At 41.6% G+C, this 72,089-nt stretch overlaps 1 protein-coding gene and 1 long non-coding RNA gene across 3 annotated transcripts; both read left to right on the top strand.

Annotated features, from left to right (window-relative positions):
• Positions 1–3,733: 3,733 nt before the first annotated feature.
• Positions 3,734–10,722, top strand: LOC138164995 (cyclin-dependent kinase 4 inhibitor C-like). 2 transcript variants are annotated; one of them, XM_069093031.1, is made up of 3 exons: positions 3,734–3,899; positions 4,403–4,542; positions 8,477–10,722. In XM_069093031.1, the coding sequence occupies exons 2-3, from the start codon at positions 4,414–4,416 to the stop codon at positions 8,903–8,905; spliced, it is 558 nt and encodes a 185-aa protein (XP_068949132.1). In that variant the 5' UTR covers positions 3,734–3,899; positions 4,403–4,413; the 3' UTR covers positions 8,906–10,722. The 2 variants fall into 2 exon arrangements, with proteins under 2 accessions (XP_068949132.1, XP_068949133.1); XM_069093032.1 differs by lacking the exon at positions 3,734–3,899 and having other exon boundaries at positions 3,906–4,542.
• A 2,633-nt stretch (positions 10,723–13,355) lies between these two features.
• On the top strand, positions 13,356–40,075 carry LOC138164827 (uncharacterized). Its single transcript, XR_011169198.1, has 4 exons — positions 13,356–13,641; positions 29,166–29,246; positions 34,250–34,306; positions 39,913–40,075. It is a non-coding gene; the product is annotated as an uncharacterized lncRNA (long non-coding RNA).
• The last annotated feature ends 32,014 nt before the right edge of the window (positions 40,076–72,089 follow it).

Raw genomic sequence — 72,089 nt, 5'->3', positions numbered from 1 at the left:
TAGAGACTCCTAACAATATAATGGTTGTAATCTTCAAAAAATCAAGAAAGGGTTCCAGCTGAATTGGCATTTAGTCTCCAATACAGGACATGTTTTTCAGCACTGGGAGAGTATATTGTGTGACCATATCAAAAGTTACCAGTTGCAGCATGTAATAGGGCTACTTGAAAAGGTGGTGAAGGGGTGGGGGAGACCACCAAACAGTAAAGGTTATCAGTCTCATGATGACTGGGATTTTCAGCTTTTTGTCATTAGAGGTAAGTTTATGATGTTTGACTTGAGATAAGGCCCCACCTAATGAGTGCAGGAGTTCACTCTCTGATATTACTGACAGATGGTCAGCCAGCTTCTGAATGAATAATGCTTGTGACAGGGAGCTCACTACTGCATAAAACAGCCCATTCCATTTGTGAACACCTCAAATGATTAGAAAGCTCTTCCTCATGGGGGAAGTGAGATATGGGAGGAGAAGTGCTGAATTTAGCCTTAGAGCAACTTCAGTTCAATCTGGGCTCTGCTGCTTAGCATCTGTGTATCCTTGGCCAAGTCACTTAACTTTTATATGGTTCAGTTCAAGTCCCTGATCTTTAAAATGAGGGAAGATCTAAACCTATTATTTTAATTGAGCTCTGCCTTCCACCCATTGGTGCTCATTTTGTCCTTTGTGGGCGCATAGGACTCGTCCACTACCTTTCCCCAATAACAGATATTTGAAGATCCTGTTCCCAAGGCCTTTAACTGAGCCTCATGTGGTATATTAATACAATAGCTTCTATGAGTAGATTCAATAACCATAAAACTTCCTTAGTAATTAATTCAACATGGAAAATGTGATGTACATATGTAAACAGATCATATATAGCATACATAATTTAGCATGCCTCCTCATTAGATAAGTTACAACATCCTGTCCTAAGCAAAGAAATCATATTAAGTTACAAAAAGCAAATTTTAATTGGACTAATGCCAATTTCTTATCACTGAAAAACAATGTAATATTATTCACATCTCTCAGTTGTAGTAAAAGATTATATTGTAAATTCCCATGATAATTAAGTGACTTATTACACATATATTCCTATTCATTAACTGGTATCATGCTAAAAATATGAGCTACATCCTTTAGTCCAATAAGTGGAAAAATGAAAGAAAAACTCAACCCCTCTGAAATAGTCAACTGAATTCCCAATTCAGGTTCAGTTTTGCTGTCTAAGAACATAAGTGAGGGGGGGGGAACCTTCCCCCACACAATCTTGCCTTCTGAGGCAACCTGTCCTTGTGTTGCCAGGTAAAACTATTTTGGAAGCAGGAAAACATTTCTGGTGAGTTTTGTTCTTGCTGGTACAACAGACCTCAGGGTTATACAGTCAGATGTTGCCAGAGGCCTATGAGTAAATATGGGTGCTTGGAGGCCAAAACCTCTTGACTCTCTGTCTCTCTCTCTTTCTTTTTTTAAAAATAGGTTATCCCTCTGACCAAGGGGCTGTTTCATACAAACAAATGTGTCTGTTTTAAGGCCGAAAAATGATAGAAAGCAGTAACTAGGTCAGTTACTTTACCCATCTGAAAGAGAAAATCTCTGTATTATTGTATGGGCAAAACAAGGCCCAAGAGAGTTGTCATCTTACTGGTAGCTGAAATCGTTAAGGAAGAGATTTCTCCCTCCAGAATGGAGGGAGAGAAGAAAGAAGCAGAAGCTCAAAGGAAGGATTGTCAACTCCAGCAAAATGTGCCTTACTGGAAAACTCCATCAGCGGCCTCCAGACCAACTAGGTCTCGCCCTTCCCCCATCCTCCTCTTCCCTTCCCCCGCCTCCCCCCCCCCCCCCCCCCCCCGCCCTTCTCAGGGTTTCTAGTCCTTGACACTAGAAACGACGGTTTCAGAGCTAATACATCAATTCTCTTCAACATTGGCCCTGTCCCAGGGCCTGGCTTTTCGCCAACTGGGGGTCTCTCTCTGCCTCCTCTCCTGGGCGCTTGTCTCACTAGGAATCCGCGTCATTTGCCCACCCTACCCTGCTTTCCCGCTCCCCTCCTGCGAGCTGTCCGGGCAGGTGCGGGGCTGGCACTGCCCAGCTCCTCTGGGGAAGAGGAGGGAGGTAGGCTTGCCTGATCCCTCTACCGCCCGTCACTCTACCCAGGGGAGCCCCGACTGCCTCGAGGGCTTGAGGGGGACGGCGGGGGCCCAGGGGCCGGTCTGACCACTCCTCCAGCCTAAGCCTGCCGGGCCGCTTGGGCCGCCGCCCCCCATCAAGCTGCAGGGACGCAGACCTCTGGCGCCCCCGGGGACTCTTCCGGTCCCTTTGTCATTCCCTCCCTCCCTCCCCCCTCCCCACCGCGGCTTCTCGGGCGCTGCCAAGGTTCTGCTGGCGACCCGCAGGAGCGGGTCGGGGCCGCCCATGTCCTGCCCGACTAGGCTCAGCAGAACCCAGAGCTGTCCATCCAAACACTGTCCATCACTGCACAGCCCAACGCGACCCGGCTCGGGCCGGCCCAGCACTGCCTGCCCATCCCCACGCAGCCCAACACCGCACAGCGGTACGGCTCGCAGAGCTTCCAGCTGGGGCCTGGCCGCCGGGCCGGCGGGGCAGCGGGGCGACGCGGCTGCCTCTGGCCAAGGAAGGGGGGGTGGGGGGAGGGGAGGGAAGAGGGCTGGCTGTGAGCACCGACCTGGGGGCGGGGCGTGGGCGGTGCCCGGGCCTTCCCGCTCCCCGGGCTCCCTAACTCTGCAGAGCCTCCTTAAAACTGTGCCGTTAAAATGGGGGCGGGTTTTTCAACTCAAAAAGCGCTCAATTTTTTTTCATTTCAAAAAAAGCTGATGAGGTCGGAAAAAAAAAAAAGACGAAACCGGCCCCGACTCTGCAGGCTGCAGCGACAGCGGCGGCGGGCAGCCTGAGCGCGGCTCCTTTCTCCAGGGAGCCGAGCGAAGCTGCCCGGCCGGGCCGAGGGGACCGGGGAGCGGGGACAGCGCCCGCCGGAGAGCGGCAGTAATTGTCCCGGACGGGGGAAGTCGGAGCGAGTTAACTGTCACTGCGAGTGGAGAAGCATCGGGGACCCGGACCTGGGGTCGGGCCGGGCCCAGGGCTCCGCCGAGCCAAGTCAAGCCAGGCAGGAGCTGGAGCCGGAGCAGGAGCCGCAGCAGGGGAGCCAAAGACCACCGGGGCCCCGGGAGAGCGACGGGACCCGGGCAGGGACCGGGGTCGGAGGCGGGCGTGCCACACGGACGTGCCCAACGTTCCCCGGAGCCTCGACGGCCAGAGAAAACCTCGATGCGCCGCGGCATTCGGAGGCCGGGGAGTGCTCCGGCCCGGCCGTAGGCGGGAAGTGGCAGCCGGCGGCCCGGGCTCTCGAAGAGGGAGGCTGCGAGGCTATAGTGCCGGTGCCCCGACCTGTCCTCTGTTGTGTAGCCTTGCGCGGTAGCCGAAGACTACGAGAGACTGTCTCGCAGCCCTCCGCCCCAGTCCGGCACGATGAGGCGGCCGGGACCCTGCGAAAGGCAGCCTGGGCGCCCCCGGGGACCGCGCGGCGCCCTACGCCCCCAGCCCAGGAGGCTCGGCTGGGCTGTGACTGCATTCTCGGCGGGCTACGGAGCCTGCCCCTAGCGCCTCGGGAGCCCCCTCGGGCTGCCAAAGGACGGACGCACCGAGCCCTGGAGGGAAGCCTTGGGGGTCGCTGGGCTCTTGGCCGCGGAACCGTCCAACCTCGCTTTGCTTTAACCCTGTGGGAGTGAACGCTTCGGCATCAGCCTGGTCTCCCCCGCCGGCCCGGGCTTGGTGCCCCGTATGGATGGAGAGCCTGTCCCGCCGCTTTGCCCTGGAGCAGGAGCTGGAGTCCCGGCTGCCGCCGCCGCCACCGCCGCCGCCACAGCTTCTGAGGTTCAAGTCGTCGCTGTGAACAAGGGTGGGTTGTTGACGTTTTTCTTCCTCTCTTTCTTTCTCTCCCTGTCTCCTTTTCATTTTCCTCTCCGGTTCTCCGGTGATTACTGCTCTGCTCTAGCCCCCTGGGTCTCCAGACTCATAGCTGCTATGGGCCATGTCTCTACATAAATGGAACACGTATGACAGCTGCCCGCCTAACTTCCAGTCACGAAGTTGCCAGCAGCTCCCAAGGCTGGATGTGCCTGGGTGTCTCTGGGTCGACATCCGTGGAATTCTTCCTAGGGGTTAAGAGAGAGAGAGAGAGGAGCAAAGCCCCCCTCCAATAGCTCCGTTTTGCTGAATAATCACGTGTGAATCGAGGGGCGGGCTCTTGGCAGGCAGATCTTACTAGTATTTACTACACCGAGCTCACTCCCGAAGATTAACCATCCCAGCCCTTCTGTCAGGCTCCGATGCCATCATGCAGCCTGGTTAGGAGCAGGGGGGGGGGGGGACCCGACTAACGCATCTTTTCCCGATCGTCAGGACCCTAAAGAATGGCCGAGCCTTTGGGGAACGAGCTGGCGTCCGCAGCTGCCAGGGGCGACCTAGAGCAACTCACTAATTTGTTGCAAAATAATGTGAGCGCCAATGCAGAAAATGGATTTGGAAGGACGGCGCTGCAGGTTGGTATCCCGAGAGGTGGGGGAAACAGGTCCTCGAGGCTGCGTCCCTCCGGGAACCGGGCTGGGGGAGCGACAGCCAGGGAGCTGGCCGGGGTCCCCAATCCCACTCTTTTCTGAGACAGAGCCGGTTGCCATATTTTAGATCTCAACTTTAAGTCGATCCAACTCCCCCCAATGACGTACTTGGAATAAACTCGCCAAAGCCAATAACCTAGTCGATCTCAGGGAGGTGGCAGGTCTTGCCCCTTTTTCGGGGGGCTTTTGGGGGCCGGGGTTGGGGGGTGCTCCCCAGGAGTCCTTTCAGCGCTGAGGTTGCTCAAAGCAGATTTGTAAACACGTCTAAATGATGATTATCTGAAGTCAACACACTGCTATGAGTGATTTGGTCTGTTTTGCCCAAATAACTGACTCCCAGGTCCACTTTCTCGGCTCCTGCCTTCCAGGAGACTGCCCTTTGGGGAGCTGCGAGGGCTTCGTCTCTCGCCAGCAGTCCCCGGCCCCCAGCTCCCAGCCCCGGGGCGCGATGTCCATTTCACAGTTAACGCGGCAGCAATCGCTGCCGCCGCCGCCGAGCTGCCTGCCACCCGCCCATTCACAAGGCAACCCAGGGGGAAAGGCGACTTTGCGGCTCGGCCAGAGGCTAAGCGCCCGCCCGTTTCTTAAATTTACAGACAAGAGCCAAAATGCGCCCAAGTGCCAACTATTTGTTGTACCTGATAGAATGGTGGTGTGGAGTTTTTCCCCTCCACTCCCCTGAACAATATCACGATGTGGATGAAAAGAGACAAAAGGCATAAGCGTTTTCTAAAATAGTCCCTGTTTTTCTCCTGGTGTTCTAACAATCTATGTTACAAAATGCTACACTTGAGCCCTAGTCTTTTGGGGGTTTGGAGTGTTTGCTTTCAGATACAAAAATTAGGAATTTAAGTGGTAGGAGATAGCTGTTGGCAGATGCAGTTCATGTATTCTTTTAAGCTGAGAATCGGGATCCAGGACCTTGCGAAAAATATTTAGTTTTTACTGAGCTTATGCATGGACACGAAAAATCTTTCCTGTTTGTGATTTCAGAAAGATTGAGGGAAAAGAGATACGATTGTCCTGATTTTTTTCTTCTAATTCTGCTCCTCAGAAAGGTAGGATCCTCAAAATGCCACACGCTGAATAGATTAAAAGGATTTCTTTTGAAAATCTAAATACTATAGAAAACCCAGAAAGGAAAGGGGCGCTTGAATTATATTCAAAAACCGACTAGCCAAACCCTGAGTCTTTACAGAAATACAGGGTGGATTTTACTGTTAAATCTGCCAGGGACCTATTTTGGGGCTCAGTTTTTACATAAGCATACAGTGTTGTTTACATTAACCATACTAATCAGGATACTAATACCCACTTATTGCAGTTTAATCTTAACTGATTTAATGACACACACTTCCTTTCCCCCAAAACAAAATATCGTCAGAGAATGTAGATTTATTTTCAGTATGTATAATCTTGAAAGGGTGATTGGTGTTATAACTCGAGAGGACTTTCTCTCAGCAGTTTCAAATATTACTATTATTTGCTGAGAGGAGATGGAAAATTTCCTTCCACAATTACATTAACTTAATTTAATTGCAGTAACTTTTTTTTCCCCTTCTGAATGTTGATTTCCAAATTGGGATATTAATGGCAAGGCCTGAGTTGCAAATTTACTTTTCAAAGCTCTAAGGTGTCTGTGTCTCCTCACGTCTCCTCTTCTGAAAACTGACTCAAACCTCATATACCCTCCTGATCACTAGAAGGTGTTAGGTCAGGTTTTATGACTCAAAATGTTATTTCAAAGAATTTATTTTTTTTAATCAATACCCTTGTGCCCGATTTTACTCTTTGCCTCCTGAAGAAAGTCTACAACAGACAACAGTGTTGTGGTTAAGGAAAAGGTTAATGGTAGGCTGTCTTCAGGAAGCACTGACTTAACATTTTGCATCTTTAATATATTTTACCACCATTAGTTAATTGGGGATTATTACTAATCAAAGGAATGCTCCTTTTCAGAAGGAGATCAATTTCGGTGGTGTTTTCCAACAGATTATAAATAGAAATACAATACTTACTTGTCTACCTGAATGTAATAAAGATTTTTCACATGTTGACATTTTCTGCCTTATCAGTGAGAGACTCTATTTTCCAGAACCAAGAATCTATATTTTGTATTTTGTATGATGCAATCCAACATGATGTGACTTTAGAACACTACTAATGAGGGCCACTGGATGTAGGCCTTCTTAGCACAGTGAAGGAGGTTCATACACAACAATACATACCTAGCATATGTCTGTGGAAATTTGTAAAGTGAACCATTTGTGGGCAAATGCTAATTATTGGGTCTTAATTTTGATGTAAAACATGAGAAGTAATTGACAATGGCTATTCCTAGCTGCCTTGACTATTAGTACTGAGTGAAAGCAGAGGAAGGACCACCAAGTGATTACATAAGAAGGGAAAACAATAGTTCAAGGCACATAGGAACTTAAAGTAGACAGTAATCTCATCTTTTCTTTCCAAATCACCCATTTGAAACTCAAGTGGTCAGTTAGAACTTTGGAAAACAAGCAGCACTTTGTAAAAATGACCAGTAGTGAATGTTTGTATTTGTATTATTTAAAAGAACATTGGTCAGACAGCCTGTAGTTTCCTCTCAAATACAAACACACGAACTCTGTTTTGGTTTGGTTTGGTTTAGTTGGTATATATAACCGAAAGGGAGGAAGCCTCCTGAATTAGTGAATGTCTCAGCCATCATTTACACTCTCTTTGGGAATGGAGGTTCCTAAGTATAAGATGCATCTTTTTACTCACTATAAAGTGATTGGTCGATATAAAATGGAAAAAGAAATCAAAATTGCTTGTTCTCTGAGCTATTGCTTTTATTTTGGAAATTAGAGGTTAAGAAAATTAGATCATTCTGGGTTAAAAAAAACAACAACAAACCCAATATATTCTAATATTTGGGTGATGGAATGAAACCTAATACTGTGAGCACTTATTTTGTTGTTTAAGGAAGTCATCCAAATGGCTGTTTTTACTCCTGGGGCCCAGAAAATGTCACCCCTTTTGTGTATCACCAGATGCAATTTTTTCAGCTTGAACAAGAATAAAGATTGACATTCTCTACTTACAATAATCAGTCCCACAATCTCTTTCATTTCGTAAGCTTAATGAAATGGAAATTACACAATTCTTAAGTATTCTGGGTTGAGAACTAGAAGGGACCTTAACCATTCTCTAATGCAGAATTTCTTGGTGATCCTGTTTTTAACCCTAATTCCATCAGTGTATTTTTATTCACTTCTCTAAAAATCAAGAAATAATTTCTCCTTGAAATTATTCAGCTAATTTTTGGTCCCTGGCCCAGGCTGCAAAGATTTTAGCTGTGATAAATTTGCTATTGTATTTGCAGTCTGTTTAAAATCTTCTATCAGTCATTCAAATGTAGGGCTTTTCAAAATAATAGTCAATAACTTCCATTTCAACGGCACTGGAAGATTTATGAAGCATTTGGCCCACAACGATCCTGGGTGATACGAGTATTGTTCTGTTCATTTTACGGATGAGGAAACAGGTTCAGAATTGGGAAGTCCCCCAGCTAGGAAATGTCGAAGCTCAAAACTGGGATGGTAGAATTTAGGGGTGCAAAATCCTTGGCACCTAGCAGATCTCTGGTCCACCCCAGTAGTACATTCCGATACTCAGTTTCCCTCTGTTCAACCCTTCCGCCACTCACTTCCCAGCAATCATAATGACACTTAATTCTTCTAATCAGTATTCTCAGTAACCATTAATAGCACTGATCACCTAATGCCTTCGCCTTGGGTAAAGTAAGAGAGTCCAGCCCGACTGACGGCTTGGCAAGAGCCTTGAAGGAGCCCACCGCCTGTCTTTCTGTCATTCCCAGGTGATGAAGCTCGGGAACCCCGAGATCGCGCGGAGGCTTCTACTACGCGGTGCCAATCCGGACCTGAAGGACCGCACGGGTTTCGCGGTCCTGCACGATGCTGCCCGGGCCGGCTTTCTGGACACCTTACAGACTCTGCTGGAGTTCCAGGCCGACGTGAACGTGGAGGACAGCGAGGGCAACCTGCCGCTGCACCTGGCGGCCCGCGAGGGCCACCTGCCTGTCGTGGAGTTTCTGCTCCGACACACTGCCTGCAGAGTGGACCACCGTAACCACCAGGGCGACACCGCCTGCGACGTGGCCCGCCTCTACCGCCGGGACGCCGTGGTACGACTTCTGGAGGCCGGCCGGCCCGACGACGCGGCCCCGGTCCCGGGCGGCCCGGCGCCCGCCACTTCGGCCCCAGCCGCCTCAGCCGAGCCTCCCTAGAAGTCCCAAGGCCAGGCTGGCTGCTGCCCCCGCGCCGCACCTTCCCTTCGTGTTCGGCTGCCCAGTTTGACTGTTTGCGTGCGTGCTGGGGATTACTGCGCTCTCCCACAGCCTTTTAAGCAAATAGTCGAAGCCTCAAACTACGGAGGTGGGATTCTTACGAAAGATTTATGAATATATTTAAAAAGGCTTCCAATTCGCCAGCAAACACCTCCCCTCTTCCCCTCTACCCCCCCCCCCCCCCTCCGAGACCTAATATCTGCTTGCAAAACTGCTTTGGTCTCCTCCGGAATTTAGAATTTCCTTCTTCCTCAATTTCCAGACTCAACCCACCTCAGCCCTCACCTCCCTAACCCCTCTGGTCCCCTTGCCTATTCCCCCTCCTTTGCAACTTGGTTTTCAAAGAGTCTATCTATATCCTGATGCTTCTTTTGCCTAATTAAAACTCTTTTAAATGGGACAAATGTTTTCGGTGATTTCTTTCTCCATTCCCACTTTCCTCTCCTCTCTGCTATGATTGTACCCAGGAAGGCTTTATTGTATGAGAGTTTACTAGGTGGATTCTGTTCAAATAGGATCACAAAGTCCTAGAATGGGCAAGGACTTAATAAATCATCTCTGTGCAACCCTCTCATTTTACAGATGAGGAGAGGCCCAGGGAAGTGTCCAGTGATCTATTAAACATAGGGCTTAGAACTGGAAGGGGTTTCTGAGTTGAAAGGTCTTGTAGGCCTTCATTCTCCTTTTACAGAAGCAGAAAGTGAAGCCCTAAGATGGGAAGTGACTTGACCAGGAGACAGGTGGAAGCAGAGTCAGATTCCTCAAGCCCAGGTTTCTTCTAGCCCCAAATGCAGTTTATACCCACCCACCCCCCTCCACCTCTCTATTCTATGTCCAGTTCAGGACTTCTTTTCTGTCTAACCTCCTCCTTCCCCCTACTTTCCCGTACTTTTTGTACGTGGGGGGTGGCCACTGTCGCCAGTGGAGAATCCCCCTCAAACTGTTTCCCATAAATTTGTGATAATTTTTCTGGGATTCTCTTCAAGACAGAGTTAGTTACTATGAGGTCAAGGACAAGAATCTAATACAAAAGAAGCGATAAAAAGATATATTGTAGCTATAGAAAACCCCTGCTGTCTTTTTACAGGCAGTCTGCTCTAAAGACATTCTTCACTTTAAACATCACTTCTCAGAATGAAATAGATTTCAAGGCGTTTAGTTTCCAAAGGCTGTCCTGCATGTCCACTAAGAAAGAGGCCTGCCCTGGCTGGTCCTCAGTTTCAGCAAACCTCAAAATGTTGGAAAAGCACTGAATACATGTGTTCAAGATGCTGCTTTCTAGCAGGAATTTCAGCTACACATTAAGCCACTCTCGAAATTATTCTCTGAATTGCAATCGTGAATGGAGGGAACTCTAGAAATGTCACTCTCTCCATGCTGTGGTTTGTTTTGTTTTCATAAAAAAGCAAGACAACAAGCATTTATTAAGCACTTTCTGTATGCTAGGCTCTGTGCTAAAGAAAGAATCTGGCCGATAACAAGGGCTACTTTTCTTTGGGAAATAATCCTATGCCACTGGCCAGAGTGTGTTTGTTTGCTTGGGTTTGGCTTCTTCTCACTCTCCCTGCAGTTCAGAAGGGTTGTCTGTGAAGCTCCTCATTTGGACACAAATTATCTCCCTCCTAGCAGGAGCATTCACCTGAGTAGAAGGATGATATTCCGGGAAATTACCCTTCATCCCCCAGTGGAATGAAGTTCATCTCCCCTCTACCCTGAAAAATATGTTAAACTTCAATAAAGCACAGGCACTATTCTGCTAGATGGCTTCCTGAATACAGTTGGAGCGGAGAGCAGGCAAATAGGTCTGAGTCATTGATTATCCATGAGTGTAAAAATCACAGGGAGAAAGCTTTTAATCATTCTGACCTAGCAACCCAAGGCACTGTCTTAAAGCAAAGCAATCAGCTCCGTCTGACTCTCTATATGCTCAGCCAAGTCAAAATAGGTCACTTCTAACACTCCACCAAATCAAACTAAACCAAGTGACTTATACCCTACACACACACACACACACACACACACACACACACACACACACACACATCGAACGAACAGACCAACACAAAAGTGCAATTGGATCCTAGGTTTATAGGATCAAAGTATCATTGCTTTTTGCTCTTAAGAGCGGATATCTAGAATACAAATCACACTCTTTGGGACAATTTCTATCGGGGCAAATTGATAGCATTTGAATGAGGCACTTATTTTTTTTAAGCTAAAGAAAATGATTAAGGATTCAAACTAAGCCTTTCCTATAGTAGGTGATCATCTAGTAATGTAGGACCATTCTCAATTTAGAGTTTCATTGATTTTTCTGGATTTTTTACCCCTCCAACTAGGTTTTTCATACTGCAAAACTGCCTCCTCCTCAACCCTCTCCTCTCCCCCCCCCCCTTAAAGATCCAAAATGTGACTCCTGGGCAAATTTTCCATGCTTCAGCTAGGCCCAGCAAAGAGTCCTTATGCCACTGGTTTGAATTCAGGTGGTGGAAACTCAAAATGTTTGGAAGGGTGGGGGGAGTGTGAAGGGAACTGTTTTTCTTCAACAGCCTGAAGTTGACATTTGAAATCGCTACATTACTCTGCTGCTTTGTGCGGAAATCACTTTGCTCATCTCAGTATTTTAGAAATGACTGGTGTGGTCTTCTGTAGGAAGTTAGAGAAGCCATGATTCGATCGTTCAGAAGACTCGATAAGATGCATTACTCGGGCCCGTGAAAATACTGCAACGTGTAAGAAAGACTGAACATCGTAGCGAGGGAGCAGGGCGGGCAGGAATCCAGCTGCTCTCCGCTGCCCGGAGCTGCAGGATGGAACTGGAAGGGAGGGGACAGCCTGGAGCAACTGAGGGCCAGCTGGATCTCTGGCAGAGGCCGGGGCCGGGGGTGATAACCCGGGACTGAGGGGAGATGGATGAAGGGCTCCAGAGAACAGCTATGTAGGAAGCCAAAGACAAAGCTTCTCAGCTTCAGATCCCCCCAGTGCCAGAATACGCTTGGGTTAATCACCAAAACCACTCTAGCCCCTGCAATGGACCGAAGGGGTGAGTGCGCTGTGCGGTGGGAGACAGCGGCTACATTTAACCACCTGAACCAGGGTGGTCAAAGACCCAATGACAGGTTCTCTTCAGCTCCCAGGGCTCACCCCCCGTGAGCCTCATTTCCTAAGAGATTCGACACAGGAGGTGGAGAAGTACAAAGCCGCAGGGAATGAGTCCTAGGGGAAGGAAGGAATGAGCTTTGGGATCTTGTTCATTTCCCCCGATGCGGTTCGAAATAAACCTGCTGGGGAAGAAGCAGGAAGGAGCTAGGTCGGTTCTGTCCTCTCCCAGCACAGAGAGCTTTCCTCATCTATAAGCCCAGGTAGAAATTATCCACCACAAGACTGACCACCGAGCTCAATGAGGATAATCAGCCGCAACCACAGCTTGCTTTGCTGCCCGGAATGGAAGGGGACCAGGACCAAGGAAAGAGTCGGGGCCAGGGAGGAAAGCATGGGGAGCCCTTAGTTCTAGATCAGAATAATTCTCAAGCTAGGCAGGGGAAAGGACACATACCCTTGGGAAAACCCAGAGAGATGAGCTCTCGCCCTAAATCAGAGCCCAGACCGGCCCTTGACCTTTCCTAGAAGCCGGTCGGTTGAAGAACATAGGCTTGGAGTTGTAAGGAACTTTGGAGATGATCTAACCAAACCCTTCCTTTATAGAGAAGGAAACTGAGGCCCAGGGAAGAAAAGGAACTTCCCTGAGGTCAAATAGCTAGTAAATGGCAAAGTGGAGAAGGTAGGATTCGAACCCAGGTCCTCAGACCTTTCTTCTTGCGGATCGTTTCTAGGCCCGGGCTCAGGCAGGGTCGACGTGTAAGCCCCGAGCTCCTTTTCTCCCTCCCCAGGCTCTCAGCTTCTCCCTTTCTCTCCAATTCTCCCCCCGCCCCCCCTCCGGGTGAAGAGAGGCAGCCTGCACTGCGGCGCGGGGGGGGGGGGGGGGCAAGGGGGAGAGGGGGAGAGAGGAGGAGAAGAGGGGGTGTGGAGGACTTTCAAAACCGTTAGCTACAGTAGGGTTGTTTTTTTTTTTTCTCCTCCTCCTCCTCCTTGCTACGGTTTCTTTTCTTTTCTCTTCCTGTCCAAATATTTTTAAATTTCCGCGCCTGAAATAACAGCTCCTTTAATTTACTCAGTTTCCTCCGAAGGCTGGGCTCCTTGCTATGTTCATCTCCCCCCACCCCCACCCCATCCCTGCCGCCTGACTCCCGCGGGTCCTGGGGCTGGGAGGGGGGGGGGCAACAGGCGAAGTCTCTGCCCCTGCCCCCGCCCCCCGCCCTTGGCCCCCCTGCGGGGACCTCGCCTGACCCCGGCTCTCTGGGCGCCTTGGGCTAGCGGGAGGAGACAAGGATGGGGGAGACCGCGGCTTCCTCCCCTTTTCCCCCACCCCCGGCTCGCTCCCTCCTTCCCTCCTTCCCAGCCTGGCCTCCCCTGTTCCCAGTCTCGGGGCTCCTCTTAGCCCGCCGCCCTTTGGAGAGTGCTGCCTTTTCTCGGGGACTTCTGCTTTTCTGCCCCCGACTCGGACCCCCAATCTCCCTCAGTCTCATCCCCCAGCACCAGCAGCGGCAGCGGCGGCGGGGCTGAGTGGCCGAAGCCTCTCCCCCCAACCCCCCGGTAACCTTGGAGGCGCCCTCGCAGTGAGTCTGTGCGGGGCCTGCGGGGGGGCGGGGGGAGGGGGGAGCGGCGAGAGCGGGGCAGGCGTTTCCTGGCTGCGGCCGCCAGGCGCCCGGGGACCGGCTTTCAGGGGCCAGCATCTCCCCACCTCCCCCCTAACTCCCCCTCCCGCCAGGCCAGGCTCCTCGTTCTCGGAATAGGGGGGGGGGCAGACAAGGGAGGGGGTTCGACCCGGCGGCGATCCAGCAGGATCGTGGCTATGACCTTGGGCCTCCGAGCTGGAGGAGGCTGGAGGGCAGCGTGGGAGAAGCGAGAGAGGCGACGGGGTGGAGAGGGGGGGCAGGAGGGCGGGCTTGTCCCGGGTCCCCATCGAGGTGAGCTGGCCCATAGGAGGGGGGAGGGAGTTCGAGGGAGAAGGTCAGCCGCAGGGAGCAGTGCGCTTTGCTGAGCCGAGCCCCAAGGAGCCGCACAGTGCCCTTGGTCCCCGAGAACTCCGGGGACCGACGGGCCGAGAGAGCTAGACAGCGATCGAAGGAAGGCAACTGTTGGAAGGCACCTGGGCAGGGCTGCCCTGCACAGGCTCCAGGACTCATTTACCCCCCTACCGCCTAGGTTAAGCATATGCACGGTCCTAAGAGTGCACATGAACAGTGCCTGACAAATCCTAGGCGCTTAATAAATGTTTGTAGAATCGAATTGAAGAGGCCATTCTCCCGAGCATCCGTAGAACTTAGAGCCAGAGGACTAAAGGGAAAATCGTCAGTGCGTTGGCGTTGGGTGGTGGTAGTAGTGGTGCTTTCTAACTGAAAAGACCCCCCCCCCCCCAATGGTGAGTGGGTCTTGCACACTCCCCCAGCGGCAGGCACGCTGACCCCGGAGCTGGACCTGGTCTGAGCACCAGGCGGGGCAGACTTCTCAGGCCGGGCTGCGAGCCTCAGGTGCCGGGGAGCGGGCTCTGGGGGCTTCCGGGCTCCCCTGGTCTTCCCAGCCTCGGCCCAGCCGTCTCGTCCCTGTCTCCGGGGCAAGAGAGAACCGCAGCGGCAGCCGCCGCCCCCACAGCCGGCTCGGCACCTGCGAAAGCCGGAGAGGAGCTCACGGAGCAGCAGTCTGTAAAATGGCTTCTGAGGCATGCAGAGGGACAGAGATTGCGGGCAAAGGGGGAGAGAGAGAAAGAGAGTCAGAAAAGGCACCTCGGCCCTCCCGGTACTTTACGTTCATTTAGGTCCTTCTCTTTTCCCCTCCACCTCACTCGAGCAAGAGTTTTAGGACAGGCCAGGGCAACGGCTCCATAGACGGCCCCCCAACCCCCCCCCCCCGCCTTCTCCTGCCCCCACCTCCTAAAAACCCGCTGTCAGCCAAAAATATCAGTTCTTTGGGGGAGGAAGTAACAAGCCGCCAATCCTTATTCCAACTGCATTTCTCTGCTCCGTTAGCACTGTTGGTCAAATTGCTTCAGAGGAGAAATTATTAGCCAGGATTTTAAGGCATGTCATTGACAAAGTTAACTAAAATGTTGTTAATGCCCCCAAACCCGTTAACACTTAACACACTGGTATTTGAAAAATATATTCCACTGTCCTGGATAGATTTGGGGAGGCCAGATGGTGAGCAAAGTCTGCTCTTTCTTGCCTCAGTGCTCCGTCAACACCCAAGGGACTTGGAAGAGAAACCTTAGGGGACAGACAGTCTCCCTTGCCCCTGGAAGCCGTAGCAAGTACTCTGACTTCTGTGCCATTTCAGTAATCTGACTTCGGGTGTGTAAACTTAGTGATGAGGCCAAGCTTTTTCAAGACTTAGATTTTAATTTAGACGTTGAACCAACTTCTACATCTGAGTCCACAATAAAACACGCCCCTCCTCTCCTCCCCCGAAGAAGCAGGCTGACAACCAGCACTGGCCAGAGCCTAAGCTTAGGCACTCCCTGGGAAAGGGGCCTCGGAGCGGCCCAAGGAGTTCACACGAGTGCGCAGCAAGAATTAGCCCATTATTTGGCTAATTTCTGTGTAGATTGTAATAGTACCTCTCTGAGCGACAGTCTTAGGTTGCTTCAGGAGCCACTTGGGCCCTGTTCAGGGGCTGCGGTCCTTCCCTTAAGGCACTTCTATTAAAAAGGGCCCCAGCTCCCCAAGCAGCATCTTTGTGAATGCCTTCACTGCCCACTCAGCCACTTCAAACCAAACCACCCAAAAGGACCATTTGAAACATTTTTTTAAAATATGCGTTTCTATTTTTGTCATAACACTGAGCAGGTTGGAAGGAACTTAGCCTCAGACATGACTAGAAGAAATAATCTAAAAATGAATAAATATATTGTGGTTTTCTGCTGATTCAAGATGCAGTGAAATCACCTCAAGTTATAACAAAAATATTATCACATGGGAACAAATTATTAAATTAAGCAGCTTATTAATGATTAACAATAGGACAATCTTCATCAATACTCAAGCAAATAATGCTGTATACTATGGTATCTAAATTTTAAATGAGAGATAATAGCTAACAGTATAAAATACAGCTGAAGACACAAAGAAAATTATCTCCTTTTTAAAATTAAAGTACAGTTATTTAATATATTTTAAATAAAATCATAATTATTTTATAGCACATTAATTTTATCTCCCATAGTATTATTTAATTTTTACTTCTCTTTCTCCCTACATAACCAAAAATGCTCTTCTGATTAATGTGAGTCATCATAATTCTCTATTTTCTTGTCTCCACACTGTAAGCAATGAACAAGCAAAATACCTAAGGGAAACATGTTTTCCAGCTTTATAAAAACATTCTGGACCCTACAGATTTCCATTTCCATGATGTATAAATATTACTTCAATTTTAGAGACATATTTATTTATGGAAAAAGTAGTTATTATCACTTCTGTTTAAATTCCATAGTGGGCCTATGTGAGGTGGAGGGAAGCACATAGTGCCTTGTCTTATTTTCATAAAAATTACATGGGGAAAAAATCTCTGTGAACTTTATAATATAGCAACTCACAAACTAATATGTTTAATAGAAATTATACAAAAATGTCCTGAAATACTGAAGAGCATAACACATGTTAAAAAAGGTTAGACATAGGAGTAAGAACAGTAAATTTCATCTCTGATCTTTGGCAAAATCATTTGCTATTTATTAACTTCTCAAATCAGGATATGACTTGTAATTTTTGCCTTGCAAGACTAATAGGAAATTAATTTATTAAGGTCTGTAAGAGACATGGGAAAAAAAGAAAATGCCATAAAAAGCCAAAGCAATATTATTATTTTATATATTTAAAAAGCAAATCATCCTCTCTGAGGTTGAACGTCTGCTGGAATATACCTTCCTTATTGGAATTATATTTCAGATGATCATTTTTTAATTGCTAATTTCCCTCACTAAGTCCAAAAGCTCCCCTGTATCCCTTCAGTCTAAAAGCATGCAATTGATGTGCAACAAATGACAAAATAACACTATTTACCACTCTTTCATGTCATTTAAAACAAAACCCTTTCCTTTGGTAAATCCAAGCAAAGAGCAAAAATAAATTTGTTACATATATGGGTATATATTATATATAGTTTAAAATTTTACCAATTTAATTCAACATTGCTTTTGAGTTGCCAAATTATGGTTTTTGCTACAGTGATAAACTATTTCTCCCATACACAAGTTCATTTTCCTTTCTGATCCAAGTAAAAGAAGATTAAATAATAGATAAGAATAATTCCCATTTCTAAAGCCCTTTAAGGTTTACAGAGTATTTGCCTCACTTTGTCAGGTTCTTTAACTTAAATTGATTTAATGGACTCCAATGGTCTTAGCTAGATATGCTGTTTTATAGATTTTTTCAAGTAGTGTAAGCTCTTCTAGATGGTCAGTGTGTATATAGGTACAATAAGTTCCTAGATAACAATTTTTTCTCTCCCTTTCCCAATTGGAAACCCCAAGGAAAATGAGGAAACCATTTTTTTAAATTGAAGTCCATCATGTTTGCTGCTAGAAGCTAATGTTTTTCAATTTACTAAAGTTTTCACTTGGCCTTTTCAGTAAAATAGATTGAAGGGGGCTCCCTAGCTATCTTCAAGCTAATCTTCAAGATTTGGTAAGCAAAATAATAATGATAATAACAATAATAATAATTTGTAAGCTTTTGCAAAAATGTTATGATAATATTGAAGACATTACTTATGAATGCTGTGGTACTTTGAAACTACTGAATTGTGAGATATGCTAGATTATTAGTAATAAGCCACAAAAAGACAATGTGGAAGAGGAAAAGTAAGTAAAAATTGAAAAATACTTTGTGTCAAAAACAAAACAAAGTATTTGCCTCCCAATAGCCCCAAGGAAGGTAATGAAAATAATGCGAATTGAAGAGCATGAACCAGAGACCACAGCTGACATGATAGTGTTTCTAGTTCTAGCCTGACTACTGTTTCAAAATCCTCCTTGTGAGAAATACATGTAAAAGGCAATGACCAATTAGTTCAATAATATTTTAGTTATTAAAAATACAGCAATAAAAATAATAAGGAAAATGGTTCTTTTCACATGGGATGTTTAATATTAGTGTAAAAGGGTCTTTCATATCAATTAATCACAATGGGTCATTTGTTATTGTGATTGAAATCCAAAAACAAAAACAAAGCAAGTCACAACAACTTTAAAAAGGGGGAATCAGCATCTTTTTAATCATAATCAAAATAATATTTTAAAATTAATTTCTAGGTATTTTTAATTTTGCAGTTTTCAGCAAGGTTTCTTATCATTTTCATCTGGATACATTGCATATTTTTAATTTTCAGCTAAGGGAAAAGTTATGAAGGCCAGTGATTGTTTATTGTTATATGGGTGAAGTGTGTTTATGACACAGTTTATATGCAGATCAGAGATACTCCTTCAACATATCAGTGGCTAACTCAGAACCATCTTCAGATGGCAGAGAGATGGGGAGCCACCTTGGATACTAGCCCTTGGGGCTGATAAATGTAGGATTGAGGTGGGCATTATGCCAGTAAGTACAGAATGGATCATAGGCTGACTGACCAGGGTACTCTGGGCAATCAGCAAAGCATTGTACTAGCTGTAAATTGCCAATGGATGTCCAAACTTTTCTGTCTCTACTAAAAACAAAAAAAATAAAAAATCATGACCTTGCACTAAGGCAACAAAAAGAGGAGAAAATTGTTCATTGTACCTAGAGGGATACTATGAATAAACTACAGCCAAAAGCTAAACGTGGCAATAACAGAGACTGGTGAATAATAACAGTAAAACCAAGTTATGCTGTAGGTCAATGATCACCATATGACTCAATGTTTTGTTTTATTTTTTTTAATCACTAGCTTATTTATGAAGCTTTTAATTTTTTAATTCCAAAAATGCATCTATTTCTAAAAGGCTTCTGGGTTCATTTGTCACAAGTAGAATGCAAAAATTATACTTACATTAAAAGTAAGTAGCAAAAAAATATATAATTGTTTCACAATAAAAATACCGCCCCCCCCCCCAAAGTACTTTCGGTTCATCAGACCCTCCTGGAAGATCTTGCACCATACCCTCGGGGTAAGTCAGCAAATGAAGCTTTTGGCTGTTCAGCAGGGGAAAATAATTTTAAACATGAGTGCTTTCTAAGGAAAATATTCTGTCTCCAAATACCAAGATGAAAATCTAGCAATTTTTTGTGGTGGTATTCTTTTTCATCTGTCAATAAGAGAAATGATTTGAAGAAAGATGTAAGGTTAATTTTAATGATTATCAAAGATAGAGTTTTAATAGCTAATGTAAGTAAATTGGAGTTTAAATATATTTAAGTGAAACAAAAGGTTAAGTATGAGACTACTTTCACCCAATAATATAATGGATTATTTCAAGAAAAATAAACTCAAAATATATGTTTTAAAAACACCTCATGCCATAGAATAATGAAGCTATTACAACATTTGATAAAAAAAAATCTCCCTTGAGAACCATCTCAATTAAACTGAAAATGCAGAAAGTGACCAGATATATAATATGTTTATGTGTGTATATGTATATATATATGTATGTATATACACACATATACATATTAAAATTACAAATCACAAATAAACATATATATACACACATATCTGTGTTTGTGTATGTGTATTATGTATGTATATGAAATTTGCCAGGAGTTTGACAGATTCTTCTCTAGACTTTTGGGAAACAAAACCTTTTATGTTGATGAGGAAAGGGAAATTCACAAGCCAGACTCTGGTCCCTGGGGCCATGAAAGTGTCCTTGAGCAGGTCACTCTACATCCCCTGGGCCTCATTTCCTCTTCTGTTAAAATAAGGGAGTTGCATTAAATCCCTTCCAGCTTTAATTACCTCTAATTTTTTTTCTTCCAAGTATTATGAACTCTAACTATGATCATAATCTACGTTATAGAGTGTCTGAAAATATTCTAATGTGACAATGTCCAGAAGATGGGCTACAGTTCAACATTGTGGTGTAAATAAAATCAAGTTCTGGGGCTGAGGTTTCACTTTTCCCATCAACCTTATCACTGGAAAACATTCTCTACAATTTGGGGATTTTAGCAATTATAGGTAATTCAATTTAGTGAATCAACCAGATGCAAATATAACTCAGGAAAAACAGTTCTAGAATCTAGGAAATATTAGAGTGATAAAGTAGCAGTGATCTATCATATATACTGACTGGCTTTAACTCAAAAAGTAAGATAGGAGTAATAATATTCAGTTTTATATATTGGCATTACAATCAGCATTGAAGTCAAATTGAAGAATAGCAGAATTTTTTTTTTGCTATGAAAGTAATCTTTCATGTCAGCATATCAAAGTCCAACAGCCCCACAATAGTGAGGTACAGAATTTTCCAAGTGTATTGGGCTACCTATTATTTCTCTTTAGGGAAATATATACACATATATTTATGCCCACACATTTATGTTGTATGTATACACATTTATTCTATATACTCTCTATCTGCTATAGGGAGACTTTAACAGAAATTATACATAAGGGAAAAGAGTTCATTAAAATTTAAACTTCTAATTCCTAAGTATGATCCAGATTATTAGACTTCACAGTTAAAAGTCTAAGGTGGTTCAGGGTAGATGTGTATATATATATATATATATAGCATATATATTTCACTTTAATTCAGTAAGCATTGGACACTGTCCTAGGTGCTGGGGATTCAAAGATTTAAAAAAAGTACAGTCCCTCAATTAGCTTACATTCTATTGGTGAATTTAAGGAAGGAAAGATCATTAATGTCTGAGAGGATCAGGAAAGGCTTCAGGGAACATATAGCTTTAACTTTTTTTTTAAGATGAAAATTTGCCAAGTGAAGTTTTTTGTCATTTTAGAGTGTACCATGCTAAACTATGGCAGATCATCAAATAAATATTTGTTGACTTAAATTTGCTTGAATTTTGATTATCCTATAGGATATTAATTTATACAGAGAATCAATCTGGTGTGCAAGAAAGAGAACTGAGCCTAAACCAAGGTCCAAATTCAAGCTCAGCTATGTATTACCTATGTAACACTGGGCAAATCTTTTAATTTCCCTGGGCCTTAGTTTACAAATCTAAAAGATGGGTTTTAGATTATCTTTAAGGTTCTTTCCTGCTATTCAAAATTCTATTAAACTATATAGATGAAGGGTGTGCTTGGATGAATATTGATCAAAGTAGCACAAATTAGGGATGACCTGATGCCACAGAAAGAATGATAATTAAGGTACTATTGCATTACAGCATGATGGGAAACACAAACAAAATAGAATAGAATATCCCTGGCTCCAAGGAGCCAACAACCACCTACTCAGAGATAAGACCTATACACTTCAAATGACTAGAGAATAAGCAAGTACAAGGTAGTGTGATAGAACCATAAGGCAGTTTATTGGGGGGACATGCCATCAGAATGCCAATGTTATTCATTTTATTAACATTTGGTGGGAGACTTTATTCTCTGGTAAAACAAAAGAATAAGTCACTTATATTAAGAACAATAGAATGATAAATTTTCATATCTGGAAGAGGGCTCTTCAAGTATCTGCTCCAACCCTTACTTTAACCATGAAATCACCTTTATGATGTTGCTGCAAAGCTCCTGCTTTAAATTTAGTGATGGGGAACACCCTCACTCCTTCATCCTCCATCCTCCATCCAGAGGCAGTTCTTTCCACTTTGAGATGGCTCCATCCAATAACTAAGAAGATTTTCCTCACTTGGAGCCAAAAATTTTGCCTTTTTGCAACTTCCTCCCTCTGCTTCTAGTTCTTTCCCCTGGGGCCAAGCAGAACAAGGCTGATTCCTCTTCTGTAAGACAGCCTTTCAAATACTTAAAGACAGCTTTCAAGTCTACTTCCCCCCCTACTTCTCCGTTCCCAGTCTTCTCTTACTCAGTTCCTTTAATCAATTTCCATATAGCAGCATTTCGAGTTTCCTCCAATCTTGGTTACCCTCTTCAAGATGCGCTCCAGATTGTCAATGTCCAGCAAGTACTGGACATAACACTCCTAATGAGGGCAGAAAGTAATGAGTCTCCCATTTCTCTGTTTCTGGATTACATTTCTTATCAGGGAGTCTCATAGCCTTTGGGGTCATTGCATCTCACACTAGTGACTCACAAGTCGTTAAAACTTTAATTTTTTAAATTATGAATTTAAAGAGCATTTCTGTATACAAAGTAGAACACAAAAAGATTGCATATGAAATTGTAACTCTCTAGTTTATACTTCTTGCTTTAAAAAAAATATAATAAATTCCACATGCTATTTTCCAAGTTGTACCATTTGTCTGTGCTTCCTTCTAAATTTTTTTCTGTTCTCTTTGGTTTGTTTTAAATTTTTTTCAATAGTCCCTTTTTTTCCCCATGGAAACATGGGTAACAGTGGTAACTTCCTTTCTCCTCCCCAACTCCATTCCCCCACCTCCCATTTAAAAATCAAGAGAAAACAGTGAATTTGACAAATAAGCTTAGTTAAGCAAAATGAAGCCACAGAGCCATGTCTAAAAATGTATGTCTCTGTATCTTGAGACTATCACTTCCGTATCAGGAGATTGGTAACATGATTCATTATAGTTCCTTTGGAGACATGGTTGGTTATTGCACTGATCAGAATTTATAAATTTTTCCAAGTTGCTTTTCTTTACAATGTTGTCCTTGTGTCTATAAATTGTTTCCCAGGTTCTGCTCACTCCATTCTGCATCAGTTCATACTACCTAAGAGTCTCTGGAATTTTCTCTTTTGTAATTTCTTAGGGAGACATTATTCCATTACATTCACATGCCAAATTTTGTTCAACAATTCCCTGATTGATGGGCACTACCTTATGTTCTTATTCTTTTAATCCCCTTTTCAGGATCATGAACTTTATTTTGCTTTTGACTGCCTTTCACCTACTCCCCACATCCTGACTTGTTGCTGCTAATGAGTCTGAAAATTTTCTACACCAAACTGTCATGTATATATGTGCTCTGTCCTCCTTTGCCCATTTCAGATTAGTGAAATTCATTTGATACCTCTCCCCACTTCCACCGTTTCCTCCATTACTTGGCTACTCTTCTTCCTACACACTCTGATTATGAGAAAGAGCAAATTCTGCTCTTTTCCTCCTCATTTCTACTCTAATATATTTCTTTTATGCTTTCTTCTCTTTTCCCCTCTTAAAGTGCTCAGAATAGAAACAATTCACCACTAAGACCTGGCCTTAACTCCTTCCATACCATTCAAACACATTAAGGTTTTGAAGCAACACTTATTTTTTTTTCTCCTCATATTAGAAAGTAAGCACCACATAGACATATAGCTCCCCTTGCAATTGCTCAAATTGCTTTCTGGGTTTCTGTCTCTTGTATTTGTATTTTCAAGTTCCTACTCAAGTCCAATCAAAATTTAAAAATTCTTAAAAGTCTTCTATTCTATTAAAGATTCATTTTTATTCCACTACAGGATTATATTCAATTTTACAGTACAAATTGTTATTATAAACCTCTATCTTTTGCCATTTGGAATATTGCATTCCAAGCTCTCTTCTCATAGAGGAAAAACTGTCTCTCTTAGAGGCAGCTAGGTTAGTATAGGGGAGAGATTGTTAGGCCTGGAATCAGGAAGACTTGAGTTCAAATCTGACCTCAGATACTTACTAGTTTTGTGACCCTGAACAAGTCACTTAACCTAAGCTGTACTTAGTACACTGCCTGGCACATAATAGGTACTATACAAATGCCTATTCCCTTTTCTTCCCCTCATGTACAGGAGAAATTGCCAGGTTTTGTGTGATACTGATTATGGTTCCTTGGTACTTGAATTCTTTCTGAATTCTTGCTATCTATCTATCTATCTATCTATATATAATTTTTTTTTTCATGGAAGCTCTGGATCTTTTTTTTTTAATTTTTTTTTTTTTTATTTTAAGCAATCGGGGTTAAGTAACTTGCTCAAGGCTACACGGCCATTTATTTCTGGGTGTGGTGCTGAGTGTCTGGGCCCGGGATTCGATCTCCAGGTTGTCCCAACACTGGAGCCGGTGCTCTTACTCGCTGAACCACCTGGCCACCCCTAAGCAATTGGGGTTAAGTAACTTGCTCAAGGTTACACGGCCAGGTGTTTCTGGGTGGGTGCTAAGTGTCTGAGCCCGGGATTCGATCTCCAGGTCTTCTCAACACTGGAGCCGGTGCTCTTACTTGCTGTGCTACCTGGCCGCCCCTGGAAGCTCTGGATCTTGACCATTACATTTGCAGGTCTTTTCCTTTTGGGGTTTCAGGAAGTTCATTCAGGAAATGATCAATCTTCATTTTGCTATCTGGTTGTAATAGATCTAAACCATTTTCATTTATGAGTTCTTGATATATCAAGAAATTTTATTATGGTTTTACAGTATTTCTTAAATTATCTCCTCTAGACCTATTTTCTAGGTTTGTTGTTTTTGACATCAGTCATCTTACATTTTCTTCTATTTTTTTGTTGATTCTGTTTTATTTCTTGCTGACTTATGTCAGTCAATAAATATTGATTAAGCTCCTACTACTATGTACCAAGTGATAAGAACTGAGCATACAAAGAAAGGTAAAAGACAGTTTCTGCCCTCAAGAAGCTCACTAGTCTAATGGGGGAAACAACTTCAGATATAGAAAAGACAAATTTTGAAACAGAAGGAAAGGACTATAATTAAGAAGATTGGGAAAGGTTTCTTGCAGAAGGTGGGATTTTAACTGGAACCGGGGAAGTCAGGAGGAAGAGAGAGCATTCTATGCAATGGCAAAAGCCAGGGAAAATGCCCAGAGAAAGAGAGAAGACAGCTAGGATTGTGAAGTACTTTGAATACCAAAGGAGTTAATATTTTACCCTGGATATAAAAGGGAGCCACTGATCAGAAATATGCTTTAAGTAGATCTTTTTGACAGCTGGGTGGACAATGGACAGGAGTGGGGAGATGCTTAGGGAGATTAACCACTAGGCAATAGCAATAGTTCCTATATGAGTTGATAAGGGTCATCACTAGGGTAATGGAAGCATCAGAAAAGAGGAGATGCATATAAGACATATTGCACAGGTAAAATCACTCGACTTTGGTCACAGATTAGATATGGTGGAGAGAGAGATTGAGTAATCTGGGGAAGACACCTAGGCTGCAAGCCTGAATGAATGAGAGGATGGTGGTACCCTCAATAGTAATAGGGAAGGGGCAGCTAGTGACCCAATGAATAGGGCACTGGCCCTGGACTCAGGAGGACCTGAAACCCTGGGCAAGTCACTTAACCCCAATTACCTCCCAAAAAACAAGCAAAATAGTCATAGGAAAGTTAGGAAGAAGGGAGAGTTTGACGGAAAAGATGAGTTCAGTTTTGGACATGTTGCATTTAAGAAGTCTATAAGACATCCAATTTGAGATGTTCAGTAGGCAATTGGAAATGTGGCTATGAAGGTTAGGTTAGGGCAGGATAATAAATCTGAGAATCATGAGCATAAAGATGACAATTGAACTCATGGAAATTGATGAGATCATCAAGTGAAATAGTATATAGAGAGAAGAGGGCCCAGGCCAGAGCCCTGGGGGCACCATGACCTGGATGAAAATCTAGCAAAGGAGATTGAGAAGGATTGATCAGAGAGGTAGGAGGAAAGCCAGGAGAAAGGGGTGTCCTGAAAACCCAGAGAGAAGAGAATATCAAGGAGAACATGGTGACTGACATTGTCAAAGGCTTCAGAGAGGTTGTGAAGGATGAAGGTCAAGAAAAGGCCATTAGATTTGATAATTAAGAGATCATGGATTTCTGTCTGATCAATATCAGTTTTCAGGGAGTCTCTACTTGGAAAAGCATACTGCTTTTCTATTCTAAGTTATTCTATATCCCTTTCCATCCTTTTTCTGCAGTGCTTTTCTTTAATTAAAAAAAAATTCCTTGCTTCATTTCTTCTAGGTAGTCATGTAGTCCTTGTAGAAATTCCATTTTCCCCTCTGATTCCTTGCTTTCAGTCCTTATTCCTTTTCTCCCCCAATTCCTTTAACCAGTTCTCATATAACAGCGATTCTAGTTTCCATGTTGGATTTTGGGGATCTCTAGATCTAGAATAATTTTTTATATAGGTTGTTTTCTTTTTTGGTAGATTCATCTCTTCAGTTTTTGTTCATGAATTAGGTCTTTTCCAGGACGAGACTCAGCCTTCTTCTGTACTTTTGAGAGAGGTGGTAGGTTCTACCTAGACTTGCCCTACATCACACAGATTCCTGTGCTAATCTCAACCTTCTGGTGTTTTTGGATTTTTGAGGTTCAGAATTATGGGTTTTCAAAGTACTCACTGGTGTCTAAAGACAGAGTACTTGGGACTCTGTGGTCCCTAGCACCACCTATATAGTTCAGTGGATTGAGCATGGGGTTTGAAGTCAGGAAGACCTGAGTTCACTGGCCTCAGACACATACTAGTTGTGTGACCCTGGGCAAGTCATTTAACCTCTTCTAACTCAGTTTTCTCAATTGTAAAATAGAGACATTCGTACCTTCTTATAAGGGTTGTTGCAAATGTTATTGTGAGAATCAAAAGAGACATTTGTAAAGCACTTAACACGATGCTTGGCATTTAGTAGCCACTTGATAAATATTGGTTCCCTCTTGACTCAGAGTAATTCTGGTCTGAGTGATACTTTACCTGCTCTGGTCACTGCTGCTTCTTATTGCTTCCAAGGCCCACTCTGTGAGTTTCTGCCCTGAGTCTTTCTCAGGGATCCCTCCACTCTTTGTCTGCCTACATATACCTTTGCAGGCAATATTTATCTCCACTGGGTTGTCAGGTGGCTACAATGAGTTTGTTTGCTTCTTTTTATTTTTATTTTTTTGCTTTTGGAAGGGCAATTGGGGTTAAGTGACTTGCCCAAAGTCACACAGCTAGTAAGTGTGTAAGTGTCTGAGTCCGGATTTGAACTCAGGTCCTCCTGACTCCAGGACCCGTGCTCTATTCATTGAGCCACCTAGCTGCCCCAAGTTTGTTTGCTTCTGTTGGCATTGGCAGCCCCCTGTCATATTGCTCATCAATTTCTGTCTGACTTTGGTGCAATTATGGAATGGAGGTGGTCACTGTAGTTTCTCATTGGATTTCTTTCTTTTTTTTTTTAAAGCAATTGGGGTTAAGTAACTTGCTCAAGGTTACATGGCCAGTTATTTTTGTGTAGGTGCCAAGTATCTGAGACCAGAACCAATCTTGGGTCTCCCGACTCTGGGGCCGGTGCTCTTACTCACTGTGCCACCTGGCCGCCCCTCTCATTGGATTTCTTAATCATTATTCAGCCTGGCACAAATATCAGGTTTTTGTTGGAGCAGGGGTGGGGGTGCTGGAAGGTCTGCTTTTGTCCAAGAAGCTATCTTGGTCAGAAGCTCAGACAATTACAATTCCAGGTCTGGACAACTTGGAAGTTTTTGAACCCAAGGGTAGGACTTGACATGTGTCCCTATAAAATATCATTGTGTTAGGTTCAGCTTCATCATTCCAACCTGTTGAGACCTTTTTGGATCCCAATTCTGTTATCTGCACTGGTCAGACCACATCTGGAATTTTGCTTTCAGCTCTGGGAGCCACAATTCAAGTACACTGATAGCAGGAAAGCAATGCCACTCGAGCACTCCCTTCTAGGTGTCCCCCAGATTTGTGTCACCTACAAATTTGATGACCATTCATTATGCTCATACAAGTCTTTATTCAAGTCATTGGATAGAAGTTGGCCAATGACAAGTCCCTATAACACTCTGCTATAGACCTAGCTCCGAGAGAACCTCAACCCATTAATTACCCACTGTTTGGGTCTACTTGTGCAACCAGTTCATACTCTATAGAATTAATTATAACTTAACCCTGTCCATATCTCACTATCTTTTCCACAGGGATACTAGGAGGGAATTTATCAAAAGCCTTATTGAAATCCAAATATCTTGAGTCAACAGCATTGAACAGAATCATAGCAATCTGTGGTTCACGGCTCCCACTGTTTCTTTTTTATCTTTTTCTTTTTTTTGCTTTTTGGAAGGGGGAAGGTAGGGCAATTGGGGTTAAGTGACTTGCTCAAGGTCACATAGCTAATTTTGTGTTAAGTGTCTGAGGCTGGATTTGAACTCAGGTCCTCCTGATTCCAGGGCAGGTGCTCTATTCACTATGTCACATAACCACCCCAGTCTCCTTGTTTCTTAAGTATGTAGCAGAAGCACAGAACTTAGGAGCTGAAAGGGACCTCAAGAGGTTCATTTAGTTTAATTTCTATGGGGAAAAAAATCTCATTAGAACAGGCCTGAAAAATTGGCCATCTAGCATACTACTAGAAAAGAAAAACCCACTTTTTAACAGGGAAAACCATTCTCCTTTTAGAGAGCTCTAGTTATAAAGCTTGCCCCACACCACCCCATCCCTTAAATCAAGCTTACATTTGACTCTGCAATTTCCACTCATTGCTGCTAGTTATGTTCCCTTGGGCCAAGTTGAACAAATCTGATCCCTCCTCCATATCACAGTCTTTTAGCTATTCAAAGACAATGGTCGTGGCCATACTGCGTCCTTTCTTCTCAATGTTTCCTTCAACCAGTCTTCATAGGTCACGGACTTGAGGCCCTTTATCATCCTGATTGCCTTTGCTTGATTATTCTCCAGGTTTTCAGTGTCTTTAAACTATGGTTCTTCAAGATTACTTTACTTTTGATGTGAATATCACCTCCCTAATTCTGGAAACTCTCTTCATGTAACCTAAGATTGCACTAGTTTTAAGTTTAGGGAATACCATATCACACTTTAGTATTGTCCATTAAAGTCCTCAGATCTTTTTCAGAAAAATGGCTCTTACCATGCTTCCCTAATCTTGTATTTGACTTGTTGATTTCTTGAACCCAAAGTATATGTCATACAAGAGAAATTGTGTCACTGTCAGAAAATGTCATATAAAACAAATGTATGAAAAGGTATTCCAAAATGGAATTTTGGTCTCTGTAATTCATATCAGAAGAAAGAATAGAAGAGACCAATACTGCATCAAATTAAATGGAGGAATTAAAGACACTTTCTGTTCTGTTACAGAAAATTTGGAAACCTATGAACCAGAAGACTAGACAGAGAGACAGAGGAAGAGAGAAGCTCTCCAAGGTGCCTGTGGCCTAGGTAACACATATACTAGTATATTAAAATAATTAATCAATCAGTAAACATTCGTCATTTGCTATGTGCCAGGCATTGTGCAAAGCCTATGAATATTGAAAGAGGTAAAAGGTAGTTTCTGCTCTTAATCTAATGGGGAAGATAACAAACAAATATATACTAACAAGATATGAAGAGAATAAATAGAAGGCAGCTAGGTGGTGCAGTGAATAGAGCACTGAGGATCTGAGTTGAAATCGCTTCAGATACTTCACACTTACTATTCGTGTGACCTTGGGCAAGTCACTTAACCCCAATTGCCCTGCCTTTCCCCCTCCAAAAAAAAAAGACCAAAAAAAGAAAATAAATAGGAAATAATGAAGAGAAGGAAGGTACTGCACAGCAATGAGTCTGTCCTCCTGCAATCACTCTGACAACTGTAATTTTGTTTTAGTTGTCTCTGCCAATCTGATTGATCTGAAGTAGAACCTCAGTGCATTTTTCTTGTAATTAGTAATTTAGAGCATTTTTTCATATGATTGTTGATAATTTCCATTCTTTCTTTTAAGAATTACTTCAATAACCTGTTTGTTCTTTTTAAAAATATTTTTATTTAAAGTTTTGAGTTCCAAGTTGTATCCCTCCCTTCCTCTCTTCTCCTCCCCTCCCCCAGATGGAAAGCACTCAGGTTATACATATGCGATTATGTAAAACATTTCCATATTAGTCATTTTGTAGAATACTCAATTAAAGAAAAATGAAAGAAAGTGAAAATTACCTACTTTAATCTGTATTCAATCAATATCACTTCTTTCTCTGGAGGAGCATAGTCTACTTCCTCATCAGTCCTTTGGGATTGTCTTGGATCACTGTGTTGCTTAGAATAGCTAAGTCATTCACAGTTCTTCATCAAACAATATCGTCATTGTGTACAATGTTCTCCTGGTTCTATTCACTTCACTATGCATCAGTGTAACATGTAAACAAGATATATACAGTGTAAATGGAAAGTAAGACAAATACTAGGGGTCATTTTAGGAAAGAGATTAACAACTCAGCATGCAGCCTTCCTTCCATACTCTCCCATCTTCTTCATCAGTTTGCTCCCACCATCATCTCTGTTTTCTTTTATCTTCATGCTCTGCCCATCTAGTGGCTCCATTTCTCCTGCCTATAAACATGTCCATGTCTCCTCCATTCTTAAAAATATCCTCCATTGTTCCTATCATCCACACTGGTTATCATGCCACAGCTCTTTACCCCTTTTCGGTTAAACTACTTGACAAGGACATCTACAGTAGGGGCCACCATTTTCACTCTCTCCCTCCTCATCCTCTGGGATCCCTTAGGTTCCCTGGCTTTCTTCAACACTCTGCTCAAATCCCACCTTCTATAGGACCCTTTTCCTGGTCCCTCAAATGCTAATTCCTCCCTTGGAGACTACTTTCCATCTACTCTGTATATATCTTATATATACATAGTTATTCGTTTGTTGCTGTTCCTATTAGAATGTAAGTTCCTTGATGGTAAGAGCTGTGTTTTTGCCTTCCTTTGTAAGAAGGCAATAATAAATAGATAAATAATAAAAAAATAAATGAAACTTAATAAATGCTTTTTGACTAACTGACAACTGCAGGGGTCAGGGAAGACTTCTGGTGGGACTTGACTCCTGAGTGGCTTTGAAGGAAAGCTAAGACTTCCAAGAGGTTAGGGTGAGGAGTGAGTGAGTATCATCCATGAGAGATGTCTTGTGTGGATGTGCAGAGTTGGTACATATAGATAATATTAGGTCATATGGAACTGACTATTCCTTATAGCACATGATAAAATAGAAATTTCTTCCCCCAAAGCTCATGAAGTACAAATATTATTCATATTTTGTATATGAGGAGACCAAGGTGCAGAGAGGCTAAATCACATACTCAAGGTCACATAATTAAGTGGCAGAGCTAAGATTCAAACTCCCATCTTCTGGTGCCTAGTTCTAAGCTCTTTCTACTATTTCATCAGATTTACTAATAAATCCCAAATCCGCAATTCAAACAGGTAGTTGAGAGATATTAGTCACATCCTCCCAAGGCCCCATTTTTGGAAGAGGAAGCTACAGCTTAACTTTAAACCAGAGTCCCCAGTACAGCATCCAAATCCTTGAAATGGCAGTGATAATGTTTCTCAAAGCTTCAGTTCCTCCTCTTAGTACAAAAGCACAACCATGTGGGTCCCCTAGAGAAGCAGAAACAGGGAAAAGATTCCCTTCTGCAAAGGGGAGGCTTCAGAACCACACAGAGGGACCCTAAAAGGGGAAGAATCACTATTCCCTTGACCACTATTCACTTGACCCCTCTACAATTCAATTTAATTAAATTACATTGAAGAAATTCTTTTAAAAGAATCTGCATATAAATTCCTGAACTCCATGCAGGGGATTGATTGGTCTGAACCTATGATTTCATCCAAATAAGGAACTCCCCACATGGAAACTCCTGTTACCAATGCAGATAGGCAAACTGTTTTGTAACTTAAAATCCTAAAAAAATTACCCAGGGTTCCCATAAGCTAAGTGATCTTTCCAGGGCCACACAACTAGGACATGTCAGTGGCCAAACTTGAATCGGGGTTTTCCTATGTGTATATCCCCAAAACTAAACAGCTTATGTCCTCAAGGAACTACCATGTTAATGGAAGGTTACAACATGTTCACAAATCATAGATAAATACAGGGTCATTTGAGGAGGGAGAGAGAGTTTGGGTCTATTGGATCTCCAAGTTCTCAATATAGCCTATGATTTGAGGGTCCCCTCTATGGCATCCTGTGTCCCACTGTGTGATCTGGAGGTGTGAGATCTAGGAAATGGTGCTACCACAAAACAGAATCGAGGATATGAGGGAGACAGATTGAGGGAAGTCTCCCTTATGTACACTTAAACTAAAGGGTTGAATAAGGACAGATGTGAACAACATGGAGCATGGGTAGGGAAGAAACTCATGGTCTTATAGAAGGAACTGGGAGTGTTTAGCTTGGAGAAGGGACAAGTTAGTGGGTTATGATAGATATCATCTTGTATTTGAAGGACTGTCATGTAAAAGAAGGATGAGCCTTGTTCTGTTTGGTTCCAGAAAGAAGAAACAGAAACCATGGGGGTTAGGCACATTTAGGTTTGACATAAGGAATAACAGCGGCAGCTAGGTGATTCAGTGGATAGAGCACTGGGCCTGGAGTCAGAAATATCTGAGTTCAAATTTGACCTCAGACCCTTACTAGCTATGTAACCCTGGGCAAGTCACTTCACCCTGTTTGCCTCAGTTCTTCATCTGTAAAATGGGGAGACACTAGAGAAGGAAATGGCAAACCAATATAGTATCTTCTCCAAGAAAACCCTGTGGATAACATTCTTGAGGTTACATAGAGTTGGCCACAAACAACAAAAGTAAGGAAAAATCCTAAGAATAAGAGCTATCCCAAGTGAGATGAGCTGCCAAGGTAGGCAGCAGGTGCCTCCTCACGGGAGGTTTTCAGGTAGAGGATTGGTGACCATGTGTCAGGGATGCTGAAGAAAAGATTGGTGCTGGATGATTTCTAAGGTCTTTTCCAACTTTAAGACTCTGTGAAGGCCATTAAGACTGATGCTACTGATTGACAGTTACTGTGGACAAGTCACTTCATTTCTTTCTAGACTATTTTCTCATCTATAAAGTGGCAATGCCTCTTTAAAAGTGGAGATAGTATGTCCACTGCAGGATTGATATGAGAAAGAGAGGTATGTAAAGTACTTTACCAACTTGAAAACGTTATGTCAGTATCAGCTCTTATTATTATGAATGAAGAATGAGCATCAGCTTGAGTGTATGAGCAGAATATCACCACCTCTCACACACACACCCCCTACCTGTTTAATTTTGGCATGTCAGCATACTTCCAGACTTAGATCTCTGCCCAACTAAGTTATGGGTATGAAACAAAGAGTATAAGTATAAAAAGCATAAGAGAATAGGATGGAGAGAAACACACAATTAACAATGATAACTAGGAATGGGAGTGGCATGAACTCATCCATAAAACAGAAGAGCATAGAAAAATGTATTAGAATACAGAATACAACAATATGTTCTATACAAGAAATACACTTGAAACAGAAAGGTGTACCCATAGTTAAAATGAAAGGTGGGAGTAAAATCAATTATGCTTTAGCTGAAGCAAAAAAAAAAAGGCAAATTGACATAGTTGACCAAAAAAAGGAAAAAGACAAATTCTAGAGGCTGTGAAAATAAACAGGTACATTGTCCAGGGTCACAAAGCTAGAGAATGTCTGCGTTTAGATTTTAATTCATTCTTCCTGATATCAAGTCCAATATTCTATCCATAGTACGGCCTCAGTACAGCCTAAGATTTTGGTTCATTCCTGCCATTGTAGTAAACAATTCTAGATTCTGTATATGCCGGCAAGTAAATGTGTTACAGACTTTTAGAGTGGAATGCTTTGTATCAACTATTCCACAGTAGTAAATAGAGTAATTGGTTGTTGTCCTTCATTTTCTAACAGGACTGAAATGACATCACTGGGTTAGAGTCAAGTTTCAGTGTGTGAAACTGTGGCTGATCAGACCAATATGAACTCAGAATGCTCTACCACAGGTCGGGCACAAATAGTCTGTGTGAACATTTGGGGTGGGTAATACTTGTTTCTAAAATGCTAAGTCTGGCTGACTAATTGGTAGACCAAAAAAAAAAAAATGAGGGAAAGCACATTATTGGGGGCTTGTGAGCTATAGCATGAAAAGAGACAGCCTCCTAATCCCTCAGAGCTTACTCAGTCTTTCTATGGGAACCCAAAATGTCAGTTTGAGTGAGAGTAGGGAGAATAACCCCAGAAAAATGTCAAAATTGACTCCTGACTTTTGGCATCATCATTAAAGTAACAGTCATGGCTGACCAATCCCTAGCACCCCACCACACAGAGTAGTCCGCCCCTTCCCTCTCACTCAATGCTGTCTGGTGACCTGGCATCATTAGCATCTTCCTCTTCTAGGTGGAGCTTCCAGATCCTGCACACAGATTGTTAAAATTGACAAGATAACATTCACAGGTAGGTCAAGGTGCTATGAAGGAACATGTGCTAACAAAGAAAAGTTATCAGAAAGTAGAATGGCTAATTTGGGAGGAAACTGATTTCTTTTCATTGAATATCAAGTAAAGATTAAATGGCCACTTGTTAAGTATGTTATAGAAGGAATTTTTTTCAGGTATGGGTTTGGCTAGATGGCCAATAAACCAATTTATATACCTGAAATCTTATGATACTACAAAAGGGCCCTTGTATCAAAGTAACGTATATTATGTGCTTTGAAGATGTCACAGTGATAAATAAATGTCAGTTATTATTTTTCCCTCTTCCCAAATGACCACTCTTCAAGACTTTGATGATAGTCTTAAAGAATCTCACCCCTGTCCAACCATATCTGGGGTATTTTGTTCAGTTCTGGGCACTGTCATTTGACATTGATAAACTAGAGGTCCAAAGTAGACCACTTAGAATGCTGTTGCTTTGAGTCTATGCCATTATAAGGCTGAAGGAACTGGGAATGTTTAGTGTGGAGAAGAGCTAGAGGATGTGTACCAGGGGAGGAATAGGTCTCAGACTCATACAAAGGATACCCTCAAACCCACACTGGGACATTGAAACAAGGACAGGTGCCAACTGGCAGCTTTGTCACTCGCTACCCAGTCCCAGGTCACAGATACAGGGTGGAATGAAAAGGGGACTGGTACAAGAGAGTGGTGTTCCCCAGAAAGGAAGTTCTAGGTGTTTCTAGATGGATATTCTAGGAGGAGGTTCAGAAAGCAGTAGTGGTATCATTCAGACGTCAGGCAGAAAGCAGGGTCTCATTTCCAATGTCTAGCTTAGCCCAAAGAGGAATAATCAAGGTAGGAATCTCAGACCAAAGGGGAGCCTACAGTTCTGCTCTGAGCCAACAGAGTTTTCCAGTTGGCTGATGGATCAGAGTCCACTAACAGTCTATTACTCTTACCCAGACCCAAACTCAGGTCAGAAACTTGTAGAGCTCAGCCTAGGGTGGAGGTAGGGAGTTAGAAAAAGCAATAATTAGATAGAACTATAGATCATTTTGAGAGCACTGAGAGCCTGCAAGTTCCTGGACTGTCCCCAATATCCTGGAGTATTACAACATCCAATACTCCCAAGAAAACAGCAAAAGGATCAACCCAGACTTTCCCTCTAGAAGTAGAGCCCAATATCAAGTCCAAAGTCAAGAAGTGGCCTAGAACAATGGTCAAACAAAAAAACTCACCACTATGAACTATTATGGTGGCAGGGATACTCAAGACAAATGCAGAAGAGAGTAACTCCAAAACACCTACAGGCATCGCCACAGAAAAACCGTAACTTGGGCACAAACTCAGCTAGAATTCCTGGAAGAAATGAAGCAAAAGTTTTGAAGAAGAGTTTAAAAACATTTTTTATAAAAGAAATGCAAATGCTTAAAGAAAAAATTGAAAAATAAATGACAACTATGGAAGAAAGAATTGGAAAGAAGATGATTTGCTTGGCATAGGAGGAATAAAACCTTGGTCAAGCAACAAATGTCCTAAAAATTCAGATGACCTAACAAAAACCAATGACTCCACGAGGCAACAAGAAATATTAAAACTAAGTCTAAAAGCTGAAAAAAATAGAAGAAAACCTAAGGTGTCTCATAGCAAAACCAAGTAGGAAAACAAATTACTGGGGAAAATTCAAGAATCATTGGACTGGCTGAACACTACAACCAGAGTTCTAGATATCCTCTTTCAAGAAATGTTAAAAGAAAACTGTCTAGATCTTTTAGAACCAGAGGGTAAAGTGTAAATAGAAAGAATTCACCAGTAAATTCTTGAAAGATACTCCCAAATGAAAACTCTTAGGAAGTTCCATAGCCAAAATCCAGAGTTTCCATGTCAAAGAAAAAATACTGCAAAACAGTCAGAAAGAAAGAATTCAAGTACCAAGGAACCATGGTAAGGATCACACATAATTTAGCAGCTACCACTATAAAGAAGCCTTGAAATATGATATTCCAGAAGGCAAAGGACATAGGCTTACAGCCAAGAATAACTTACCCAGCAAAATGGAATATAATGCTTCTGAGGGAAAAATGGACTTTTAATGAAATAGAGAAATCCCAAGCATTCCTGATGAAAAGACCAGAGTTTCAGAGCAACTTTAAAATACAAACATAGAAGTGAAGAGAGACATAAAACGGTAAACACGAGTGAGCAAAGATAAAGGACTAAACAAGAATAAACTGCTTACATTCAAATATGCGAGATAATACATGTGTGCCCTCTGAACCCTATCATCATAAGGTTTCATAGAGGGAGTCCAATTAGACAAGGACTGAGAGTAGTTCTCTTATGCCTTGATGATCTTAAGAATGGAAAGAGAAGAAAAGGTATACATGTGGTGTGGGAAAGGAGGGAAAGGAAGGCCAGGGGAAATCATTTTGCATAATCGAGGTACACAAGTAGTATCTATACAAAAAAGGAGGTGGGGGAAGGGAGCAGCTGACAGTTGGACCTCACCCTTATCTGAACTGGGCAAAAGAGGGAGTAATGCTATATACAACTCTGTGTCTGTGTGTGTGTGTGTACAGAAATATATTTAACTCAACAATGAAAAAAGAGGAAAGGGGGAGAAGGGTTTAGGGGGAATTTAAATAGATTAAGGGAGAGATTAATCCTGAGCAAAACAAAAGTGAAGGCTGTATACAAATATTTATAGTTTCTTTTGAGATGGAAAAGAATAGGAATTAGAAGGGGTGTCCATCAACTGGGGAATGGATGAACAAGTTATGATATATAAATGTGATGAAATGCTATTATGCTGAATTCTAATCAGAGTAATCATTAACTGGTACTCCAGAGGTCTAATGATGAAACATGTCACTCACTTCCTGATAAAGAGGTGAAAGACTCAGAATGCAGAGACTTTTACTTTGATTGACTATACATGTGTATAACAGGTCTTGTTTTTCATATGTTCTTAATGGGGCGGCAGAGTAAAAAGGCTAATATTTGAAAATAAAATAAAATTTAATTTTTTTAAGGGCCATAATGTGGGAGCAGCTAGGTGATACAATGGATAGAGCACCAGCTCTGGAGTTGGGAGGACCTGAGTTCAATCCAACCTCAGACACTTACTAACTGTGTGACTCTGGGCAAGTTGCTAACGCTGATTGTCTATCCCCCTCATTTCCCCACCCCCCACTACCCACCACTGGTCCAAAGGATATCATGTAAAAGAGAGAATAGACCTGTTCAGCTCAGTCCAAGTGGGCAGAACTAGAATGGATGGAAGTTGTAAAAAAACTCATTTAGGCTTCTTAAAAGAGGGAACTTCTCAGTAATTAGAACTAACTAAAAGTGTAATGAGTTACCTTGGAAGTAATGAGTTCTCCCTCACCAGGAGTCTTCAAGCAGAATCTGAATGACCACTTGCTGGGTAAATTGCAATGGAGATTCTTTTTCAGACAGAAGCTGAACTAGAGATGGCCATGAAGGTCCACCCTAACTCATCATCATCTATATCTCATTCACTATATATAGGCATCTTCCAGGACTCTGTCCCAGATCTTCATATCTTCTTATTCCAGGCTCTCTTGTGACCTCATCAACTTCCATGAGTTCAACTATTACCTTTATGCAGATGACTCACAAGTCTATATATTGCCCCTCATCTCTTTCCTTAGATCTAGTTCTACATCACCAGCTACCTCTTGGATACCTCCACCTGGATGTCTCTATTACTATCTCAAACTCAAAACATCAAAAACAGTCCTCATTATCTTTGCTCCTAAACCCATTCCTCCTTATTTCCCTATTTCTGTCAAGAATACCATTACTGAGTACCAATTGCTATCCCGAGGAATCAGGGGCTCTTTCTGGGTAAGGACCAGAGCACAGACCAAGACAGCAGTGACCACACCACATCATACCACCTTAGAGGCATCAAAAACTTCCAAACTCCTATAACTAGCTCTGAAAATAGCAGTGCAGAAAAGTCTGAAGTTTAACACAGAGCCTCTCCCCCACCACACCTGGAACAGAGTTCAACATTAGAATAAAGTTCTGAATTAAGAAATAGAGTGTGAAAATTAGCAAACAAAAACAAACAAACAAGAACCCGATCATAAAAATCTACTGTGGTGATAGGGAAGATTAAGACACAAACTCAAAAGAAGATGATAAAGTCAAAAGAGCTACAGGCAAAGTCTCCAAGAAAAAATGTGAATTGGACACCAAGAATTTCTGGAAGAGTTAAAAGCTGATTTTCAAACTCAAGAGTGTTAGAGGAAAAATTAGGTAAAGAAATGAAAATAAATGAAGAAAACTGTAAAAAGACAATTGGCATCTTGGTAAAAGAGGCACCAAAAATACTGAAGAAAATAACACCTTAAAATACAAAACTGACTAATGGAAAAGGAGGTACAAAATCTCACTGAAGAAAAGAATTCCTTAAAAATTAGAACTGGAGAAGTAGAAAATGATGAATTCACAAGACACCAAGAAATAATAAAACAAAGTCAAAAGAATTTTTAAAAATAGAAGAAAATGTGAAATATCTCTTTGGGGGAAAAAGTGACCTAGAAAATATATTGAAGAGATAATTTAAGAATTATTGGATTATTTGAAAGTCATGATCAAAGTAAGAGCCTGGACATTGTACTTCAAGAAACTAATAAGGAAAACTGCCCCAATATCTAGACCTAGAGGGTAAAATCAAAATGGAAAGAATCCACCAATCACCATCTGAAATTGGTCCCAAAACAAAAATTACCAGGAATATTTTAGCCAAATTCTATAGCTCCCAGATCAAAGAGAAAATATTCCAAGCAGCAAGAAAGAAACAATTCAGGTACCATGGAGTCATAGTCAGGATCTCACAATATTTAGTTGCTTCCATGTTATAAGAGCAGAGGGCTTGAGATATGATATTCCAGAAGGCAGAAAAGCTGGGATCCCAACCAAGAACAACCTACCCAAGAAAAACAGAGTTTAATCCTTCAAGGGGAAAAAATGGATATTTAATAAAATAGAGGACTTTCAAGCATTCCTGATAAGTCCAGAACTGAATAGAAAATTTGACTTTCAGATACAAGGTTCAAGAGAAGCATAAAAAAGAAAAACCTGGGAAGATCTTGAATATGAATATGAATTCATACAAAGTGAAATGAGTAGAGCCAGGAGGACATTTTACCATAACAGTAATATTGTAGGGGTGATCCACTGTGAAAGACTTAGCACTTTGATCAGGATATTGATCTAAGACAATTCCAAAAGACCCATGATGAAAAATGTTATCCACTTCCAGAGACAGAATTGATGGACTCTGAGTACAGATATAGGCATATTTTTTAAAGCTTTATTTTTATTGTTTTATTTGTATGTGTTTTCTTTTGCAACATGGCTAATATGAAAATATGTTTGTCATGCCATCACATGTATAATGGAAATCAAAGTGCTTGCCTCCTCAAGGAGAGAATTTGGAACTCAAGATATTTGATTTTTTAAAATTCCTTTATATGTCATTGAGAAATATTTAATGAAATATCTCTTAAAATTAGTTTCCAAAAAAGGATACTATATCTTTTTAGTCATCCATTTCCCATCTGACTACCCTCCTTTGGACTTCTTTAGGATTGAAGGCATCTCACCAGCCTGCAAGATCACCTCAGCCCTGGTATTCATACCTCATCAATACTCTCTGCCCCTGAAATCCCTCTGATTGGAGAGTGGAACAAAGAGCATGTAATATCAACAACAAAGTATAAAAAATTTGACAATAAAACTCAACGTAAAAATCAGAAAAGTTCATCGGTAATGACATGGGCTCTTTGGGGTATCTGCTAAGCTTCCCGGGTCCCTTTCAAACTCTTAGAGCAACTTTCTGTCACTAATTCCTTGACTCTATCCCGGTGTGGATAGTGTTGCTTTCTTATATTAGTTTTGGGACAGTGTCTGAATCATCCAATTACATATTGTAGTTTATTTTGACCTTATCCCAGTGATTCTTTCCATGCATCTCACACTTACTTTATTTTTTTTAAGGTCATTTATAATCACATATGGCATAGAGCATTTAATCAGATTCAAAAATGGGTAAAGAAAGTAGAATTATCATTAACAATCATAGACTATTCATTCCATGCATTCTCCACATGCTGCCCAGGTTTTTCTCATCTCCCAGACAGGGGATGAGAGCTAATTTACAGATTTTTTCATTTCTTGCTCATTTCCATCTAGGGGCTAAGCAAAGACAAATTACGTGTCTGTTTTCACCTTATGCAAGGAAAGATAAAGCTTCCATGTAGTTTGGTTCCACGATGATAAGGGCAGCAGTTGGGTGAAAATAAATGGGAGCAAGAATAGAATTAATATTGTAATTGGAGTATATTGCAAACCACTTATTCAGAAAGAATATATAAGAATATTATATTATATATAATATATTATAATAATATATTATATTATTATATATTATATAAAAGAATAATATATTATAAAAATATGAGAAATTAAGGAAACCAATTACAACAAATTTAGAATAGAGATGAGAAATAATAGTGATGAGTAACTTCTTCGAAAGATCATCGAGAGGGCAAAAGTTATTGAAAGGCTGGACAAGGGAATATGTCCCAGATTGCTTTACAAAGGAAGAAAGTACTTTTTAAACATGAAGTTAGGGTTCATGCTTAAAACTGATTTAAAAAAAAATCAGTAAACGTGACTTCAATTCCTGGCAAAATTCTAGAAAATTTTATTGAAATAATAGTTAGTGAACATCTAAAGATGATTTAAAAAATAGTCATACTCAGTTCTATTCAGGACTGATGATAATAGAAATAAGGCTAGACAGAACCATAATAGGCTTAAATTATGTTCTTGAAAAATACACATTTTATCTCCATTGTTCTTGGCATTATTATGTTGACGGTGCATTTCAAAGAGAAAACCATTTTCCATGTAGACATCAAATATATTGCTACTCTCCTGTTCTCTTCCTGCCTGTCCACCCAATTAAGTTAAATTTAATAAATGTGGGGGGCAGCTAGGTGGCACAGTGAATAGAGCACCAGCCCTGGATTCAGGAGGACCCAGGTTCAAATGTGGCCTCAGACACAACACAAAAACTTGCCCTGACCTCCCCCCTCCAAAAAAAAAAAGTTAAATTTTTAAATAAATGTGTATTAAGCACCTACTATGTTCCAGGCACTGTGCTAAGTGTTAGGCATACCAAAAGAGGTAAAAGACAGTCACTGCCCTCAGAGAGCCTACAATCTAATGGGGAGGACAACATGCAAACAAATATATACAAAGCAAGCTATATTATAGGCTAAAGAGGAAATAATTCTTTTTTTTTCTTTTTGGAGGGGGAAGGCAGGGCAATTGGGATTAAGTGACTTGCCCAAGGTCACATGGTTAGTAAGTGTTAAGTGTCTGAGGTCCTCCTGACTCTGGGGTCTGTTCTCTATTCACTGCACCACCTAGCCGCCCTGGAAATAATTAAAATAGGAAAAACATTGGACTTAAAAGGGGTTAGGGAAGGTTTCTTGTAGAAGGCGGGATTTTAGTTGGGACTTAAAAGGAAGCAATGGAGATCAGTAGTTGGAGCAGAGCATCCCAGGTGTGGGGGACAGCCAGAGAAAATGCCCAGAGTCGAGAGCCCTTGCTCGTGGAATAGCAAGGACACTGGTGTCATTGGATCAAAGAGTCCATGTCAGGAAGTAAGGTGTCAGAAGACTGGAAAGGTAGGAGGGGGCTAGGTCATGAAGGGCTTTGAATAATGCTCAAGAGAGCATTTTGTATTAGCTCCTGGAGTCAATACGAAGCCACAGCTTATTGAGTGCAGGTGACATGTTTAGTTCTGAGTTTCAGGAAAATCATTCAGTGGCTGAGTGGAGAATGGATTGGGGTAGGGAGAAACCTGAAATAGGTAGACCCAACGGCAGGCTACTGCAGGCATCAAGGAGTAAGGTGATGAGGGCCTGCACTAAAGTTCACTAGGGATAATGAAGCAATATCAATACTAAATGTATAGCATAGCACCTAAGCACCAGAGGGAAAACTAACTTAACCACAGGGATAAATGGAGAGCAAAGAAATATTTTTTGAGGACTTTAACATATATTTTTAGATTTGGATAAATTTATCAACAAGATCAACAAGAAAATGTTGGAGATCTGAATAGAATTTTAGAAAAGCTAGGATAATTTATCTATGAGAAGCAATGTGGAATAGGAGAGGAGGAAAGAAAGGGAGAGAGAGGGAAAGAGGGAGGGAGAAAGAGAAAAAGAGGAGAGAGTTAAAGCCAGGAAGTCCTGAGCTTCAGTCTCATCCCTAACACATATTGACTATGAGATTCTGGTCAAATACTTAACTTCTCAGTGCTCAAAGCAACTCTCTAAGAATATTGGTTACAAAGAATGTGATGATGTACTAGAAGAAATTTCTTCACCCAGAAATTCTCTCTCTCTCTTTTTTTTTTTTTTGGCTTTTTGGAGGGCAATTGGGGTTAAGTGACTTGCCCAAGGTCACATAGCTAGTTTTCGTGTTAAGTGTCTGAGGCTGGATTTGAACTCAGGTCCTCCTGACTCCAGGGCCGGTGCTCTATTCACTGTGTCATCTAGCTGCCCCCAGAAGTTCTCTTTAGCAATTAAATCATACATCCATTTCCTGTGGATAGCAAACTTTTGGTGACAACTGGATAGAAATCATAAAGAGTATATATATTTATCAGCTTTGCATGGCACCTTTATAAAAATTAACTACATACTAGGGCATTAGACTATCATAAACAAATGCAGATGAGCAGAGATATCAAACACATCCATTATTGGTCACAATTATAATAAGTAAGGGTAATTTGAAGAAAGGATTCATCCTTAAAGGTAAACTGAATAATATATATTGTTGTGTGTATATAATTGTGTGTGTTAAAAAAAATTAAGAACTATGTATTTTATAAAAGGAAATGAAGACAATGAGAAAAGAACCAAAACTTACCTTATGTAATCAAAGCAGACCATAGGGGAAAATTCACATCTCTAAATACAATCATTAACAAAAAAGAAAAACAAGAGATCAACAAATTAGGCATTCAATTAAAAAAAAACCAACAAACCCCAAAGGAACAAAGCAATACACCCTGCCCCCCCAAACATAAAACATAAATTCTAGAGATAAATTTGAAAATAAAAAAACAGTGAATTAATAAATAAAACTAGGATTTTTTTAAGACTATAAAAATAGAGACAAGAAACCAGTAGCTAATTAGTGTGTGTGTGTGTGTGTGTGTGACAGGCAGACAGAAAGAAAAGGAGAAACAAAGAAAAAGAGAAATAAAATCATTTCAAAAATGAAAAAAGAAATAACAAATGAGAGGAAATAAAGGAAATTATGAGAAACTTTTGTTCAATTATATGTATCATATTGGTTTCGAGAGGTCAAGAAAGGTGAGGATTGAGAAAAGAAAAAGTCATTAGATTTGGCCATTAGAGATTGTTAGAAGTTTTTGGAGAGAATGATTTCGGTTGAATGATAAGGTCAGAAGCTAGACTGGAGAGAATGAGAAGAGAAAAAATGGAAACTCCTACTATAAATGGTTTTTTAAAGGAATTTAGATGAGAAAAGGAAGTAAGATGTGTGCTAGAGTCAGCAGAGATGGTAGGAGGGATAGGTAAGAGTTCTTTGTTTTTTAAGGATGAAGGAGAAAGATGTTTAAAGATGCCATATATTTACTCAAACTGCTAACGTTTGAGTACAATATGGGGAAGCAATTTTAAAATAAAAAACTTTTGGTGTATCTTAAAAAAAAAGATATAGCCCTGATACATGAAATAATTTCCCTGCAGTGTGTGCACCCGGACCATGATGGCATTTTGCCCCTAGTCTGGCCAGTGGGTCAGGTCTCCAGAACTCAGCTCCTTAAACAATTCTTCAAGGTCTGACTTGAGAAAGAGAGGAAGAGGGATAAAGCAAGAGAAAGTCATATTTCTGGGACCACCTAGTGAAAGGAGAAAGGTAAGGTCCTAACAGAAGTGGGAAATGAGAAAATAAGCAACTTTGTGGCTCATCCAACTTTGTTGCAGTCACACCTGCTAGTTAATATGTAGAACAGGGAAGGAACCAGTAGATAGGGCAAGACTTAAGATCAGAGGGATGGGGAAGAGTGATCAAAAGAGCAATGTTAGGTATGTCCTGTAGGGGGTACAATGGGATGAGTCTCTTACACGTGAACCTTTACAATTATAAATGGTATTTTATGTTTATAGTAACGGCATTTCAATATCATCACAGACTCAGAGCTCAGGGCCATCCATATAGGAAACATACCTAAAAAGAAACAAACAAAAAACCCCAACCAAACAAACCTCCACAACATATCTGGCATATTATCACCCAGATTTCATTTGAATAACTGTAACGAGAGGAAGAAGTCACTGTCTCTGGAAGTGGCCCATTCCACCTGTGCCTAGCTCTCATGTTAGCAAGGTTGCTATAGATTCTGTCCTCTGGGACCAACTATAGCAGTTGGGTGGTACAATGGATAGAGTGCTGGGCTTAGACTTACTCTCCTAAGTTCAAATCTGGTCTCAGACACTTACTAGTTATGTGACCCTGGGCAAGTCACTTCACACTGTTTGCCCTAGTTTCCGCATCTATAAAATGAGCTGGAGAAGGAAATGGCAAACCCCTCCAGTAGCTTTGCCAAGAAAACCCCAGATGAAATCATGAAGAATCAGACACAACTGAAATGATTAAAAAAACAACAAATCTTAAATTTTTTTTCTAGAACTTTAAGATAATTATTCAATTGTTTTAGCTTAATTTTAGAGTTCAGCATATTTTATTTTCTAATTCTATGAAAAGTATAAACCATGCACAGAATAGATGCCATTAGATTTTTTTTTTTGCTTTTTAGAGGGCAACTGGGGTTAAGTGACTTGCCCAAAGTCACATAGCTAGTAAGTGTGTCAAGCATCTGAGGCTGGATTTGAACTCAGGTCCTCCTGACTCCAGGGTCAGTGCTCTATTCACCTAGCCACCCCCATTAGATTTTCTAAAATACCATGAGGGAGTGAAAAAAAGCCCTAAACCAAGAATCAAGAGTCCATGGTTTCTATCCCAGCTCAGATGCTGGGTATGATCTTGGACAAGTCACTTTCTCTCTTAAGCTTCTGTTTCCTCATCTGTGAAGTTGAGCTAAGAATATTGTGCTGCCTGCCTTACAAGTTGTAAGGAGAGTGGTTTTTATAAATCTTAAACAAGTGTATAAGTGTAAGTCATTATTATCTTACAGAGAAGGAAACTGAGAACCAGGAAAGTTAAATTACTTTTTAAAAAAATCACAGAATTGTAGCATTAGAAGATCCAAGAAGCCATCTAATCTAGTCCTGAACAAGGCATCCCTTGTTCAAGGCCACATTGTTAGTAATGGATCCAGGATTAGAACACAAACATCCCAAGCTGAGTAGTCTTTCCACTAGATCTGAGAATAGTTCTCAGTCAAGGTAATATTCAATCAGTATATATTTAATTAGGATTCTGAGTGTTCTCTCTCTACACACTTTTTCCAGGTGATCTTGTTAGCTCCTACTGGTTTAATTATCTATGCCGATGGCTCATGAAGGCAGTGTGGCATAGTGAGCTCTAGCCCTAAAGTCAGAGAACCCAGCTTCAGATTTCATCTGTGACCTTTATTCACTCTGGGACCTTGGACAACCTCTTCACCAACCTTGGCCTCAGTCTCCTCTTCTGTGGAATGAGGAGTTGGAACTCCATGGTCCCTTCCAGATCTTGAGATAGGATCCTCTGACTCCCAAATCCCAGTCCTCCCCCTAGACTTCAGTTCCATACCACCAACTTCACAAGAATATCTAATAGATATCTTAAACAGACTCATTATCTTCCCCCTCCAAACTTTCTTATTCCTCCAGAGGTCACCACCACCCATCTAGTCCCCCAGGTTCACAACCTTCTGGACTCACCACTGACTCTTCCCCCTTCTTTGCCCTCTCATTGCCCATGCTCATCCCAATCAGCTGCAGAAACTTATGCCTCCACAATATCTTCCCTCTCTTCCAACCACCACCCTCATTCAGGCCCCCATCACCTCTCTCCTGGGCTGTGTTACATTAGTCTTTCCCTTGACTAACCCATCTTTCACATAGCTGCCAAGAAAATCAAGCTTAAGACATGGGTCCGGCCTTGGCAATCTTCCACTGCCTGTAACATAAAATACAAATTCCTGATCTAAGTATATAAATCCCTTCACAATCTGGTTCTCTCCCATCTTATTTCACATTATTCCACTTGATACATTTTCAAGTTCAGCCAAATAAACCTACTTGCTATTTCCCAAATTTGGCATTCTGTCTCCCATTTCTGGACCTTTCCACGGGCTGTCATGTTAGTTCATGCCTGAACTAACACAACAACAATGATGGCGACAACAACCATCATTTATACAGCTCCTAAAGGTGGCAAAGCACTTCACGACTTTTTTCTTATTCCCCACACATTTCTACTTCGGTATCCTCACTCACCTTTTTTTTTTTTTAAAGTTCAGCTCAGGGGCCATTTCCTTCATGAAGCTTTTCTTGACCTCCATACCCTCTAAACCCATTCTATTTCTTGGTGCTCTCCTCTTCAAATAAATTTAAATGGACTTATCTGTTTATATGTTTGTATCCTCGAAGGCAGGGATTTGGGGTGTGGGAAAGGGGAATCTTTATATCCCTACCACTTACCATAGTGCCTTGCAAACATTTGTTGAATTGAATTAACCAAGTGCAACAGTGGCCATTCCATGGAACATGGTGCAGTATCCATCATGGAGTATCCCATGGAGAAGGGGATGAACCTTTACCCTGGTCCCTTCCAGTGAGCCCTTTGATAAAGATCATGTATAATCAGAGGTTTCTAATTAGTCTCTATGTGTGCACCTGAAACTGGGGGCTGCATCTAAAATGATTGGCCACTGAGCCATGAAGAATGACCCACTTAGTAGACTTTAAAAGGATCGACTACATCCTCTGGCACACTCACTTTTCCTGTCTATCAGTCTTGTTTTCCTGTCTTTCAATATGCTTTCAACTTCTCCCTTGGACTGCCCGTGGGGGAAGGGAAGGCCCTCTTCCCCATCTCACACACATACATACCTATGGTAGCTACTTATACATAGCAAAAAGCACCTAAGCTTTCGAGGTGAGTCTGAAACTGAATTTCAGGGACCAAATAGTTTCCTCCACCTTATGTGTCTTTCCCTGAGCACAGGAGATTTAACAGTGATCATGATGAAAAGATGGACTTTGCAAGCCTGACAGCCACCTTGGAAGTTCAGGAGGAGTCCCTAAATGCCACTGGCAGTGACAGTTACCCAGCAGCTGGGAGAGATGTTCCCTGCATCTTCAGTTTCCCAAGGAAAAAGATTAATCAATAAGTAAACATTTATTAAGTGCCTGCTATGTGCTAGACATTATGCTACGTGCTGGGAATACAGAAAGAGACAAAAGACAATCCCTGCTCTCAGGAAACTTGCAATCTAATGGAGGAGACAACATGCAAACAAATATAGAAAAAGCAAGCTATAGGTAGGACAAATAAGAAATCATTAAAAGAAGCAAAGGCAGTGGAATTAAGAGGGGTTAGGGAAGGCTTCCTGTAGAAGGCTGGATGCCAAACAGAGCATTTTATATTTGCTCCTGGAGGCAATAAGTGCAACTGGCATCAGGTAATGGGGACAAAGGTCACCCCAGAAACCCAAAAGAGTAAGCACTAATGGCCTATGGGTCCACCCCATCTGTACTCATGCAGAAGATGTGGACTTGAATTCTGGTTCTGCTACTTACTGGCTATGTAATCTTGGGGGCAGTTCTTTAACGTCTTTGGGCCTCAGTTTCTTCATCTGTAAAAAAGGATGTTGGAGTAGTTGGTTTCTACAATCTCCTCCAGCTCTAAAGCTAGGATTCTCTGAGCCCCAACCATTTCCGGCGTGTCAGCACTGAATGGAAACCACTCATCTGTTCAAAATACACTGCGTTGCAATAACTCACTCCTATGATATTCTCCAGGGAGTTGCTACTTAAAACAACAAAGCATGAACCATTCTGCAGGACTGCTGACCAGGCATATTTCATCTTCCCCTCAGCTATGTACTGTCTGAGCAACTCACTCAAGCTTCCCAGTTTCTGGCCAGTACATGGGCCACTGTCCTGTTGATGGTCATCTTCTCACCCTGAGTGACTCAACATAGCTAAGAAATGACTATATTTGAACTCAGGTCTTCCTGATTCCAGGTTCAGCACTTTATTCACAACCCTACCTGGCTACCTCAATTAAGTTATCTCTTAATCACAAAGATTAAAGAGAACTGGGGAAAGCATTTGGTACAAGTTGAGAATTGAAGGAAAATGGAGGAGCCAGGAGGCAGAGATGAGGAAGGACCTGACACTATGACTCTTATTATCTAGATAAACCCCATTAATTTTGATATTCTGTAACATTCACAAACCATTTTTATGGGGCACATTCTCAAATTCTGCTTCAAGGTTGATTGGTTGGCTGGTTTTATAAAGTTCCCAAGTGGCTCTGTTAGGGATAAAAAAAAAATGTCATCTCCATTTCTAGCTGTTGCTAAAGAACATCTAAATTCTGTCAACCGTGTTGTTTTTATTAAAGATTAAAAAGATAAAATTAAATGACAACCTCAATGAGGCCTCTAACCTATTTTAGAGCATTTGAGCTTACTTGTAAAGAGCTTAGGAACTGTCTTACAGACTTACAGCATCACCTGGCAACTGGGAGCTTAGCAATATGCCAAAGGCAGAGAAATTGTCAAATTGTAAGATTTGGGGGATGTAAGAGGTCTTGGAGATCATTTAGTTCATTCCCTCATTTTATAGATGAGGTAGCATTGTACAGAATTGATGCTTGAGTGAATATTAAAAACAAGGTGCTGGGTCATATCAGATTTCATTACCCTTTTCATATAGGTTTATACTGCATTAAAAAGTTTGACAAAACTTTATTTTACATGCAAGTATCAATAGGAGATTAGCAAGACATCTTTTGGCCAGCTTGTCTTGAAATCATCAAGCTTTTGAGAGTAAAAAAAATTACATTTCTCAGCAGATTTATAAGTTGCATACACTTTGAGGATTTGAGAAGAAATGCATTGCAGTTGTGGAATCTGTTGACAGGTGAAAGGGAGCCATGTATTTGGAAAACTATCTAAACCCAAAAGGCTTTCCAAAGCATTGCGAAGAATGTTTTCATATTGCAATTTGGCATGGTAAATAGATACTTTGTAAAGTCCATTGAGCCTTTCCCCTCAATTTCCAACATCATAACTAAACTCCTGGGAGATTAGTACAGCATATGATGGTGTTTCAATCATCTCTCCAAGCTCATATATCTGCTATTGGCTGCATTAACAACCCTTTTAATGAAGCTTGTTAGAAAAGCAGAAGAATATTTTTATACCCAACATTGGCATCATTGTGTTTTCTTATGTTTTTCCCTGAAACTCTGAGGCTAACAATTAAAAAAAAAAACCACACTTACATGAAGGGGAAAGAAAGTAGCAGTAGTGAATTCAACAAGTTCTATTTAATATTTATTAAGTACTTCCTATATGCAAGGCTCAGTGATAGGTGCTGGGACATTTTAAAGGAAGCAGAGAAATTAGCAGGGACAGAAGAAGGAAGAGAGTTTAGTACAGAGTGCTATTGGGGAGAAAATAGTCACAACTGAGACAAATTTCAGTTATGGAAGGTTAATTCTCCTAAAGAGGGGATTTAAAAGGAAAGAAGGAGGGAGAGAGAGAGAGAGAGAGAGAGAGAGAGAGAGAGAGAGAGAGAAAGAGAGGGAAATAGGAGTAAGAGAGAGAGAGAGAGAGAGAGAGAGAGAGAGAGAGAGATTTGGATCTGGGATAAGTGTAGAGAGGAAGAGCAAAGGAGAGGGATCAGATCACTCCAACTATAAATAAATTGGGGTGATTTAATTTATTTCTCCTGACATTCTTTTTCTTTGTAAAGAGGAAGATAGAGGTAAATTAAGGAAACATAACATTAAGATATTATGGGGGTGGGGGAAGAACTTAATAATCATTACCATGAATGTGAATAGAATTAATATAATGGAAAAAGGTGGAAGAATAGATTAGAAAGTCAACAACATGTTGTCTGTGAGAAATACACTTGAAAAATGAAGATTCACACAACATAAAAATGAATGGTTAGAGTAGAATCCATTATGTGTCAGGTAAATACAAAAAAAGCAGGACTGTCTATCATAATTCTAAACAAGGAAACAATAAAAATATACATTGTTTAAAAAGTATAGAAATGACATTATATGTGAAAGGACCATAGGTAAGGAAACAATATCAATATTAAATATCCATGCACTGAATGCTATAGCATGTAAGTACCTAAAGAAAAAATTAATTGAACTATGGGGGAAAATAGTAAAACAATCATTGATAGAAACTTCAAAGTATCCCTTTCAGACCTAGACAAAATCAGCAAAAATATAAAGAAAGAAGTTGAGATTTTGGAAAAGCTAGATAAGATAACCCTCTGTCCATTGCTGATTTTTAATTCATTAGTTTGTAAATACCTTGAAGGCAGGGACTAAGTCTTACCTTTCTTTGTATCTTAGTGCATAGTAGATACTTAATAAATGCTTATTAACTAACTACTAATGTGAATTATAAGGAGTTTTATAACCATTCCAGCTTTATAAAAACTAGCATATACTTTCTCATTCACAAATGTAGAAAAGCATAGATCTTTAAAAAAAATTGTTTACTCACCAAAATGCAGTCAGCAAACAATCAATAAGAATTTATTAAGTACTTACTATGTGCCAGGCATTGTGCTGTTGTGCCTGGTTTTGCCACCCCCCTACCTCAAGGAGGTGATCAGACTGCTGCGCCAGCTCCACCCTCCCCCACTGGGTCTCCGCCCTTTCCCTCAGTCAGCTCACCTGCATAGAAGTGGGCGGGCTTCTGGGTCAGGTGAGGGAGTTTTACGTAAGGCCCCCTTTATAAGCTGAGGTTCTGCCCTGGATCAGGGCTGTTTCTGGCTGCTGCTACTGCTATTGCTGTACCTGGGACATGTGGTATTACCTGCTCAGCCCACCATGTGGCCTGATCAACCAACATGGCATTTTAATAAAAGGTCCATTCTAAAATTATTACTTGGGTCTTGCTCGCATTAATCAAGGCACAGTTCCCACTTGTTCCATTCTCTACTTTGATCCTGTCCCTTTTCAAAAGTGGGTGCTTCCAACTTCCCTCCCCCACCAGCCTGCCCTCCGTTCCATCATCCCCCCTCTTATCCCCTTCCCCGCTACTCTCCTGTAGGGTGAGATACCCTATTTAGTGTGTATGTATTCAATGAGAATAAGGTTTTGCCTTTTTGCCTTCCTGTTCTTCCCCTCCATTGTAACCATTTTCCCTTGCCTCTTTTATATGAGATAGTTTACCCCATTCTGTATCTCCTCTCATTATATTCTTCTCTCACCTCTTAATTTCACCTTTTAAGTATCATCCCTTCCTATTAAATTGGTCCTGTGCCCTCAATCTGTGTTTACCTGTAAACATATATACACACATTCACATATGTATTCATATGCCCGCATACCCTCCTATGTAGATATATATATATATAATTTCTATTCCCTTCAACTATTTTCATACTGAGAAAAGTTTCATCAGTTACAATTATCATTTTTCCATGTAGGAATATAAATAGTTTATGTTGATAAAACTTTGATAAGTTCCTTATGATTTCTTTTCTCTGTTTACCTTCTCATGCTTCTCTTGCTTCTTGTATCTGAATGTCAAATTTTCTATTCAACTCTGGTTTTTTCAGCAAGAATGCTTGAAAGTCCTCTATTCCACTGAATGACCATATTTTCCCCTGAAACATGATACTCAGTTTTTCTGGGTAGGTGATTCTTGGTTTTAATCCCAGCTCCTTTGCCCTCTGGAATATCATATTCCAAGCCCTTCGAATCCTCAGTGTGGAAGCTGCCAGATCCTGTGTTATCCTGATTGTATTTCCACAATATTCAAATTGTTTCTTCCTGGCTGCTTGTAATATTCTCTCCTTGATCTGGGAATTTCAGAACCTGGCTATAATATTTCTAGGAGTTTTCTTTTTGGGATCTTTTTCAGGAGGTGATTGGTGGATTCTTACAACCTCTATTTTGCCCTCTGGTTCTAAAACATGAGGGCAGTTTTCCTTGAGCATTTCTTGGAGGATGATTTCTAGGTTCTTTCTTTGATCATGGCTTTCAGGTAGTCCAATAATTTTTAAATTATCTCTCCTGGATCTATTTTCCAGGTCAGTGGTTTTTCCAATGAGATATTTCACATTGCCTTCTAGTCTTTCATTTGTTTGGATCTGTTTAACAGAATCTTGATTTCTCATAAAGTCACTAGCTTCCATTTGCTCCAGTATAATTCTGAAGGAATGATTCTCCTCAGTGAGCTTTTGAGATTCTTTGTCCATTTGGCAAATTTGGCTTTTGTCCATTTGGCAAAAAAGCATTCTTCTCCTCATTGCCTTTTTGAGCCTCTTTTGCCATTTGAGCCAGTCTATTTTTGAAGGTATTATTTTCCTCAGGCTGTTGACTGTCATTTCATAATTTTCTTGCATTGTTCTCATTTCTCTTTCCAATTTTTCCTTCACTTCTCTTATCTGCTTCTTAAGGTCCTCTATGATCTGTAACCAGCTCATATTTTTCTTGGAAGCTTTTGGTGCAGGAGTTCTTACTTCACTGTCTTCCTCCTCTTCCATGCTTTGATCCTTTTTGTCTCCAAAACAGGAATCTAATGTTGGAATCTTCTATTTGCTTTATTTCCTTTCCCTGGTCATGTTGCCACTCAATCACTTGACCCCTGGGCTTTTTGTCACAGTAGGACTCCCAGCTACTGGGTCCCAAAGTCCACACTACACTGACCTCTCACTTTGTCTTTCAAATCTATATGTTGATAATTCTGGAAACAGACACAGCAGCTGGTCAGGCCTGCCCTGGGGCTAAAACCGTAGTCTAGGAGGGGCTGGATTCAGCTCCCAGAGCGCTGTGCTGGCTGATTCCTGCTGGCCTGCTGAGCTGTCCTCAGTGGGAGTTTAGCTTCTCTGTGTCATTTTGTGGGTTCTGCAGCTCTAAAGTTTGTTCAGAGTCCCCTTTTACATGAATTGGAGGAGGTGAGAGCTGGAGCCTTGCAGAAGTCCTGTTTCTACCCCCTTTGTTCCCTTTTATAAAATTAAATGTTTGCATTTGTTGACAGTTAAGTTTCTAATTAAATAAAAAGGAACATATATGCACTGAGTAATATGACTTTTTGGTGTTTGCATGAATACCTGGGCACATACACAACACAAAATCAATTTCTGCAGGGAGGGTATAATAATCAGAAGGATCAAGGTCGACTTCTTGTGGGAGGCGATGCCTGAGCAGAGCTTTGAAGGAAGCTAGGGATTATAAAAGGTAAAGATAAAGTATATTCTAATCAGCCAATCAGGGAGCTTTTTCTAAGGGTCTATTATATACCAGAACTGTACTAGGCTGCAGGGATACAAAGACAGAAGGCTTACCTGGATCCACACCACGTTTAGGCTCCTGGTCTGAGGGGGCAAATATAAAGACCTAAGGTTGCAGCAATCCTTTCTTTGGAAGTGTAGTTATAAAACATATGGATGATTTTTGATGATGCCTCCAATCAGAGAGAGAAACCTGTTATAAATGTGCTAGGGGGCCAGGAGGTCAGCCCTGTGTCAAGAAAGGTCACTCCTTCCTATGTGACTCCCAAAGCTGCCCTGAGCTCACAAGTCACAAAGAGACACAGTGAAATGAAAAGGATGGGGTCAGTCATAAGTGTTCATGAGAAATAAGATGAGATTGGTCATCTTTAACAGAAAGAAAAATGTATAGAAATGGTTGCCAGTGATATCCATCTTAAGCAAGACAGTGGAAAGGGAGAAGTGCCCCCAGTTCCTTCCTATCTGGTTTTCTCCTTCCTCTTGGCATGCCAGACACCTACACAAGTGCCTGAGATTTTTTTTTAAGTATGTGGGGGAGGAGAATGAGTCTTACACCTTGCTACTTTAGCTTTTGTCTCTTTGGGCTCCCAAAAGGAGGTATGAGCTTGGGGAGAGGAAATACAAATGTCTCCATCAGTCTGGGGTGGTAAGGAAAGAGAACCCCCTCTCCAGAGATCCTTAAAGCTCCTGCTTTGGGGAAACTTCCCCCTCCAGGCCTGATCTCACATTAGCTCCCTTCCTTCCCAAGCTGGGAAGAAATGCAACTATTGGGGACTTTAGTGCCATAGGTTCCCTAGCAAGGCCACAAGCCCGTGCCAAAAGGTCTATTAAATGTGTGTGTGTGCATGTGTGTGTGCACTTGTGCACATATATCTGACATATAATGAGGGTAGAGGCACTGCCACTGGACAGATCAGGAAAATCTTATTAAAGAACGTAGCCCTTGAATTGAGTCTTCATGGCACTAAGAGTTTTTGAGAAGTAGAGAAGAGTTGGGAAAGCATACCAGAAATGGTGGACAGCCAGTGTATAGGTGGAGTGTCATGTTTGGGGAACAGTAAGAAGGTGAATTTAGTCAGACCAGAGAATGTAGGAAGGAGAATAATGCAGCTAGGAATCAGTAATCCAACTCTAGCAGGTGATGAATAGATGAGTGTCTGCAGCCAGATACAAAGTCCCCAGCATCCACTGGGGACAAGCCCTTGGGAGCCATTGGATCATTTCCTGTACTTGAAAAAATAGCGACTCCTTGCCTTTGTTCTAGAAGGAAGGAGGAGCTAAAATCTCTTTGGAAATGAGAAGAGAACAATGTTTAGAAGCCAGAGTTCCTCTACAGCATGAGCAAGAAACAGAAATGGGAGCTTAGGGGGGGGTCAAGGCTGCTGCTGCTGCTGCTGCTGCTGCTATAAACAGAGGCTGAAGAGACAATAGTTCTTCATGTTTGCTGAAAAGCTGTCGGTGATAATCCTCCCTTCTCCCCCCAGGGAAAGTTAGTGCCTGCTCCAAAGCTTCTGTGTCCCTTTAGTTTATTTTTGACCTTACTGTTGACCTAGCTTCTACAAGCTGGCATTAAAATAAAACTGTGCTTAATTCAGGGCATCATTGGTCCATATGTATTTCATTTGCTCAAGGGCAGCTAAGAGAGAGGTGACATGGAGTCTGTGAAGGAATCTCTACTTTTTGCTGGGAAGTTTCCCTAGCATGGCAAGCAAAATCAACCTGAAATATTTTACTGAAAAAGAATAATGTAATTTCTTAAAATCAGGAAAAAAGATTAGAACACATGACCCAAATTGTTGTAGATTCCCTTGGGCAAAGAAAGTGCTCCGTTTGGGAGATACCTTAAATGGAGAGTTCCAGTCACTCCACTGGACCCTAATGGCCTCAGGCAAATCTTCCTATTCTACCATTTCAAGGGTTCGCCAAAAGGTGTTGACTAAGGGAAAGCCGGGTCCCTGGGGATGCCTGAAGGGAGGAACTGGGAAAGAATGGATCTACTCACAAGAGGGTGGCTCCCCTCCCACCTAAGAAGGAGCAGATAGCTTTCTGGCTAAACCAAGCCACTCAACCCCCAACCACTGAAAAAGAACCATATTGAGTGCTTGCTGTCTCTCCACTAGCTTTGCCTTCTACCTGGAATGCACTCCCTCCTCACTGCTGCCTTTGGAAATCACTGATTTCCTTCAAGGCTCAGATCCAAAGGCACATCTTACAGGAAACCTTGGTCACTCCAGCTACTAGTGTCTCCCTCCCAAAACTACCTTGTACTCATTGTGCCTATGGTCTACACATATTTCTATGTGTACCCTGTGTCTCCCCCCAATAGAACATAGCTCTTTTGTATCCCCATAGCGCAACATTGTGTCTGTCACAAAATAGATACTTAATATATGTTTGTTGATTGACAGAAATGTAAGATGGAGGGAGATTGTGAAAAGCCTTAAATGACAGAGGAGCTAATTTTGTATTCTTGAAATGATAGGGAGGCACTGGAAGTTACTCATTAGGGTGGTGACATGGGCAGAGCTATACTTCAGAAAAATCAGTTTGAGAGTTGTGTGAACAACAGATTGGAGAGGAGAGGAAAGGAGAGGGATTTCAAGAATGGAAGCTAGGTAGGAAACATTTGTAATAGTGTAAGGGAGAGGTGATGAGAACCTCAACTAGGCTCCTAGGTGGGAGTGGAGACATACAGATGAATGATGAGATGTTGTGAAGGGAAAATCAGCAAGACTTGGCAACTGATTGAATATGTGGGGTGAGAACAAGGAGTTGAAAATGATGAGGTTACAATCCTGGGTGATGAGGATGGTGGCACCCTCCACAAAGATGGGAAAGTACACAAGTTTAAGGAGAGAGAACAAGTTCTGTTTTGGACCTGCCTACAGGGCACCAGGTCCTGACATGTCATTGTCCACTGACTGCATTCATTTTGGCCTTTGGCTTCTCCACCATGGCCCCTGTGCTTTCCCCCCCACCACCACCACCTTTGTCAGCTTTCTTTTGTGTGCTAGCTTCTTCTGTTGGATTCTGCCCTCCTTGAGGGCAGAGACTGTCATTCTTTTTCATATTTGTATTTGTATCCCCGGTACCTGGGACAGTACCTGGCAAATAGTAGGCACTAAATGAATGTTTATTGATTATCGGATTTGAAATGTCCAATAGGCAACTCGTGATGCTGAATAAGTCCTCAGGAGAGAGAATAGGGCTGAATATATAGATCAGGAATGATCTACATAAAAATTATCATGAAATCCATGTGAGCTTAAGAAGTCACTGACTCAAAGTGTAGAGAGGGAAGAAAAGAGGACCCAGAACTAAATCTTGGAGATACACTCACTGAATGATAATCCAACAGAGGAGACTAAGAAAGGATGATCAGGCAGGTAGGAAAACCAAGAGAGAGCTGTCATCAAAACCTAGAGAAGAGGAAGAGGGAGCAGAGTCAAGATGGCTGAGTAGAAACAGAACTTCCTTGCGGCTCCCACTTCCACCTCCTCCAATACATGTAAAAAAATGACTCTAAACAAACTTTAGAGCTACAGAACTCACAAAGTGACAGAGAAAAACTAAGCTCCCGCTGAAGACAGCCTGGCAGGCTGGCAGGAAGGGTCCAGCACAGCACTCTGGGAGCAGAGCCCAGCCCAGTGAGAGTCCAAGGTTTTAGCCTCAGGGAACTCTGACCAGCCAGTGCTAGAGGGACATCAGGAGAGTGGATCACCAGCAGCTGTGGTGGTTTCCAGAATTATCAACCCATAAATGCCAAAGACAAAGTGAGAGGTCAGTGGACGTTGGGAACAGGGAGTCCGGGAGTGTGGTCTAGCCTCTGCTCCCTAGAGGAAGAAGCAGCTGAGGCATTGTGGCTGCAGCCACATGGCGGCTTCAGAGCTCCTGGCCTGCAGATTGTAGGGGGACCAAGTGACCAGTCTGAGGGGTAATTGCTCTTGCTTTAACCTGCTTGGATCTGGATTCCTGTCCTGGATGGAGGTCCTGGGGTGTGTGACCAATGTGCTAGAGCCAGTGGAGGCTTCTGAGAGGGTACCACCCAACTAATAGCTCTGGCAGCTGAGAAAACCCCAGCAATTTGGGACAAAGCTGTCCTCTCTGAAAGCAGAGTTCTACTGTGGCAAAAAACTCAAGAGTCAAGTAGTTGAGTGGCAACATGAATAAGTGGGGGAAGCAGGGCAAGCACAGCGGTCCGACTTTGGATTCCTTTTTTGGGGACAAAAAGGATCAAGGCATGGAGCAGGAGGAAGATAATGAAGTCAAAACTCCTGCACCAAAAACTTCCAAGAAAAATATGAACTGGTTGCAGGCTATAGAGAGCTTAAGAAAGATTTTGAAAACCAAATAAGAGGACACCATAACCAGAGAGAATGAAGGATAGTCAATATGTTAAATGCCAAAGAGAGTTCAAGAAGAATGAGAACTGAGAGAAGGAGATTAGACTTGACAGTTAAGAGGTAATCAGAAACTTTGGAGAAGCAGTTTCCTTTAAGTGATGAGGTGGGAAGCTAGACCTCAAAAAATTCAAGCTTGAGTGAAAGGAGGGGAAGGAGAGACTGAGGCAATGGCTATAAATAGCTTTTTCTGGGAGTATGGCTGAGGGAGAGGGGAAAGTATAAGATGATAATTTGAGGGGGTGGTAGGGTCTAGGAAGGTTATTTTTTTTTCAGGATGGTGGTGACTTATATATGTCTGTAAGCATTGGGGAATGAACCAAAAGATAAGGAGAGATTGTAAACTGGAGAAAGAGGCAAGAATTGTGGGCATGGAGGACAGCCAGTGTAAAAGCACAGTGATGGGGGATGTAATGTAAACTGAGGACAGTAAGGAGGTTAAATTAACTTGAATTTGTGAAAGAGGTTAATGTGCTTGGAAAGGTTGAAAGGAGCCAAATCGTGAAAGGCTTCAAAAGCAGAAAAGAGGAGTTATTCTAGAGGGTGTGGGGAGCCACTAGACATCCTTGACTAGGGAAATTCCATAATTGGACCAAATGGAGAACAGAATAGAGATGTGAAGGACTGGAAGCAGACACTATTGCGAATGTCCAGTATCTTCAGCCACGCTGTGCTCACTGATCATGGATAGCCCCTGAAGCTCCATCCCTGAGCCCTCTCCTGTTCCTTTATAACTGCCATCTCTATTCAGATGACTCTCAGATCTATTTAACCATCCCTAACCTCTCTCCTGACTTAAATTCAACGTATCCCAAACTGGACTTGTTCTCTTTCTCCGCAGACCCTCCCTTCTTTCTAATTCCCAGTTACTGTGGAGGGCCCACTCTCCCAGTCCCCAACAAGGCCCCCAACCTAGGCGCCTTTCTGGATTCTTCACTTTCTTTCACCTCCCCTCCCCTACATCCAATATAACGTCAAGTCCTGTAAATTTTACCTCTCCAATATCTCTCACATACGTTCTCCTCTCTCCAAAAGCCCCGTCACCACCATCCTGGTGCAGGCCCTCATGACCTCATGCATAGATCAGTGCAGTAGTAGGTCTGCCTGCCCTTCTGCTCTTCCTGTTCCTGTCCAAGCTTCACTTACCTGTCAAAGCAATCTGAAAGCACAGGACAAACCATGTCACTTTCCCATTCTATGAACTGACGTGGCTCCCTATTACCTCAAGGATGAAATATAAAATCTTCTGTTTGGTTTTTAATACCCTTTAAAACTTGTCCTCTCCCTGACTTTTCCATTCTTCTTACACCTCTCTTGTCTCCAAAATAAATAAAACATTAGTTAGTCAGTCAATAAATATTTATTACACCTACTATGTGCCAGGCACTGTGCTAAGTTCTGGGGATACAAAGAAAACGGAGAGGGAAGAGGCTCCCACTCTCTAAGGGTCTTCAAACAAGGAATGGATGACTACTCGCTTGGTATGTCGTGGGGGCTTTCTTTTTTTCAGACAAGATGCTGCTGAGCTCCCCCCATACCATGCAGATCTAATGCCTAGTACCTTTCAATAATGCCACCTTCCCTCTCTATATCAAGCCACGCTTGGATGTAGCTTGGAAATAAGGTGTAAACATGGGGCCCTTGGGCTACAGGCAGCCTGAACCAGATTAAAATGTCATTCCTATCTGATTTGAATGTGATATATTAGTACCAAAAAAAATAGAATGTGAACATGTTTGGTTTTCTAAGTCAGTAAATAGCCCACTTATGGATTTGAGGCTCTCAAATCCCCCATTTCTATTTGTTTGACGCCAACTGTTTTCAAGGATCTTGTCAAATTCTTTGTGGAATTTCTCTACTACTGTATCTTCTGCAATAGATGTTGGCATATGCAGTGGCTTTAAATGTATACTATATGAAGCATTTAATCAATAATTATATCTAAAGTAATTCACAACAAATGTTGATATAGAATCTATAAACTTAAAAAACTAATAAATTGTAACAAATTCACATAATAGTCTACACACCTAAAAAAATGAGGGATCTATCCTATCCCCAGCATTTAGTACAGAGGCTGACACATAGTAGGTGCTTAATAAATATTTCTTGATTGATTGGCTGGTTGATTTTGTCCTTTTTGATATTAGTATCTACTTTTTCAACTAACACTCTAGCAACTCCCTGACAATGATGGTTTTTTATATATCGTGTTAATTATTTACAGCCCCGTATGAAGACAACAGTCAGGATGAATAAATAGGTTATTACAATTATTATTATTACAGAGGAACAGAATGGTCAATAAAACAATTTACTTATTTTCTGATCATTCTTGGATATGAGCTTATTAAATATTATTAATATTTTGTGTATTATTACTACTTTATTATACTAATTGCTTTTCTTCAATCTACCTTTATACAAGGGACAATTATTTTAATAAGAAATCACATCTTAAATTTCATTTATTTATTTATTTTTTTATTTTATTTGGTTTTTGCTTTTTGGAGGGGGCAAGGCAGGGCAATTGGAGTTAAGTGACTCGTGCAAGGGCACACGGCTAGTAAGTGTTAAGTGTCTGAAGCTGAATTTGAACTCAGGTCCTCCTGACTCCAGGGCCACACATCTTAAATTTTAAAATGAAAGTCAACATGAAAATATACTTGTCATAAATTTACATTATTGGCATGGAAATAGCACTTGTCAGGGAGTCAGGAGCCCAGGTTTCCAGTTCCAGTTCTGAATAATTGTGTGATCTTAGGCCAGTCACAGCTTCTGTTACTCAGTTTCCTCATTACTCCCAGGAAGGGACTGAACTACACCTCCTCTGAGCTGCCCTTCTGGCCCTAACATTTCTATGAGCCTTTCTTAGAACATATCTACTCCATTGTATAAGCAACTGTCACAACAAAGTGTTATAGCTTGATTACAGTCTTATATAGCATCTCCCATTCAATGTTTATTCAAAGGCATTTTAAAAAAAATTTGCTTCTATCTACTTATATGTATAACAGTTTGTTGATCCCCTTATTTGAAGATCAAATAAGATACAGTCATTTGCTATCAGCAGGAGAATATGAAAGCTATGAATAAGTATAATCGTGTTATGTGCAAAGGAATGGGGGTAGGTTGGAGGGGAGGGAGCAGGAATGAAAACATGTCCAGAATATTTGAATTAGCCATTAGCAATAGCAAGCAACCATTTCAGCCCACACTGAGCTCTCCTCTCTTCCTCTGAATTCTGACAGCACTTTTAATCCATGACACTTATTTTAAAATTGCAATTTACATTGTTATTGAAATATTTCATGAGCCAATGTCCTACCTCCCCAACCCAACTGCAGATTTCTTGAGCTCAAGAGCTGGGTCTGAGATTCTTTTTGTTTTCCTTATAATGCTTAGCATGGTGCTAGGCATAGAATAGCCTCTCAGTAAGGACTTGTTGAGTGAATGAGTAATTCTCCATGAAAAGAGAATTAACTGTGCAGGGCATTTTAATTTACATATGTATTCAGTGAGTAGGTAGCAAATATCATATGGAACAATTATTCAGTTGGCTAACTTTTTTATAAGGACCATGTGAAGGAATTAAAAGCACAAAGACCATGTGTTAAATGTTCCTTGAAGTGAATATTAGCATTCTTCAGACTATTTCTTTATTACAGTCTGTCATAGTAGAGACCCTGGTTTGGAGACAGAAGGCCTGTGGTTTCCAAGCTGTTATGACCTGGATTGAATCTCTTCATGGCTCTGTATCTCAGTTTTCTCAGCTATAAAGTGGAGAGAATAATACTCACACTACTTACCTCTTCAATTCAATTCACCAGGCATTTATTAGGTACCTACTGCATGCTAGGCAATGGGAGTACAGAGACAAAATGAAAAACCATTCCTGTCCTCAAGGAGCTTACATTTAACTGAGGGCAGATGTACACAGAGAAATAAATACAAGTTAATTTTAGCAAGTTGAGAGCAACACCCACTGGGGGATCAAGAAATAATTATAATAATGGCTAACATTTAGAGGACTTGAAGGTTTCCAAGGCAGCTAGGTGACTCAGTGAATAGAGCCTAGGATCAACAAAACTGGAGTTCAAATCCTGCCTTAGATACTTCCTAGCTGGGTGACCCTGGGCAAGTCACTTAACCACTCAGCCTCAGTTTCTTTAACTGTAAAATGGGGATTAATAATAGTACTTACCTCACAGGGTTGTTCAAATGAGATCATCTACGTAAGTACTTTGCAAACCTTAAAGTGCTCATAAATGCTAGGTATTATCATTATTATCATCTCAATTGGTTTCCACAGCCCTTAGAAGTGTGCCCTAATATTATCCTCATTTTATGGAAAATCAAAATGAGGCTTCCTGGAAGAGATGGCATATGATCTAAAATCTGACCATGTTATCTGACTAAGCCTTCCATGACTCCTCATTACCTAGAAGATCCAGGCAAAACTCCTCAGACTAGAATTCACTACCCTGCCCAAATCTGGTCCCAGGTCACATCCTGAAGCTGGACCTCCAATTAACCAAATTCACAGCATCTCAGGAAGAGCATCAGGGGTCTCTTGGGGAACAAATGACCAAGCCCCTAAGGCATTTGGGAACTCTGAAATGCTATATAAATGTTAACTATTATACTTACATTATGTTGGTAATATATATCAGTAATTTTAATGTAATTCAAACAGAAAATGTGATCCAGTACATGAACTTTGGCATGATGGTCTTCAGGATTATAAAATGGAATCAAGATATATGCCATATGATGGCAATTTTAATGACAGCTAACATTTTTTACAGTTAAAAATCAACATCTCCACATTTGCTGCACTTGTGAAATTATCCTCTCCCAAGGTCCTCCTCTGATGTGGCCTTGGGATGCTGCACTGACGCTGGTGTCTGCACACCCTGCAATGTCCTCCTAAGCTGTGTAGGTTTGGTCATTAGAGGAGGAAATATGGAGAGACTCACCACTAGCATGGCCACTTTTTTTTTTGTTTTTTTGTTTTGGGCCATAGAAATGTTCCAAGCCCATCCGGGGAATTAAGTGGTGCCATGGAAAGCTCCTCCCTCCCAGGGTTGTCATGAGCCTCTAATGAGATGACATTTGTCAAGTGCTCAGCAAACCTCAAAGCACTCTCTACTCCGTAACTCTTCTTACTAAGCCATTGGGGGTTGGGCTTTGCTTTAGTGAAGAGAAGACCTGCTCTGATAAATACAAACTCCCTCAAAATCATGAATCATGATGAGAACCCTTTCAAAACAAACCACTTTTCTTCATGAATTTTACTTAGACCAGTCCCTCTGCTCATGGTTTTCTTACAAACATTCTGCCATTCTCACTCTATATTTTCTATATTCAGTGTTAGGCATACAATGTCATAGAAGGGAAGAAAAGTAGAAGAAATGTTCATAGTGCACAGAGTTCTGCAGATGAAAACCTTGACTTAGCATGTGTTAAAGTACAAATTAGAGGCCATAGCCTGAGGACCTGTCAGAATGTAAATTCCTGCCACCAACAAAGATCAACTCTTCCATGACTTAGTCTAAGAAAGTCTTTTAAGTCATTGGTAAACGAAATAATTTGACCCAAGGCAGGACTCAAACTCAGGTCTTCCTCTAAGCACAATGCTACACTGCTTCTCACTTTTTTTTATAGTAGACCTTAAATTTCTGTCTCTGAAGCCAGATGATTTTTAAAAGAACAAACACACTAAGAATTTTTTTAGGTACAAGTTTATGCTTAGTTTGGTATCTTGTGTACTTACCTTCACCCTCACAAATTTCCACCCTACCGTGCTGCTGTTCTTGCTCCACCTTCCAAAAGAGAGTCCCAGAGATGGCTCCTGGGTCTAGATCACTGCCCTCTGGCTGACTGGGTCTTTCCATCCTCAGCTTCACCCCCTGCTGCTATGGGCATATTTATCCCCAGTCCTTCCACCTTTTCCAATCATCACTAACATTGCCTCTGAAAATGGTCTATTCCTCTCTCTCTCTCTCTCTCTCTCTCTCTCTCTCTCTCTCTCTCTCTCTCTCTCTCTCTCTCTCTCTCTCTCTCTCTCTCTCTTTCTCTGTCTGTCTTCTCTCTCTGTCTCTGTCTCTCTTTCTCTCATTCCCCTCACCATCTTTGAGGCTTCCCAGAGCAGTTAATCTGCCATTCCACTGTTGTCTTCCCCATTAGAATATGAACAGTTCAGTTATGGAACATCTTAAACATGCATTTGTATTTTTCGGGCTCAGGGCAATTCTTGGCACCCAGTAAGTATTTAATAAGTGCTTTTCATTCATTAAAAAACACACACTTTGATTATAGGCACCTCAGTTGCCTCAAATGTAAAGTGAAGGGGTTGGGCTGTATGAACTCTGAGGTAATCTTCCATTTCTTCCCCATGATCCTACAATCCCATGTACAAAGGCATACATCGCCTTTCGCTGCCATGGTAAGAATATATCACACAAGGGGAACTCTTGAAATCATTCCCCAAGCTAAAATGAAACAGAGAGGGGGGCCTGCCTTGCACCTTTGTCCCTTTAAACCTTTGTTCCGTTTGTTGCTGGTTTCTCCCTTGCTTTTTTTCATTACAGTCCCAAGAGATCAGCTTTCTTCATTTGACACACAGAGCTGCCAAACAGGGCACAGGTCTGCCCTTGAAGCAATTCTCTAAAATTAAGGAATCAAAAGGCAGGGAGTCAAAATATTTCATATTAACTGATGCCATCCTGAAGGGCTTGGGAATAGTCCTAGAACAAGACAGTAATGACAACCAGAAGTCAGTTGCATTTGCCAGCAGAGAGCTGAACGACAGAAAAACTTATTACCCCATTTTGGACTTAGAATCAGCTAGTCAGTCAACAAGCATTTAATCAAGCTCTTACTATGTGCCAGAAACTGTGTTAAGCACCAAGGATTCTTAGATTTTTGAATTCTTGAAGCTAGAGTTTTTGACTTTGAAATTGAAAGAGTTTATTATTATTTTTAGAGTTTTTAGGGAGCAAAGTTGCAAATGTAGACTGACAATGATCCACTGACATTCTAAATCGAGAAGAACCATATTGCATACATCCAGAATTTGGTTGTCAAATATCTTCCAAATGACAATGTACTATGAGAGATTAAAAACTGATTTGGAAAGAAATTGGATCATAGGCTAAATACCATCATACACTAGCCCTTTACTGAACCAAGAATCAATATCTAGGTCTATTATAAACCCAACCATCCAAATAACTAAGAAAGGAGAACTGAGCCTTACCTTTTATTGAAATTCTTTAACAGGCTTTACCTTTTTAAAGAGAGACAGTCATACCCTTTTACCTATCTTGCCTCCTGTAAGTGACTGATCATCCTAGCATTTTTTATTTACCAAATTAAGGGATGAGTCTCTCTTGATATTCTGGACATCAAAATTAGCTTCACCATCTTTACTATATTATCTCCTGCTATTACCAAACAGTGTAGCACAGTGTTGTTTTTTTATTTGTCACCAATATTAGCAGAAACATTAAATGTTGAAAGCAATCAAGCTGGATCCGCACTATATGCCCCACGAGCCATCCACATTAAAGGGGTCCTATCATTCTGTCCTTTCGCTATCAGAGAAGCAACAATAAAAATATTCAAATTAGGGAGTCGGGTGAATAGAGCTACATTTTTCCATACCAATTAATGAAGGGTCTGCACCATATTTTATAAGTTGCATGACCACTGATAAATGGCCTTGTCTTGTGACACAATGGCGAACAGTTGAATTTAGGTCTCTTCCTAGTGGTTACACCATTTGGTTGTTGTTCCATCATGTCTGACTCTTTGTGACCCCGAGGGTCATTCTGTCCAAGGGATTTTCTTGGCATGGCCACTGGAGGAATTTGTCATTTCCTTCTCCAGTGGATTAAGGTAAATAGAGGTTAAATGACTTGCCCTGGGGTCACAGAGCTAGTAAATATCTGAGGCTGGATTTGAACTCAGGTCTTCCTGAGTCCAGGCCCAACCTTCTATCCACTGAGCAATCCAAATGCCTCCTGGCTTCCATAAACCATCAGGGAGATGGGAGCAGCTCCTGGTCATGTGATGACGGAGCAGGGAAAGGATTTTGCATTCTGGTATCGTGATACAGTTTTCTTCCACCTCTGGATAGCAGCTGTATCTTCTCTTCCGTCATCTTTCTAGGCAGCATCATCTAACTCTGGGATGACCAAGGGGAGGTACAGAAGACCTGGTTTTTCTCCAACCTAACCCAACAGCAGCAGTGCCAATGTGGCAGTTAGTGAAGTGGGGCACAATCCTGACTGGACCCCCTCTGCCTTTTCATGTTTGTGTTTGTTCTTCCCTGACTTTAGGCAAAGGAGTATGTTAATACATTTAATATGACTTAGAAAATGATAACCTTCCTAAAACCACATCTGAATAGTAATAACAACAATGACAATAAAAAAAAATTAGGAAAATGCATTGCTTCCTCATCATGCATTCATCCAGGAATGATTTCAGCTGTGAGAAATGAGTTTTTTTATAACCTATAATTACTTTTTTTTTCCTGCCAAAAAGCATACCCTCTGTCAAAAATTGAAAATATTATCAATGGATCTTTTTTCTTGTAATGTCATTCAATTTCTGTCTCAAAAAGGAAAAAAAAAAAAGATGTGAATAGAGCACCGGCCCTGGAGTCAGGAAGACCTGAGTTCAAATTTGGCCTCAAACACTTGACACAACTAGCCGTGTGACCTTGGGCAAGTCACTTAATTCCATTTGCCCTGCCTTCCCCCCTGAGACAGAAGTATGCAGGTTTGGAGGTGACCTTGTAAATTCAGGACATATGGAGGCCTTGAGTTCCATGGGGCTGAGCTGAATGATGGCAGGGAAGGAGTCTCTGCAAATTACTCTAGGAAGCTTGGCTATTTTACCTGCAGATATGTCCTGGGAATTGTTTGAGTAGTTCAGGGCTGAGGTGAAGTATAAAACATGAAATCAGGAGTCCTATAAATGCCTTTATGTTCTGATGAGATCCAAAAGATTGTAACAATAGTTATGTTACTGAAAGTAATTTATTTAAGTTGTTCTATTAACACATGCTGCGACTCTTGTTTAGTATGTCTTTTGGATACAGGAAGAAGTTGCAGGTCACATACCTGAATCATATAATACATCACATGCCTTTTTGCTGCCCCCTAGACAAGATCCATAAGCTAAACTCTAAGTAAATTTGTCTCCAGAGCACCAAACTAGGTGTCAAATGAACCAGCTAGTATAAGAACAGGGAGCCCATCCCACCTCTCATCAGAGGAGGGGCTCCCCAGGATTGAACTTGTTCCATCCTTCATTCTGAGGTATAGACAGGTTATAGACGCAGTACTCCAGCTCCACACCAGCACAGAAGTGGTTTCTTTTCTTTTTTTTTCTTTTTGGAGGGGGAAATGCAAGGCAATTGGGTTTAAGTGACTTGCCCAAGGTTGTGCAGCTAGTGTTACATGTCTGAGGTTAGATTTGAACTCAGGTCCTCCTGACTCCGCCGGTGCTGTATTCACTGTGCCACCAAGCCGCCCCCGAATGTACTGTTTTTTTCAATATAAAAACCATTCTCCTTTACAGAGAAAACAAAACCAAAATAGGGACCAAGTACCCCTGTCTTTTTTTTGTTGTAAGTTACCATCATCCCATCAACCTAGGCACCAGGTCCTCGCTGTTAGTGAGAATCAGTTCCAGAACAGGCTTTTTCCTTTTTGTTTCTCCATATTTCAAAGCATGAAATTACTAGCAAAGCAAGTCAAGAAGTTGTTAACTGCTCTGCTTCAGCAGAGAGCTCCAGAAGGATTCTGGGTAACTGAAATCTCCCATGTCATGTTCTTTCCATCCTCCTCATCTATTTCCTCCTTCTGTCCCGAAGGTCTGTAGTGATCAAACTCACTGCTGTTTCTCCTTCCTTTAACCTTCACCCAGATGCTCTTCATCGTGTTTTCTCCCTTAGATTCCCGTATTTCCTTGCCTGAGTCTACCTTCTTATTATACAATGCAATCTCACCACTCTTCCTATCTTATTTCCTTGGAATTAGGCATGCATACCATCCAGTCCAGTCACGGTTTTCATCTTACCGAGTCTCAGTTTTAGCTATGAGTTCAAGATTGCCTTCTTGTATTAGGACTTTTAGTCCCTCGTGTTTGTTTCCCAGACTTTGGGTATTTGAGGCCATGGTTTCGTTTCTGACTCCTTTGTTGGTTTTGTCTCCTATGCTGATGTCCCAGCTGCTATTCTTCTTTGTGGCTATTCTCCATACTTGGGGGCTATACACATGTACATACATATATATATAATGTACATATGTATGCATGTTACATGTATGTACATATGTGTGTATATACATATATGTGTAGTCTTATCTTCCTCCCTTCCTTTTTAGTGTAAAGTCCTTTTAGTTAGATTTGGAAGACACCTAAGAAAGACATTTTTAGAAGCCTTTGTTAGATGTACTCCATTTCTGATCAGGAATCTTTCAACCCTATATTAGACAGGAGCAAATATGATGTTAAGTGGTTCAGTGGAACTGGGGTGCTAGCTGTTGGCCTCTAAGATGGGAGAACAGAATTGGGGGGGAGGCTAGAGTAAATGATAGAAGAACAGAGACTCTCCCAGCTCAGTTCCTTCAGAGCATTAGTTCCACTAAATTCAAATCCAAAGCCCCACTGGTTGGGAGTATTCTGGACCTTTAGTCCTCAGCTCTTCTCTGCTGGATGGGCTGTAACATTTGGCCTGGATTCCTAGGCACTGGGATGCCCAGAGCTTCAGTACCTCCGGTAGAGACAACCCTCCCTGAACCTAAAACTAAGAAAGGACAAGCAAAACAGACCAAAACTCCAGCCCCACTTCTTGGGGGAATGGATGTGAGTACATGAAGAGCAGCAACCAGGAAACCACAGCTTGCCTCCATGGTCACTGAGCAGAAGCCGTATGGTCCTAACAAGGCTCAGGTTGCTCATGGTTGTTTTAAAGCACATTTTCCCATGCTGCTTTTAAAATCCAGTTATCACCACTTACAAGGTCAAACACCTTTCTGAGTTACATTGCATCCAGTCTGTCCAATAACAGGAAGAGATGCCTGAATGGCCATCCTACCATCTGGCAGGTGTGCCGAGACGTCAGGCCCGATGCACCACGGCCACTCAATGACTCTTTATGCTTGAATCAACAGAAAATGTTTTCAGCATCACATCAAAGTTTTGGAGACAGATGAACCTTCATACCTCTATTCATTTTTTGCTTGCTGCTGGATTTTATATATAAAAGCTTTAATTAAGCAAAAATAAAGGTTAAATGGACCCACGGGGCAGGATGGTGCCTTCGCTTAATTGTGAAATGAAAAAAATTAGAAACTGAAACTAAAATTTACAAAGGACAGAAACTGGCTGCTAGTCAACAGTTCAGAAATCAATGTAATATATCACATGTTAAAATCTACAGTAGTTTCTTGTTTTGGCACAATTTGCATCTGAGAGAATTTCATCCATTAAATTCATATTTGTTTTTATAGTGGTATGATTTTAATTTTTTAGCCAGAAGTGCCCTAGAACATGCTGCACAATCTGTTACAGTTTTGACTAAATAACTTATGAGGTTTTAATAGCAGGAAATCCTGTTACTGGACTTTCCTTCATATGCATCTATTTCGACTGGGATTTTAATGATGACTTTGCTCTTGTAAACACAAGGCAAAAAGAATTAGCTGGCAACGTATACTCAGGACTAAGAAAGAAAAATGAACTACAGTAAACTCTTAGAACAGAAACATAATTTGAGAATAATTTAGAAATTTATCACTTGAGTGACACAACAAATCAGTATTTCTCTTAAGAAACCACCTGTAACGCATTAAGTATAAATCCTAGTTTCTCAAGTACCGTTTGGGGACCTTTATGTTGCAATTCCAGATGCATACATTCACTTAGTCGAGCAAGGGCACGGTTGCTTTGGAGGGGGTGAACAAATACAAAGTGATGAAAGACTGGCCTTGAAATAAGCTTTCAAAAAAATTTGGAATTTCACTTAATGTTGAATAAAATGCTTGCACATCAAATAAATAGCAAGCTTTTTAAAAATTAATGTTGAATGTATCATGGTATCATTCACAGATACACTAACTTAACTTTTTGATGTGATGAGCCCCTGAAAGATTTTCCCTTATTTACATTCAGTACACACACACACACACACACACACACACACACACACACACACACACACAGTCCAAATTGTAAGGTAATCTTTATTTTTGACATTCCAAAGCCCTGTATCAATAGATTCAGGGCTCAGGCTTCCTCCCAGGATTACTAAACCTTCTCATAAAAATGAACATATACTTGTTTTTGTTTTTATTTTTATTTTTGCTTTTTGGAGAGGGGAAGGCAGGGCATTTGGGGTTAAGTGACTTGCCCAGGGTCACACAGCTAGTTTTATGTTAAGTGTCTGAGGTTGCATTTGAACTCAGGTCCTCCTGACTCTAGGGCTGGTGCTCTATTCACTGAGCCACCTGGCCACCCCAACATACACTTGTTAAGTCTGTAAATGACATTGATTTGAGAAGAGGAGATTATGATGGAATTTAAAGTAGCAATGACAATTTGCAGAGGTCATTATTTGAAAGAGGGCAGGTTTAAGAGCCAGTGTCAAGTGCCTCCCCTGCCACACACTTGCTGTGTGTCCTCAGGAAAGTCACTCAATCACTCAATGCCCAAGCAACTCTCTACTATTGGACTTGCAAAGAAGGTAACGATCTGCACTGGTCGAGGGGGTTTCTTTACACAGGAGTTCCCTACAATGACAAAACGGCACGTGTGCACACACACAAAATTCAGCAAGCCTGCTAACAAGTAAAATTCACTGTATACATAGGTGTATAATATGAAGTAAACATAATGTAATTTTCCTGTTATGCTAAACACTGAGCAGACAGTTCCCAGGCTGCGGTTCAGCTAGGGGGAGCAATAAACCATGGCATTTCCACAGTCCTTTTAAGGCTCACAAAGCACTTTTCTCACAGCATCCCTGTGAAGGAAGTGGCGCAAATATTATTATTCCCATTTTATTGATGAGGCAGCCGCAGCTTGGAAAGCCCAACTGACCTCTCCAGGCATAGTTAGTGTCAGGCGTGGGATTCGATCCTCCGCCTCTTTCTTTGACATCCAAACGTCTTCTTGTTCCGCCATGCCAGCTCCTCGTTACTCACTGCAATAACAGTTGACAGTTCTCCATCAGGTTACAGTTTGTAAGCACGTTCTATGTAAGCCCGGGGTAATTTATATACCGTATTGCCTCCACTTTCAAAGGGCCCAAGCCAGTCATGCTTCACTCCCATCCTGGTGCTGATTCTAATTCTCCCGATGTGGCCTCCGTGATTCTGCAGCCTTCTGACCCTTCCCTCAGAGCATGGGATCTTCTCATCTTGGAACATTTCTCAACTTCAGAGTCCCCTTCTCCCATTGGTGAGCTCCCCCCTGGGTCTCCTTGGTGTGGGGTGGGGAAGGAGGGATGCCAGGGCAGTCATGTTTCTTCTCCTGTCTTGGCTCTGCTCCTGACTTTCTGGACTTAGCCACAGTGGGGTGGATTCCCCCTCATCCCTACTGCCTTCTCAGCTCCTATTTTTCTGTTCTCCCCCCCCCCCATTAGAATGTAAACTCTTTGAAGGCAAGGGCTGTTTTTATTTGTCTTTGTATCCTCATTACTTAATAGTACCAGGTATACAATAGGTGCTTAATCAGTGCTCTACTCATTGCCATGATCTCATTTCAGAATCATCACAGCCCCGTGAGGGAGGTACTACAGGTGTAGTTATCTTTATTTTGCAGCTGTGGGAACTGAGGCTCA

The sequence above is a fragment of the Petaurus breviceps genome, unplaced genomic scaffold (assembly GCF_028583685.1).
Source record: "Petaurus breviceps papuanus isolate PSGF00001 unplaced genomic scaffold, PetGlider_PUasm1.0 207, whole genome shotgun sequence".
NCBI classification, from domain to species: Eukaryota; Metazoa; Chordata; class Mammalia; order Diprotodontia; family Petauridae; genus Petaurus; species Petaurus breviceps.
This window is presented reverse-complemented; position numbering and strand designations above follow the sequence as displayed.

Coding starts and splice junctions, on each gene's coding strand:
- LOC138164995 (XM_069093031.1), top strand. CDS start 4,414: ATGGCCGAGCCTTTGGGGAACGAGCTGGCGTCCGCAGCTGCCAGGGGC. Junction 4,543..8,476: donor TTGGAAGGACGGCGCTGCAG/GTTGGTATCCCG, acceptor TGTCATTCCCAG/GTGATGAAGCTCGGGAACCC.